General features: G+C 41.4%; 3 gene segments (V, D, J or C); 2 read left to right on the top strand and 1 right to left on the bottom strand.

Moving 5' to 3' along the window:
* The first annotated feature begins 24,275 nt into the window (after positions 1–24,275).
* Positions 24,276–26,052, top strand: LOC140710015 (immunoglobulin heavy variable 4-34-like). The segment is given in 3 exon segments: positions 24,276–24,483; positions 24,567–25,000; positions 25,957–26,052. Coding segments are annotated over 3 exon segments (576 nt in total).
* Positions 26,053–35,252: 9,200 nt separating this feature from the next.
* Positions 35,253–40,611, bottom strand: LOC140710014 (putative V-set and immunoglobulin domain-containing-like protein IGHV4OR15-8). The segment is given in 4 exon segments: positions 35,253–35,396; positions 38,669–38,758; positions 39,708–40,141; positions 40,225–40,611. Coding segments are annotated over 4 exon segments (714 nt in total).
* A 22,635-nt stretch (positions 40,612–63,246) lies between these two features.
* Positions 63,247–64,417, top strand: LOC119623482 (immunoglobulin heavy variable 4-38-2-like). The segment is given in 3 exon segments: positions 63,247–63,330; positions 63,414–63,737; positions 64,278–64,417. Coding segments are annotated over 3 exon segments (510 nt in total).
* The last annotated feature ends 7,672 nt before the right edge of the window (positions 64,418–72,089 follow it).

Here is a 72,089-nt window from a genome sequence, read left to right as displayed (position 1 = left end):
ACCTAACTCTCTTTGGCAAATGGATGTCACACATATTCCCTTGTTTGGGAGATTAGCTTAGGTACAGGTATGTGTGGACACCTTTTCTCACTTTGTCTGGGATACATGCCAACCAAAAGAGTCTTCTGCGTGTGTTAAACGTCACCCTTTGCAGTGTTTTGCGGTGATGGGCATTCCAGCTTCTATTAAACAGATAATGCCCCAGGCTACACTAGCCAAGATCTAGCTACATTTTTCTCTATGTGGAATATTAAAAACATTACTGGTATCCCATATAATTCTCAAAGACAAGTGATAGTGGAAAGAATAAATCTCTCCCTACAACAACAGTTGCAAAAGCAGAAAGGGGCAGACAGATAATATGGAACACCACAGATACAACTGAATCGTGCATTATTAACTTTAAATTTTTTGAGGCTGCCCAAAGGCCAGATGTTATCAGCAGCTGAACAGCATCTGCAGAAACCAGCTGCAAAGGCAGAAGCAGAAAAATTGGTTGGGTGGAGAGATCTGATAACAAAAAGTTGAGAAATAGGTAAAATAATAACTTGCGGTAGAGGTTATGCTTGTGTTTCTCCAGGCCAAAATCAACAGCCAGCTTGGATGGCATCAAGACACCTGAAACCTTATAATGAGCCAGATGCCAAGGAAGAGACTCTGGGAGGATCCTGAGGACCCCCGGTTGCAGCCATGTTGAGGCTGACCCTGAAGAGGACCCCAACTGTCATGAGCAACACTCGTCAAACACACCCACCCACCTGGGGACAGATCAAGAAGCTGTCACAGATGGCAGAAGAAAACCTGAGGAAAGCGGGACAACCAGTTGCAACAAGTAATTTAATGGGAGCACTGATAGCAGCTATCACCACTGCTGTGAGTATTCCTTCAACAAGGGCTGACACAAAGAACAATTATACTTATTGGGCATATTTATCAATCCTGGCTGTTAATAATGCCTGGACATAATCACTCTATGACACAGTTACACATGTTTTCTGATCTCAGTGTTTACCATAATAAATCTGCTCCTATAATTGAGGCATACCACCTTCAAAAACCATTTGTAAACAAAATAGAACCTGACCAGAAATAATGAAAGTACTTGTTTAGGAAGATTGCATTGCAGAACAGGCACAGGTGCTGCACAATGATTCCTATGGAATCAGTATTAATTGGTCACCTAAGGGGATGTTTAGCTTAAATTGCACCTCTCAGTCTGCATGCCATGGCCACACTGTGTTCAGCTGGTCTCAACAAAACAGTCACATAGTAGAAATGATAAGAAGTAAGGCAAAAGTTCCTATTATCTGGAGCCATGGTGGTATAGTAGCACCTCAACCTCAAACGATATGGCTCGTTGTAGGAACTAAACATAAGGATTTGTGGAAACAATTAATAGCTCCTAATAAGATCAAAATTTGGGAAATAATAAAAGAGCATCTAGAAAGGCACTCTACAAACTTGTCTTTGGATATTGCAACATTAAAGAACAAATATTTACAGCATCCCAGGCACACCTGACCTTAATGCCAGGAACTGGAGTGCTTAAAGGAGTTACAGACAAATTAGCAGCTAGTAACCCATTAAAATGGATAAAAACACTTGGAAACTCTGTGATTTCAATGACAATTGTGCTTTTAATCTGTGTTGTTTGTCTTTGCATAGTCCGCAGATGTGGCTCTTAACTCCTGTGAGAACTAGCTCACTGTGACAAAGCTGCCTTTGCCTTTATCAATTTGCAAATCAAGGAAGGGGGATGTGTTGGGAAGAAGCCTCCCAAAGTAAGGCCATAAACTGGCCCTAAAACCTGCCATAAACAAAATCTCTGCAGCACTGTAACATGTTCATGATGGCCATAAAGCCCATAGTGGAAGGTTGTGGGTTTACTGGAATGAGAGCAAGGAACACCTGACCTGGCCCCCCCAGGACGGAAAACCGCTCAAAGGCATTCTTAAGCCACAAACAATAGCATGAGTGATCCGTGCCCTAAGGACATGCTCCTGCTGCAGTTAACTAGCCCAACCTATTCCTGTAATTCAGCCCATCCCTTCCTTTCCCATAAGGGATACTTTTAGTTAATTTAAAATCTATAGAAACAATGCTAATGACTAGCTTGCTGTTAATAAATTCGTGGGTAAATCTCTGTTCGGGGCTCTCAGCTCTGAAAGCTGTGAGACCCCTGATTTCCCACTTCACACCTCTATATTTCTGTGTGTGTGTCTTTAATTCCTCTAGTGCCACTGGGTCTCCCCGATGGAGCTAGTCTTGGCAATGTGGATGCCAGGGAGGGCCGATGAAACACCAGGGGGCGCTTAGGACCCACTAAGGAGGGCTCAGAACACGAGGGGTCAATCAGAGCCACCAGAGGGTGCTTAGGACACCAGGGGATGCTCAGGACACCAGGGGACGCTCGAAACCACCAGGGGGCGCTCACGACAACACAGGACGATCATAACCACCAGGGGGCGCTCAGGACACTGGGGGATGTTGAGAACCACCAGAGGGCGCCCGGGATACCAGGGGGTGCTGACAACCAGCAGAGGGTGCTCAGGACACCAGGGGACTCTCAGAACCATCAGGGGGCACTCAGGACACCAACGGCTGATCATAACCACCAGTGGTGCCCAGGACAACAGCTTGCTCAGGACACCAGTAGGCTCACAGCACCACCATGGGGTGCTCAGGACTATAAGGCAGTGCTCAGGATTCCAGGGTTAGCTCAGGATAGCAGGGAACACTCAGAACCACCAGGGGGCGCTCAGGACTATAAGGCAGTGCTCAGGATACCAGGGTTAGCTCAGGATAGCAGGGAACACTCAGAACCGCCAGGGGGCGCAGAGGACACCAGGATGCTCTCAGAACCACCAGGAGGCGCTCAGGACACCAGGAGGCTCTCAGAACCACCAGGGGGCGCTCAGGGCTATAAGGCAGTGCTCAGGACACCAGGGTTAGCTCAAGATAGCAGGGAACGCTCAGGGCCACCAGGGGGTGCTCAGGACACAAGGGGATGCTCGGGACACCAGGGGACGCTTGGAACCACCAGCGGGCGCTCAAGGCAACAGGGGACGATCATAACCACCAGGGAGCGCTCAGGACACTGGGGGGATGTTCACAACCACCAGGGGGCGCCCAGGACACCAGGGGGTGCTGAGAACCAGCAGGGGGTGCTCAGGACACCAGGGGGCGCACATGACACCAGGGGATCTCAGAACCATCAGGCTCGCTTGGGACACCATGGGAGGATCATAACCACCAGGGGTGCTCAGGACAACAGCTCGCTCAGGACAGTAGGAGACTCTCAGAACCACCAGGGGGCGCTCAGTACTATAAGGCAGTGCTCAGGACACCAGGGTTAGCTCAAGATAGCAGGGAACGCTCAGGACACTAGGGGGCGCTCAGGACTCAAGGGTTCTCTAGGGTGGTGGTTCCCTATCAAGTGCTTGGGGATGGTGTGTTTCTTTTTTTAGGCTTTGTGATTTCTCACCTGGTGAAACAAAAGTCTTCCCAGGATCTCTTGCCATTTATTTGTTGGAATGCATGTTTCTCTCCTCTACAAAATCTTAACTTAGAACCATAATTCAATTCTTTATATTTTTATAATAATACTAGCAATATCTAAGTAAATTTTAAAATGAAAAAATTGTATGTTTACTTTAAACTATTTCCACAAACAGATTTCTGTTTCCTGCACTGTGTCAGTCACATTATTTTAAATATTTTTCTAACAATAACTCAGCATATGAATGTGCTGAGTTTATTTTCCTTTCATCTACTGTTTATGGAGATGAAACATCACTTTAAGGGCTTCTGTCCTCCACTTTGGTGGTTCCTGGAGTTCTGCCCCTCAGTCTGTTTCTCTACCTTCCCTTCTTCTGTTCACACTTTTTCTATTCCTCGGTTTCTGCTCAAGGAATTGGCAAGTCCATTTACTTTGTCTCATCCATGTCTGGTGAATCAGTTCCCTTCCCTTCGTGATCACTGAAGTCAACCAAGTATGGGAAGGTAATAGTCCTTAGAATATGCTCATCTACCTGCAGAATCCCTGCTCTCCTCACTCTTTTCTAGGGTCCTGCAGACATCACCCCATCCCATCCTCCCCTTCTTTAAGTACCCCAGAGTGGGCTCTGCAGCTTCTGCTGCCCTCTGTGTGCTCAGCCCTGGGGCTCACTACAGCTTTGATGACAAAGCCCAAATCCCTATTGTGTTTGCACACTTTCTGACCACCCTCTAGCAAGCTGCCATTGTGAGTGAATCCTGGGAATCCTGGGATGACTTTAGTTCTATATTTATGGATATTCTCTACCATCCAGGAGTATTGTCAAATAAGCAACATACAGAGTTTATGTTAAATATTCATGTAAAACACTTGCAGAATAAAAAACATTATTGAAATAGCAAAACGCTATCTTTTAAATTTAATACTTAATATTTTATTTGAATTTAATATTTAAATGTTATTTAAATTGGAAAAAGCTGACATATTTTTCAAAATACAATGTTATTTCAAAACATTGTGTAATAAAATTTTAATAGAGATGTTTACCTTATGATTAATACATTCCTTTATAATGTATAATGCATTATTACATGCATTTAAAAGGTGTGCTGCTAGCAAAAATGAGAAATAAGCCATAAGAGAATATATAAGGAATACCATTGTATATTTCAATGATACATTTGCCAATAATGGTAGTTACAGTAAGTTTTACTAAAACATACATTTACATATATTTCATAATTGATAATGGAATATACAGATATTCATAGAAGAATATTATTTTGGACTGAAACCTGAAATATAAATACAAATAAATTTAAATCAATTAATTAATTAGAATAATACAGAAACAAAGATATGTTGCTTTGGTGTTCAGAAATGTGTTCACTTTTGCCTGTGCTCATATATGTTTCATTGCTGAGTGTGGGTGTTTTTTTGTGTATGTGACTGTATAGTTTTAAAACAGATTATTAACTTATATAGTCATAGAAATCTAAGTTTGGGTTTTTTTCATGTTAAAAGTTAACAGAAAACTCACAAATGAAAAAATAACGTCCTAGGCCAGGTGCAGTGGCTCACGTCTGCAATCTCACCACTTTGGGAGGCTGAAGTGAGTGCATCACCTGAGGTCAGGAGGGTGGAGACCAGCCTGGCCAACATGGAGAAACCCCATCTCTAGTAAAAATATAAAAATTAGCTGGGCGTGATGGTGGCTGCCTGTAATCCTAGCTACTGGGGAGGCTGAGGCAGGAGAATTCTTGAATCTGGGAGGCAGAGTTTACAGTGAGCCAAGATCATACCACTGCACTTTAGCCTGGGCAACAAGGGCAAAATGCTGTTTAAAAAAAAAAAATTCCAGAGAGCATTTGAAATGCCTGTGGTGTATTTAGGTGTCCTATTAATAATCATTTTACAAACTAGCTAAAATGTTTTTAAACTTTTATTTTTGGTTCAGGGGTACATGTGCAGAGTTTGTTACATAGGTAAATTGTGAGTTATGTGGGTTTGATATACAGATTGTTTTGCCACTAAGGTAATAAGTATAGTGCCTAATGGGTAGTTTTTCAGTTCTCACCCTTCTCCCATCCTCCACACTTGTGTAGGTCCCAGTGTGTGTTGTTTTCTTCTTTATGTCAATATGATTAGCTCCCACATGTAAGTGAGAACAGGTGGTATATAGTTTTCTGTTACTCTGTTAATTTGCTTAGGATAATGACCTCCAGATCCAACTATGTTGCTGCAAAGAACATGTTCTTATTCTCGTTATGACTGTGTTGTATTTCACGCTCAAACATACGGAAATCAATGTGTTGGGAAAAAGCCAAGTGTTGAGAAAGAAGCTGAGGCAGGGCTTGCATATCTGACATATATCCAGGGCTCAGGGCACAAAGCCCCTTGTGGCCTTGGAATGTGTCTAGACTTGCTGGCTCCTTGCTTCTAGCCCTCCCAGGCTCTTAGATCAATTGTATTCCCATTATCTCAAGTAGCAGATTTGTTCCATATAAATGCTAAACCATCACAGCTGTAGATCGTGTGCTTGCCCTTTTGACCCCTACATTCTCACCACCTGTTTCTTTGTTTGATCACCAATAAATAGTCTGGGCTTCCAGAGCTTGGGGCATTCACAGGCTCCACACTCGCGATGGTTCCCTGGTCACACTTTCTCTCTCAAACTGTCTTTTTCTCATTCCTTTGACTCTGCTGGACTTCATCGCCCCAATGACCTGGTGTTGTGCTTGACCACCCCAACATTTCTTGCACCCAATGTGGGGTGACAAAGATCCCGGTGAAGGAACAGCAGAGCATGTAAAAGTGGAGGCTGCATCATCAAAGGACACCTGATTGTGACTAAAACCATCTCAGAGGGAAAGCTGAGAGCTCAGCAGAACCAGGGTAACAATGGAACAAAGTGAAAGCAAACATTCTGCTTATTTAAATTTCTTAAGGCATTTATTACGAAGAAGGGAAGTGCAAGTTAGTACTCAGAATATGTTATCACTGATTAGTATAGGAAAGCAGTTTTTGCCCATGGTTCCCGGAACAAGGGACTATGGAGTTGGATGAATGGGAGAGAACTGGCAGATATTTTTTAAAAAGCATATAAAGATGGAGCAAAATTCCAGGCTCAGTTTAGTCAATGTAGGCACTAATCAAGACAGCTTATGAGCCATTTCAAACAGATGATGAGGCAGATTCAGATAAGAATGAGCAGGACAGGTGTAAAAAAAGATTCTGAATGTGAAGAATAGAAACCAGAGGAAAATAAAGGGAAACTAAAAAAGTATGTTTTACTAGCCCATCAGCTCCACCTGCTGAATTAAGTGAATGGCCACCTCCTCTCTCTCCCCTTAATGGGCAAGAAAATGTATTAGCTACAAAACTTACTGCTCCTGTAGTTACAACCTTAAACCTGGAGCAACTGGTGGTGCTGTACAAAATTCCATTCAAAAGGCTAGAGCGGACAGACACCTTGAAGCATGGCAATTCCAGTTTCTTTAATTGAACCACCTTTCCATTTAAACTGTTAAAGGTATTCACGCAGGCCATTAGTCAATATGGGCCAACTCTCCTTTTGTGCAAATTTTGTTTAAAAATGTGGCTCTTGATAAGAGGTTAATACCATATGATTGGGATACTTTGATAAAATCTGTTGTCACTCCATCTCAGTACTTGCAGTTTAAAACCTGGTGGTCTGATGAAGCTCAAACTCAGGCAAGGGAAAATACACAAGCACAGCCACCTGTGCCAGTTTCCTTTGAACAGACAATGGGAGTCGGCCCTAATTGGGGTCGATTAGAAAATCAAGCAGTAATGGAGAATGTTGCCATTGTTCAGCTGCACTCTGTTGCTATGGGCATGTGAAAGGATAAATGTTACAGGGGAAAAATATCCTTTCAGTTCTGTCCGACAAGGACCTAAAGAACCATATATTGATTTTTATTGCTCGGCTCCGAGAGGCTGTAAATAAAGCCATAACTGATAAAACAGCTGATATGTTGTAATATAGCTTTTTGCATATGATAATGATAATGCTGAGTGTCAAACTGCTATTAGACCCCTGAGAGGGAAGGCTCACTTAGCTGAATATATTAAGGCTTGCAATGGCATTGGAGGTAACTTACATAAGGCTACTCTTTTAGCTCAGGCTATGGCTGGATTAAGAGTTGGAAAAACTATGCCCCATTTCTCAGGCTCTTGCTTTACTTGTGGGCAATTTGGACACAAGAAAAGGAATGTAGAAAAGGAAGTCAAAAGGCAAGAACTACTACCACCAAACAACAGAAAAGCCCCAGTGTGTGCCCCTGTTGTGAAAAAGGCCATTACTGGGCAAGTCAGTGTCATTCTAAATTTAGCAATGATGGACAACCTCTTTTGGGAAACGGCATAGAGAAACTAGGAAGCATCTGTAAATTGAACACCGTCAACAATAAAAAAAAAACAAGTGACCGATACATAAACCATTACTGGTGAACTCCACACATGATGCTAAGTGAGAGAAGTCAGATCAAAGGGACACAGCTGTCAGCACCACAGTCATCCTCAGGTGTCAGGGGTTTGGTCTGGGCTTTCTCTGTCTCTTTCCTGACCAGGCCCAGATGTTGAGCTCTGCCACTTGCCGATGGAAAAATCCCACTATTTTCAATCATTCACTGAGGTTTGAAGTGCTTCACACAGACTGAAACAAACACGGGCTCCTTTGATCTGGGTCTGGCATTTGTTCCAACCACAAGAGATTGTCCCCCCGCTCTCTCCCTCCTCGGTTCTCTCCTGCAAGCCAGCAGCCGTGCAGTTTAGTCTGCATCTCCCATACATCCACCCATCTCGTTCCAAGGGCCTTCCACTACACCCTCCACTGTTTTTGAGAGCACTGGCAGGCTTTGAACTTTTCCACATTCTGTTGTTCCTGAAGTTAGGATGTTTAGGACCAAATTAAGGATGATATTTTATGACTGAATTCCAGGACTCCCTCTCCCCTGGGAGAGAGCGCATAACCACGATTCTTCAGGTGGAGACAAAGTTGAGGTTTTTTCTTCCTCAGCATAGGAGATGAGCTCTAAGTGGAGGGTTGGGCAGAAGCTTCCCACCTTCCCAACACTTTGGTTATGGTGGAGCGGAACCTCTGCCGAAGGACAGAGCTAGAAACCAGGGACCCAATGTTCCCAGTGGCTCTGGACCCAGGGCAGAGCCGCCATCCATGAGTGGGCTCTGTGGAAGAAGTGAGTCTCTGGCTCTCAGTAGCTCTTGTCCAGAACAGAGCCTCAGCATCACGAGCTGTGGGCAGGGTCAGAGGGCCAATGTCCTGGCCCCTGGGGAAGAGTTTCCTCTGGTGGGAGCTGGTAGAAGGTGTCCTGCCTTCTTGGCTGCGTCTTCTGTAGTGGAGGTTATAATACATCATGCTGAGCTTGGATGTGGAAGGAAGTAGGAGCATCTTAGATTAAATATAATGACTGACCTTACTGAGTTTTCTAGATTTTCCTGAATAAATGTTTCTTCACTTGCTGTATGCTGTCAGAGCCCTTCCAAATCCTGTGGTTTTTCAAAATAATTTTCACTGGTCTCATGAGGGCATGGATTCATTGAGCCCCTCATGCTGTCAATAAGAAATAGAACTTGTTTTTTTCACTTTTTAGAGAACATCCATGGGTTATAAAATAATGGGATGGCTTTTCTTCCAACACTTTACTGACACCATCAATTTTCCTCTTGCTTATAAGGTTTTAACCAGAAGAATGCTGTCATTATCTTTTCTGTTCTTTTGGAAGGAATTCCCCCTCTACTCACCTCCACTTGCCTGTGTGTATTTCTATTTCCGTTTGGTTTTCAGCAGTTTTAATAAGATTTAGCTAAATGTGTGTGTTGGGATGAAGGGGGTCTTATCCTGCTGTTCTGTGTTCTCTGAGATGCACGGATTCACGGTTTACACTCTCTCCATTTTTGTGAAAACAGTTAGGAAAAAAGTCTGTGTGTGCCCAGAAACAAGCCTCCCTGAAGGGGAAACACGACCACCTGGGGGCGCTCAGGACCCACTGAGCACAAGAGCCAGCCTCAGGGCAGGTGCAGAGGGGGGTTAAGGTCTGGTTTCCTGTCAGCACTGTGGCTTCCTCTCCATAAAACAGTTTCCTCTGGGGCACTTCTCTGGATTCCTCATCCTGTTCTTCCTGTGAAGTCTCTGAAGAAGAAACATTTGTGGTAACAAGAGAACAACTTTCTCATGTGCACCAAAGACAGAGTCACCTACAGTCAGTGACGCGTGTTTCTCAACGTCACTAACCTTTCAATGCTTCTGAAGTTAATCAGTTAAATCTGTAAAACATGCTGTGTTTAACTCAGCATTGCAGCCCAGCTCAACAGAACTCACAGGGCCAGCGAGCAGCAGGCTGGATAATGTGCACGCTGGGCACTGGGGCAGAGGGAGTTCGCATCCAGTGCAAGAGAAGAAAGGCCCCGTGTGGTCACTGTCAGGACTCCAAGCCCACAGTTCCAATTGTAGGTGACCCTGGACAAAGGAAGAGAGACCCCACCAATGTTTAGTGTGGATGTCGAGTCTGATGCTTCCACACTCACACCCCAGGTGATTATGAAAATATTTATTAACTCTATTTTTGAGGTGGCTGCTGAGAGCAGCACAGGTCTCTGAAGAAACTACAAACTGGAATTTCCTCGGTAGAGCAGGAAAGGAGGCTGGCTCAGGGCTTCACAACGATTTGGTGCTGGGGTCGGGGCGGGGGTTTCTACTCATGAGAGGGAGCTTGTGTGACTTAAACCTCACACTGGCATCAGATGAGGGGCTTCCGTGATTTCTTACTAGATTTACCACATGCAGGGGATAAGGAGGAAGAAGATAAACCTTAACTCATCAGCAACCTGGCACCAAAACTAAGACCTGACACTTTGTTCTCTCCAGCAGCTTTAGAAAATGAGTTAAAAAGAGAGATAAGCGTCCACTATGTGTGAAAAGCAAACAGGTCTAAAAAATAAAAATTTTATTACTATGAGGATATAATAAAAAGAAAGAGAAGAAGGAATGAGACAGGCAGAGGTGCTGAATCAATGTCCTGTGTGGGGCCTTTTCATTATCCACAGTCATCAGTTTATTCTGAAGGTCTCAGGTCAGCTTCCTGCTTCAAAATATCACAGGCCCTTACAGTACATGTGAAAACGCTCGGTTTGTCGTTCTTCACTAAATTAGCCTGATAATTAGATGAAATTCTGAATTTAATCTTCAGTTGTGTTAAAAACAAAACACAATCTACAATTTAGGAAAGTGAGAGTTTATTTTTTATCAGGGTTACAGGCATCCCATAGCTTTTGGTAAAGGTGAGAGAAGGGCACTCCCACGAAGAAGGGGTTGGGCAGAAGCTTTATGCTGAAGTGTTTGGCTAAACAGACACAATCGACATGTTACAGGAGGGGCTATGGATGCTCATGGAGGTGGTCCTGACATGTATACTGGACACATGCATGTAACTTACGACCCCTATTTACTTAGCAGTGAAGACTTAGTGTTTAAATTCATTACAGTCAGGCCCTATGTGCCAAAAGCAGAAGCAGAGACACAAAGGTACTCAGTGTGCAGCCTCTGTAAACGGCCAGAGCCAGGCCATGGTCAGTGGTCTCTGATCAGGAGAAAGGTCCTGATGTGAGTCTAGTGTTCAAGCAAAGCTGGGGTTACGGCTTGTGGAACAGGGGTCAGTTCATCAGGGGATGGGCTGCAATTGTCCTCACAGTGCTTGTCTCAGTGCCCGTGCCTACTGAGCCACTAGAGAAAAAGAATCACCTATTGGCAGTTAGAACATAGTTTACCTTTTAAGTGTACGAGTGAGTGGCAAAACCCTTGCCTGGCAAGGGCTTAGGTCTTGTTTATAATTTGACATCTTATTGCCACAGAAAGTCTGGTCTGTCAGTCGTATGACCTACATTTTTACATTAGTGTTAGTCATTGTTGTGTCTAAACCACAAAGGGGAGTGAGTATAAGAGGGGTATCTGATCTCTTGTTTTGTCGTGGCTGGGAACTCAGTTTTTAGATTTTTTGAGTGGTCCCCTAGGCCAGCAGATGGAACATTTAGTCAGTTGCAGGGCTTACGGTTTTATTTTTAGTTTAAAGTTTATAAATATGAACTCAAGTATTGACATTCTTCTATTTCACTGCTGTGTTGTGGTTAAAAGTACCCGGTAAGACTCCTTCCAAAGTGGATCAAGAGCAATATTCTACCTGGATGTTTCTTTCAGTAGATACGATTTCCTGGTTTAATGTCATTGGGGGCTTTTGAAAAGATGCAGAAAATTGGTAGTTTTAATCTACTGATGAATTGAGTGGGTAAAATACAGTCATCACTTTCAATACTTTGTCAGGCATGCGTGAAGTAGGACAGAGGTGAGCACTGGAGGTAAATATCTAAATGTATGGGCCTTCTAGCTACCAAACCATACGCGACTAACTGATGTCAAATTGTAGGCTAATAACTGATGTCTCCCTGAGGGAGTTGACTATAATGCTTTACTGCTAGGGAGAGAAACTTTGGCCAGTGAAATTCAAGATTTTCTTAAGGTTTTGACAGCTTTAGTTTAAGGGTGACAATTTTCTTCCACATTTTTAGAAGGTTGTGGATGGGACAGATGCTGTGTTATATAAGTAATGCCAAAGCCTTCCATGTTCAGATAACATTAAACAAGTGTAAGACTGCTTGGGGTCATGATCCACTATAATATGTTTACTTTTAGTTATTAGGCCATTTCATTTTGCTTTAGATTTTCCTTTCTAAGTTATATTAGTCAGGTCTCTAAAATGTAGGAGTGCATCTAAAATTTGTTATTTTGTTGTGCATTTTTACATGTTCCAGAAGATGTGAGAAATTTCTTTGTGTGAAGAGCATCCTGAAGACAGGCACTCCTCTAGAACTTGAATTTAATCCTTGTGTTTGGTTTATTGACAAGCTCTGTTGACTGCAATAACTTCCGCCATCCACGCTGACTTTATATCACATAGAGGAACAAATTCTGAATGAAAGTTTGTACTACCCAATTGAGTGCATAACCTCCAGTTTCTTTACTGACGTATGATTCATCAGAGATGATATTAGATCAAGGATTTCAATGGGAATCTGATCTAAAAGATGTAAACATGTTTTCCTAATTTACATAGAATTACTGTGAGCACGCTGCTAGTATTCAGCCAAGTGTCCTGGCTATCACACTGAATCCACACTAACTTTGACCTAAAAGTTACCACTTGTTCTAATGTTCAAATATGTTATTTTTATTTTAATGTCTCTAGATTATAATGTGTGACTATTTTAGACAAGAGTGAAGGAAAGCAATGATAACTGACTATAAATGAGAAAAAGCACAACCTAATGATACAAAAGTCAGGACATGAGTGTCTCCAGGCTTGTCTATTTCAAGAGTTCATGTACCCAGGGGATTTGTTTTCTCAATTTTACACAGAGCAACACCCAAAATGTCCATCTCCCCTCCCATTGACTCTTATCATCTGTTGCTATGTCAGTTTGCTTAGACTTTTGGTCTCCAGCTCCACCCAATTTGCTGCAAAAACAGGATTTCATTCTTTTCTACAGCTGCATAGTATTGCACTGTGTATAAGTACCATGTTTTTATCCAGTCTATAACCGATGGGCATATAGGTTGATCCCATGTCTGTGGTACTGTGAACTGTGCAGTGAAACACACATGAGTGGATGTGTCTTTTTGTTACAATAATTTGTTTTTCTTGGGCATATACCCAGTAATGAGATTGCTGAGGGGAATGGTAGCTCTGCTTTAATTTATTCATGAAATCTCCAGACTGATTGCCACAGTGCTTGGAGCAAGTTACATTTTCACCAAAAGTATGTAAGTGTTCCCTTTTCTCTATAGCTTTGCCTGCGTCTGTTAATTTCTGATCATTTAGTGATAGTAATTCTGACAGGTGTCAGATAGCATCTCCTTTGGTTTTGATTTGCACCTATCTGACGATTGATGATGCCGTGCATTTTTATATGTTACTTATTCACTTGTATGTCGGTGTTTGAGAAGTTTCTGTGCATGTCCTTTCCCCATTTTTAATGGGGTTATCTAGTTTATACTGATGATTTAAGTTCCCTACAGATTACCATGTTACACACACTAAGATAACCAGTATTCAAAAATGAAGACACAAACATAATCACTTGTAGGCAAAGACATACTCAATTTGGAATGATCATGGTTGCCGGTTGGTATTGAAATGGGACAGCAACTTTGGAAAATAGTCTTCACGGAAAACCTTATACAAAAATGTACCTAGTGTCACCACTCACAGTAGTCAAATGGAGAATGCAGCTCAAGTGCCCATCGACTGCCACAGGGATGAAGACGCTGCGGTGTGTCTGTGTGTCTGTAACCCACAGGGATGAAGATGCTGTTTTGAATTTGTTTATGTGGTGGATCACAGTTATTGGTACATGAATGTTGAGCCATCCTTGCATCCCTGAAACAAAACTTAGTAGATCGTGGCATTTTATCTTTTTGATAGGTGATTGGATTCAATTTTCTTGTGTCTTGTTGAGGATTTTTACATCTATAGTCATCAGTGATATTGATCTGTAGTATTCCTTTTTGGGTCCTGGCATGGATGTGGTATCAGGCTGTTAGTGGTTTTGTGGAATGAGTTAGCGAGAAACACCCTCTACTCAATTTTTTGAAAAAGTTTCAGTAGAATTGCTAGCAGATCTTTTAGTGTATTGGGCAGAATTCACCATTTAAAATCATCTGTTTTAGGGCTTCTTTGCTGAGACTTCGTAAAATTACTGCTTGAATATCACTAATTTTTGTTGGTCTCTTCAGGATTTTTATTTCTTCCTGTTTCAATCTTGGGAGATTGCATGTTTTCAGACATTTATCTGTTCACCCTAAATTTCCTAGTTTGTTAGCCTGGAGATGTTCATAGTGGTCTATGTTGATCATTTATATTTCTGTGGCATCAGTTGTAATCTTTTCTTTTTTGTTTCTCATTCTGCTTTTTTAAATTGTCTATCTACTTTACTTGCCTAATCTAGCTAGTGGTCTATAAGTTTTGTTTATCATCTCAAAAGCCCAATGTTTTATTTTGTTGGTTCTTTGTGTTTCTTGGTTCTTAACTTTATCTAGTTCTGCTCCGGTCTTTGTTATTTGTTTTCTTCTACTGTGTGTTTAGTTTATTGTGGTTTTTCTAATTCTTTGATATGTAATGTTAGGTTGTTAATTTGTAATCTTTGGATCTTTTTGATGAGGTCATTTAACACTATAATCTTCCCCCTTAGCACAGGTTTTTGCTGCAAAGGTTTTGGTATGCTGCTTCTCTACTTTTATACATTTCAAAGCATGTTACAATATCCTTTTTAATTTTATAGTTGACCCAAATTTCATTCAGTAGCAGGATGTTTAATTTTCGTGTGTGTGTGTGTAGTTTTGAGTATTCTTCTAGGGTTTGATTTCTAGCTTTATATTACTGTGGTCTGACAAGATAATTCATTTTTTAAGAAGTTGAGACTTTTATTTCTGGCATAGTATATAATTCATCTTGGAAAATATTCCTTGCTAATGGGAATAATGTATATTCTGCAGTCATCAGAATTGAATGTTCTGTTAATATCTTTTGGGTTTATTTGGTCTAGAGTCCAATTTAAGTCTATTGTTTCCTTGTTGATTTTCTTTCTCAATGATTTGTCTAGATTGTCAGATGGGCATCGAAGTCCATCACAATTGTATTGTTATCTATGTTCTTCCTTAGGTCTAATAATATTTGTTTTATGAACATGGGTTTTCTGGTGTAGAGCACATATATATTTAGAATTGGTATTTTGAATAAATCATTTTATCATTATGTAATGACTTTCTTTGTCTTTAACTACTGGTGTTTACTGAAAGTTTGTTTTATATGATATAAGCATAGCTACTCTTGCTTGCTTTTGGTTTCCATTTGCATGAAATATCTTTTTTCACCCTCTTGATCTTGAATCTATGTGTTTTTACCAATTAAGGGAGTTTCATGTCAGCAGCATAAATTTCAAAACTCTTTTTTATTCTTTCTACCAATGTATATATTTTAGGTGAAGAATTTAACTTATTTATATCCAAACTTAATAGTGATATGTGAGGTTTGGATCCTGTTGTCATGTTAATTATTAACTAGTGGCTTTGTAGTCTTAATTGTGTAATAGTTTTATGAGTGAATTTTATAATTTTGTATTGTTTATGATGGTGAGTATTGCCCTATGGCTTCCATATTTAGGACTCCCTTGAGCATTTCTTGTAGTTCTGGTCTAGTGTAAATAAATATCCTTAGCATTTTCTTACCTTAGAAATACTTTATTTCTCCTTCATTTATGAAGCTTGGTTTAGCAGGAAACAAAATGAATTATTGACATCGAATTTTTTTCCTTTATTTTTTCTTTAAGTAGTCTGAAACTGAGAGTTCAATTTTTCTATCTTATAAGTTTATGTTGAGAAGTGCATTGTTAGTTTAATAGAATTTCAGATAAATTATTAGACACATTTTTGTGAATTTTAGAATGTTTTTCGTCCTATTTCCTTTAGATAGACTGAGGACTGTAGATCTTGGTTATGTCTGTTTTCCAGTGTCTTGTCATGGAGTTTTCTGAACTTCTTTTATCTGCATGTGAAAATCTCTAGCAAGACTAGGGATATTTTCCTCAATTATTTCATCAATTTGGTCTTCTAAAAATTTTTACTAATTTTCTCCCTCAGGAATATCCATGATCCACTGTTTCAATTGTTTTACATAATCCTGTACTTCCCAAAGATTTTGTTCACTTTTAACTGACTGAGTTAATTTGAAATATCTGTCTGTTAGGTTTGATGTTCTTTCTTTAGTTTAGTATAGTCCATTGTTCAAGTTTTAAACTGTATTTTCTAATTATAATTCAATGAAGTTTTTATTCCCTGAAGATTATTTTTTAAAAATCAAAGTCTTAAGTAAATCTTAAATTGTTCTTTTTTGTTTGTTTGTTTTTTGACACAGAGTCTTGCAGTGTCGCCTGGACAGGAGTGCAATGGTGTGATCTTGGCTCACTGCAACCTCCCAGGTTCATGCAATTCTGCCTCAGCCTCCTGAGTAGCAGGGATTACAGGCAAACACCACCACACCAAGCCAGTGGTTTGTATTTTAAGTAGAGATGGCTTTTCACTATGTCGGCCAGACTGGTCTAGAACTTCTGACCTCATGATCCCCCCTCCTCGGCCTCCCAAAGTGCTAGGATTACAGGCATGAGCCACAATGTCTGGCCTGAGTGGTTCTGATTTATTTGTGTTGGTTCTCAATCTCTTTTGGATTTAATCGAGCTTCTTTAAAATAAATATTTTTGAATTACTTATCTGAGATTTTAAATATATCATGTTGTTTAGATTCTATTGCTGGAGAGCTAAGGTGATATCCAGGGTCTTATAATTCTGCTTTTTCATACTTCCAGAATTGCTTATCTGTTTGCTTTTCATTGGCTAAACTATCTCTTACTATTTTTGAACTTATTTTGATTTTAATGAAAATTTCATTCCCTTTAGAATGCGAATATCATGCATATTGGGTGGGTCTTTTTATTTGGTTCTTGGTTTACTCCGTGGTAAAGACTCTGTAATTGTTTCTTGTCTATAGATGGTCATTCTTTAGTGGCTTTCTGAAATGATGGTTGTAAAACAATGTACTGGGCCTGTGAGCAGGCTCACTGCCTCCTGCAGGTCCTAGATAGTGGAGGCCTCAGGAACTGTTTCTCATTTGGGATGCATTTGTTTCAGCAGATTTTATATTGGGTTGTTAAGTTTACCCTTCACATTAGTAGGTGGCCTTACAGGTTTGAGCTGGCTGTGGCAGAAGCAGATGAGTACATGCTTGATATCTGTGCACAGGGAGAAGCTCTCCGTTGCCTCAGGCAATGGGTTGGTCTAAGAAATGCACAGTGACCTGAGTTCTCTGCTGAGCTCCTGAGAGGGGGACAAACATGAGCCACTTAGCCTGGCAAGCAAAACACCAGCCTTGATGGAAATGGCCAGGTGAGGGGCATCTACTCAGTGCGATTTATTTTGTTATTAATAGTTTTAGTGTTGTGCCTTTTCCAAATTCCAGCTTTAGTAGTAACACACTGAGCATGTGAGCAGACCCGTGGTTTTTTGCGGAGCTGGAATCACAGAAGTATTGAGAAGCTCATCTCATTTTCACCTGCTGTACACTGGTGGTAGCGGCTTTGATTTAGGTCATGCAGTTTGAACACCAGGCCAGTAGGTGGCGCGTGCAGGTAAGAGCCGGCTATGGGGGCAGCAGAAGGATTTACGCTTTACCAGTGGTTAAAGTGGGAAATTTGTCAAATTCCAGATCTTAGAGAAAATACTTTTAGTTATTTCTCATTCATTATAATACTACCTGAAAGTCTCTGGAGCACATCTTTTTATTATGTCGAGATGTGTTCTTTCTATACCCATTTTTAATTTTTTTTTTTTTTTCCTGAGAGGATGTGGAGTTTCATCAAATGCTTTTCCAGCATCAATTGAAAAAATAATAATATGTGAGTTAAAGATCTAAATGTAAAACCTAAGACTATAGAAACTCTGGATAATACCCTAAGCAATACAATTTAGTACATAAGAACTGGCAAAGACTTTATTCTGAAAATAATAGAAGCAATTTTAACAAAATCAAAAATTGACAAACGGGACCAAGTAAACTAAAGAGCTTCTGCACAGCAAGATATACTATCAACAGAGTAAACAGGCGACCTCTAGAATGGGAAGTAAAGTATTTGCCACCTATACATCTGACAAAGGTCTAACATTTATAATATACACAGAATTAAACAAACATACAAGAAAGAAAAAGTGGTCAAAGGACATGAAAAGACACTTACAAAAAGGCCTACATGTGGCCAAATAGCATAGGAAAACATGCTGAATATCACTATCATTGGAGAAATACATATTAAAACTACAGTGAGGTACCATCTCACATCAGTCAGAATGGCTAATCTTAAAAAAAGTAGTAACAGATGCTGCTAAGGTTGCAAGAAAAAGGGAACATTTATACACTTTTGGTGGGAATATAAATTAGTTCAACCATGGTGGAAAGCAGTGTGGTGATCCCTCCAATAACCTAAAACCTAAGTTTCATTCGACCCAACAACAATCCCACAGCCGGACAGACACCTAAAGGAATATAAACATGTTGGTTCACTGCAGCACTATTCACAATAGCCTACACATGGAATTTACCTAAATGCTCACAGTGGCAGTAGACTGAGAACCCTCCATTAGCTGCCTGTCTGTAGCACTGAGTTGACTGACAATCTTCAGAGTCATCCATGAAGAAGAGTTCTGAGGTTCATCAGATACTTGTAGACACTCAGGTGAACCAAAGGAATTAACTGAATTGAGGGCTGCCAGCCATTTCCATGTCACTAGGAATAATTGCCATCTAAGTGTAAAGGTCTACATCACTCAGAATACCCTGTATGACAGGCTGGTTCAAAAAAATCCAACCCCACAGAGGCTCCACAGCAACCCTTACAGTTCTTTCAAGGAAGAAATAGTCTCCAAGTTAAGTGAGTCATTATAGGTGTTCTGAGCTGCGGTAAACATTGGATTAGGACCAGATTTGTCTGAGTTCAATGTAATTATTATACTCAGCTGCTGGTCCCATATGGCCTGAATATGGGTAATTTAAATGAGCCTGGCTGTGTGATTTGTTATATGAAAATCTGAACTAAATAAACATAAAGAGCATGTCTGGACTAGCATGAGGCTGAGAGATCCTGGGAACCCCACCCCCCATACTCTTATCGCCCTTTCCTCCAGGAACCTCCAGGTTCTCAGGGTGAGAATCCACCTAGATGCCTGCATGGCTGTTTTACCAGGAGACCAAATCTCTGATAAAACACTGAGACCTTCTTCAGGCAGACAACCCGTTTTTACATCCTTATGTATGTGGGGAAAGGTAATCCATCCCCATTACAAGCCCGTACCTACAGGCTTCCTTTATCACGAAAATGGCTACAATTAGCCAAAAGGGGCACATTTACAAAAATTTTCCTGTGATGTTCCATCGAGAAAAGAGCAAAAATCAACTTCACACCTGGAGACTTCCTGTATCGGGCACAATCCAGAGAAAGAAGATCACCAGAGTATTAAGATGCATCTGTAAGAACATGTAATGCTTCCGTGTTCCACACATTACGTCTCACCAGTTTAGTCAATATGGATTAAATATGAGAGTGTGGCAATGCACAAACTCTATCTGAGGAGGAAAATAGGATAAAAAATGTTCAGGAAAATAGAGCAATTTGAAGGCTCTGACAACAGCAACTTCAGCACCAAGGGAATGATTTCACCCTCATTAGCCTCACATTTACTTTTCATGGCACGTCTGCAGGGTTCCAAAGTGAGACCAGCTGAATTCAATGGGCATGCACTTCCCAAGGGTCTACTTGTATTATGTTTTCTTTACTTCTGTTTGCAGAAAGTAGACACATACTCATCCTTAGTGCCAGTGTAGGGAGTGCTTTCATTGACATGGATACCAGAAAAGAAAGGAAAAAAAGTGGGCCGATTAATGTTAAAATTAGCCACAGTGTGTGTGTGTGTGTGTGTGTGTGTGTGTGTGTGTGTTATTTGAATACTAGAGTTAAGTTGGGCTTCTGTCCACGTGCACCTGCACCTGCAGGTATTCTCAGGTGCAATAAACAACTGCAGGACCCTAAAGAAAATAAGAGTCCCCCACCAAATCCCTGAAGAGTTTTTGGGTTCACCATATGTCAAACGATTCAGTGCCTCTGGAGCTCCAGGAAAGGGCTCCCCAGTGATGCATGAGATCTTTTCTTCGGGTCTCCCTGTACAGTTCTCTGGGTTTCCTAAGGCCAATTCAGTATTTCAAAAGATGGTGTGAGAAGCATGTTGTGTCACTAAAGGAGAATTCTGAGCCAGGCCGCAGCCACTTTATACCGGGCTTGGAATACACTCTAAGTTCAGACAGAAACGCTCCTGCTGGGTAGGGGCTGGGCTGCAGGGGGCACTCAGGATAAACCCAGCACAGGCTCCCGCCCCAGAGCAGGTGCACAGCAGGCTGGAGAGGGGTTCTTCTCAGGGCCCTGGACTTCCTTTAAAAATATCTAATATAAGTATTTCACAAGGACTTCTGATGTTTGTATAAATATTCCATTCGATTGTGAGCATTTATCGAACTGGATGTTGTAATGAGAACCACTTTCACAATGGGGATTTCAAACTCTGCTAGTTATCTTAATAGTAAGCAGCTGGAGGTCAGGAAGAGCTCCTTTCTTTTAAATCAGTGCAATTTTTGGACAAACACACTCATTCCTAAATTAATGCTTTCACATATTAAGGTCTAGAAATGGTTCAAGTTGCCCCTGATTCATTCAAATGTGGATTCAAAGTGAGGTGCGTGTCATGGGGGAGCTTGTTCTCCAGTGGGGGAAGCTCTGTGAACACAGAGTTCAGGGACGTTTAGGGGACACGTGGCCTCTAACAGGATTACGGTTTGAATCCTCAGCTTCTACAACTGTGTCGTCCATGTGTCATGTATTTCCTCTTTCTCATACTGGGTCAGGAACTGGGCTATTAAATAGCATCCTTCAAGAATATGCAAATCACTGAGGTTAATACAGATAACTCTGTGCCCTGAGAGCATCACCCAACAACCACACACCTCCTGGGGACCACACCCCACCAACAGCACAGCTCCTCACCATGGACAGGACCCACAGGATCCTCTTCTTGGTGGCAGCAGCAAAAGTTAAGGGGCTCCCCAGTCCCAGGGCTGACAGAGAAACCAGGCCAGTCAAGTGAGACTTCCCGCAATCCTGTGTCCTCTCCACCGGTGTCTACTCCCAGGTGCAGCTGGTGCAGTTTGGGCCTGAGGCGAAGCAGCCTATGGCCTCAGTGAAAGTCTTCTGCAAGGCTTCTGGTTATGGCTTTACCACCTATGGTATGAATTGGGTGAGACAGGTCCCTGGAGAAGGGCTTGAGTGGATGGGGTGGATGACACCAACACTGGGAACCCAATGTATGCCCAGGGCTAAACAGGACGGTTTATCTTCCCCATGGACACCTCTGTCAGCACAGTGCATCTGCAGATCAGCAGCCTAAAGGCTGAGGACATGGCCGTGCATTACTGTGCAGGAGACACAGTGTGGAAACCCCCATGCTGAGAAAGTCAGAAGCCCTGAGGGAAGAGGTAGTCGTGCTGAGCTGAGGCAGTGGTGGAGCAGTTTATCTTCCATATGATCTCATTTTGCATCAACTTCCATTGTTATATTAGCCATGAATGTGGGATAGATGGGTGTTCCTAAATGATCCCTACCCTGCCCATTTTGATGGGTTTTCCAGAAGATATGAGAAGCCACTTTGTTTGCAAAGCATCCCAAAGCCATGCCCTGCTCCACACACATGAGTGTCCATTTCCTGGTCTTTGGTTAACTGTAAAACGCTCATCAGTGCACCTGGGCTAATTTCACATCAGGTAGAGGAATGTGTTCTAAAGGAAAGCTAAAGTTGTAACAGCAATTCCTGCTCAATAACCTTCACCTTCATTGTTTTTGTGTGACCCATCAATTAATTACATTACATCAAGGTTCTCAATGGGAGTTTCTAATAAATATAAGGGATAAATAGAAGTTCCCTAATTAACATAATACAATTGTGACCACAACCTCAATATTCAACTATGTCTCCACCCTTCACACCCTTCACCACAAAGGAATTTTCATCTCTCCTGGAAGTTGGGTTCATTTAGAAATTAGTGATTTTTTTCATTTTAATATCTCAATATTATTATATGTGAGTATTTTATCAGAAAGTGAGTTATGGGAACTTGAACTAAACAACTGAAAACAAATTCACAACTAATTAAGCAAGATGACAGAATGTGATTGGCTCCAGGCTTTGATAATTCAGCAGTTTATTACCCAGACTTTAAATTTACCTATCTTCCTGTTACCTTCCTGGCACGGTCAACTCCCATTACGAAAGAAACGGTGACTGCATTCCCAAGGGTCATACACAGTTACAAAAATAGACTGGGTAAGGTGAGGAGTTGATTGTTTAAATTCCCATTTGAAGAAGTAGAATCAACTACTTTTCTGAGTGGCTCACAATGACTCCAGCTCACTCACAGAGCTCAGACAGAAACTTCACTTGAGGGTAGGAGCTGGGCTGCAGGGGGCACTCAGTAGCCATAAAGGTGAAAATGAGCTGTCAGATGGAACTTCCCTGTCACCTCAACATGGAATTTATTGTTTCATTTCATTAGTACTCTTTACATAATGGTTCATTTGTTTTGGTTTGTTCATTACTGATATTTTTCAAAGGAATCTCACTTGAGTCTTTGCTCTTTTGCATTTTGTCTCCAGGACAAGGTTGGGAAGTGTTACCTCCAGCATCATAACATGATCTAGTGACCTGACACATTTGTGGCAAAGAATGCTTACCAGTTCAGAAGCTCTTTGGTTTTCTTTCCATGAAATAGAATTATTTCTTCTGTTGTGCGTATGAGTGTATCCTAGCAATCCTGTACACACCGACATAGATGTCTACAAGCCTATGAATTATTCTCTGTAAATAAAAATTTATCTCAATTTCCCTCAATGTTCATGATTCTCCTGAAGGTGAGGAAGGTATTTCTGGATCTGTTTAAACAAAATGTCCAGAGACCACCTGGTAGGTAAGGAGCTCACCTGGCTCTGAATGTTGGGTCTGTCTCTTTCCCTCTGTGTCCCACAGGTCAGCTCACTTGTTCAGTCCTAACAAGAGAGCCCAGGTTTGCCCTGATGTTGAAACACACCCAACTTCTCATGACTCTCCTGTTACCCACATCCATGGAGATAGATTATTTATTATATAATTCACCAAACTAATGTCAAATGCCCAAGTTGCAATACCGCAAACTCTAAGGTATGTTCATGCAATTCAATGAAGGAGAAAGTCTTTCAGACACAGGTGCACCTGACATGATAAATATGTGGGTGAGGACTCTGGGCTTGAGTGTCATTGTCCAGCCAAGTTTCAGAAGTGTGACCTGTCAGGGAAGAACCAGAGTTCCTTGTGCTCTCAGAAGGGAGGGATCACAGATGTCTTCTCTTGTTCCCAGGAAAGGCAATTGCACTAATCTTGATGATGAGACTATGCTCCTGTGCTGACCTAGTATAGTTTTTGACTGAAATTGTCACTGTGATCCCCAAACTGCATCTATTCACACAGAAGTGTATAAGGTCAGGCCACATTCTCAGCATCACACATTGAGACGGTTGGAGATACGTCCCACTACCTTCTCCTGAGATTGCAGACAAAATCCCAAACTTCAAACGTTCACAAAAGGGAAGGTCTCAGATATATATATATATATATTTTTTTTTATGACGCACTCTCTGGGACAGATATATTCCCTCTAACCATGATGGATATTCTGAATTACAATAAACATTGCATGGATGTAGGTTTATATAAATTCACTGTGATGAATGTATTTATCTGCTGCCCTAATATTTTGAATAGAGATTTGACAATTTAGATAACCTGGATATTTGGTTGGTTTCATATAAATCTTCACGGGTAGAACAGCTTTGATCCTCTTCCAAAAATCTGTCCTTGATCCATGATCACACTCATCTCCCAGACCAGCTCCTTGAACACATCTCCCTACCTGGAAAAAGAGGAATCTGGGCTTGGTGAGGGGAGGCCACAGGAAGAGAACTGAGTTCTTAAAGGCAGAGCCAGCATCCTCCTCTCAGGGTGAGCCCCAAAGCCTGGACCTCCCTCATCCCTTTTCACCTCTCCATACAAAGGCACCACCCACATGCAAATCCTCACTTAGGCACCCACAGGAAACCACCACACATTTCCTTAAATTCAGGGTCCAGCTCACATGGGAAATGCTTTCTGAGAGTCACGGACCTCCTGGGCAAGAACATGAAGCACCTGTGGTTCTTCCTCCTCCTGGTGGCAGCTCCCAGATGTGAGTGTCTCGGGGATGCAGATATGACGATATGGGAGGCTGTTTCCGATCCCAGGGCTCACTGTGGGTCTCTCTGTTCACAGGGGTCCTGTGCCAGGTACAGCTGCAGCAGTGGGGCGGAGGACTGGTGAAGCCTTCGGAGACCCTGTCCCTCACCTGCGCTGTCTATGGTGGCTCCATCAGCGGTTACTACTACTGGAGCTGGATCCGCCAGCCCCCAGGGAAGGGACTGGAGTGGATTGGGAATATCGATGGTAATAGTGCGAGCACCAACTACAACCCCTCCCTCAAGAGTCGAGTCACCATTTCAAAAGACACGTCCAAGAACCAGTTCTCCCTGAAGCTGAGCTCTGTGACCGCCGCGGACACGGCCGTGTATTACTGTGCGAGAGACACAGTGAGGGGAGGTGAGTGTGAGCCCAGACACAAACCTCCCTGCAGGGAGGCGGAGGGGGCGGGCGCAGGTGCCGCTCAGGACCAGCAGGGGGCGCGCGGGGACCACAGAGCAGGAGGCCGGGTCAGGAGCAGGTGCAGGGAGGGCGGGGCTTCCTCATGTGCTCAGTGCTCTCCCTCCTCACCAGCACCTCGGCTGTCCCCAGGGCTCCTCTTTCTTTGATATCTGTGGTTCTGCTTCCTCACATTCTTCTGCCAGAAAAGAAAGGAGGAAGGCACATTTTCCTCTTACAATTGAGGTTTCACCAATTACTAGGAACTTTCCTACAAGTTCCTGCATGGCCCATTATTCCTTAGTGATTAAAAATATATATATTCCAATGCTTCTCACCACCTCTTGGTTTGTGTCATCAATTGAATTGTGCCCTCTTTAAAATTCATATGCTGAAACCTTAAATTCAATGGATCTATATTGCAATTTTAATGATACAATTAAGGTTAAATGTGGTCAGAAGTGTGAGAACCTAATGCAATAGATGTGCTGTCTTTATAAGAAGAGAAAGAGACACCAGAGACCTCTCACTTTTCAAATGCATGCAGAGAAGAGGCCATGTGGAGACGCAGTGTATTAGAAGGTGCCCTAGTGCATGCCAGGAAGAAGCCGCACCAAGAACCAACCCTGCCAGCACCTTGATCTTCAACATTCAGACTTCAGAACTGTAGGAAAATCAATATTTGTTGTTTAAGCCACCCACTCCGTGTTGTCTTCTTAGGAAGACCCAGACAGACTAATACCACATAACTCATAACTCTGTTAGCGCTGTCCCCTGGATGGAGAATCAGCCCCCTGAGGCGGGGCACGTCTCTCAGATTTCTACATAAAGTAGGCAAAAAATAGTAGCTCTGATTCAAAAACTTGTCATGTCCCTGTTGTCCAATTTCTGGGCAAAGTGTTTTAATGAAGCCCCTGGGGCTTTGTCACAAAAGTTGTCTTTCATCTTTTCTGATGACCTAACTAATGGACAATGGGTACCAGCTGGATGGAGACTGACCACTGACCATCTTCTGCTCTCTCCTTAGTATGCCACAGAAAACTACACCAACATTACTCAATGTCTTCAACTTTCCAAATTTGCACTGAATCTATTGCTAAATGAGGAGTTACATGAGATCTGAGTTTTGTTTCCTTCTTCCCAGTCTCTCTCAATTACCAAGGACAGAAGACACTGTCAATGAAAATTGGCTGTCAATGCCCCCAACACCACATCACTTTTTAAGGTACAGTGACTTTATTTGGGGGATAGTGAAATACACTTTTAAATGGAAAACCCTAAAGCACATACAACAGTTGAAGGAATGGCCACTGTGCACCTGAAGGTGGATGAGGCAATGGTAGGGTCCCTTCCTCCAAGATGATCCTGGGTGTGTGATGGTTGGATGCCTCATGCATATGGAATTAAGGAATGGACTGAAGTAGAAACAAGGGCCACATACCATAGGAAAACAAGAAAAGGACAGATGGGCATCTGTGAAGACAGGTAATTAAATTTGTTGAGTTTAAGATGAAATTTTCTTCTGAAGTTTATAATGTTCTTAGCTAAATATGAATCTTTTCAACAAACTGAGAATTAAAAGGAGAATTCAGTTGGAAGATGAGAGAGAAAAAATGTCCTGAGAGAGCAGAAAGAAAATTCACACAAAACTGTCACATGGCAGAGGCCAGAATGGAGCTGATGCAGCAATGTCATTATTCTGCAGACCTAGTTGAGACCCTTTGGTGTTTAAGCCAGGCCCAGTGTTGAAGAGCTCATTTAGCTTTTGCTTCTCTGGGAAAGGTCTTACCTATCCTTTATTTTACAAAAAGAGTAACATGGTAATGTATCTTGGTTGGCAGAGTTTTGTTTGTTTTTCAGTTTTTTTCCCGGAGCAATTTGAATACAGTCATGGGCCACCTAAGAATGATTCAGTCAGCAATAGACCACATATGTGTTTGTGGCCACATAACATTGTAATACCATATTTTCACTAAGGATGTTCCATATTTAGATGTGTTTAGATGGAGAGATACTTACCACGGTGTTTCAGTTCCCTGCAGTGTTCGGTGCAGTAACACTCTGTACAGGTTACTTGTCTGGAAACATTGTGCTATTCCACATAGTCTGTGTGTAGCAGGATATTCCTTGTAGGTTTGTGTAAGTTCTCCCGATGATGCTTGCACAATGATGACATTGACTAGAAATACATTTCTCAGAAATAATCTCTATCAATAAACTGTACATTATCTAATATAATTCCTCTCCATTCTGACCTGCAAATCTTCTGCTGAGAAATCTGCTAAATCTGCTCTTTTACTCTCCGTTTTCAAAAACCTTTCCTTTAGCAAAGTTGTTTCAAACTATCTCTGATTTTTCTCATTTGGTTTACCTTATTTGAAATGTATAGAGCTTCATAGATGTGGACGAATATTTGCTTCTTCAGATTTAGAAAGTTGCTATGCTATTACTTCTTTAAAAACCTTTCTGCCCCTCTTACTCTGTCTCTCTTGCTCTGTCTCTCTTTCTGTCTCTCTCTCTGTCTCTCACCCTCTTCCTTCACTATCACTTTTGTCGTGTCTTTGCATAACTCCTCAATGCATAAAATTGCATTTTCACTGTGCTTCCTGACTCGTAAGTCTTTAACTCTTTTTTATTTCTTTCATTTAAGTTTTTCTTCTCTGTCTCTACTATTTCAAATGATCTTTCTTTGAGTTTACTGTTTCTTTTATTATTTGGTCTAATCTGGTCTACAATCCTCTTAAAAATTTTGTCTGACTTATTGTATTCTTCAGCATCAATATTTTTGTTTAGTCATCTTTTAAATGTTTTATCTCTATTAAAATTCGCACATTGTTCTTGCATGATGCCACTAGCTCATTGAACATGTTTCTAACATTTACTTTAAATTTTCTTCCAGGTAATCCATATGGTTCCTTTTCATTGATATCAGTTTCTAGATCTTTATGTTGTTCTTCTGTTCGGACCATGTTCCCCTCCTCCTTCATTTTCCCTGATTGTCTTTGTTGCTACCTGTTCATTATAACAAAAGCCACCATACACTCTTCAAAGACGAGGCTCATAGAGATCATCCTCACCAATCAGTCCAGGCAGTAATTTGGGTCTCTCAAAACTTCATAGTATTCAAACTTCTATCTCTGTTCTTTTTTTTTTTTTTTTTTTTAACATGTGCTTATAGAAAAAACTTTATACAATAAAAATAACCAATTGTTAGATTTACATCTTTGTCTCTCACTATATACAAAAGGAATCAAGAATTTTCATGCAGCTTCCAGGTATTTTTTTTTTTAATTTATTTATTATTATTAAACTTTAAGTTGTAGGGTACATGTGCACAACGTGCAGGTTTGCTACATATGTATACTTGTGCCATGTTGGTGTGCTGCACCCATCAACTCGTCATTTCCATCAGGTGTAACTCCCAATGCAATCCCTCCCCCCTCCCCCCTCCCCATGATAGGCCCCAGTGTGTGATGTTCCCCTTCCCGAGTCCAAGTGATCTCATTGTTCAGTTCCCGCCTATGAGTGAGAACATGCGGTGTTTGGTTTTCTGTTCTTGAGATAGTTTGCTGAGAATGATGGTTTCCAGCTGCATCCATGTCCCTACAAAGGACACAAACTCATCCTTTTTTATGGCTGCATAGTATTCCATGGTGTATATGTGCCACATTTTCTTAATCCAATCTGTCACTGATGGACATTTGGGTTGATTCCAAGTCTTTGCTATTGTGAATAGTGCTGCAATGAACATACGTGTGCATGTGTCTTTATAGCAGCATAATTTATAATCCTTTGGGTATATACCCAGTAATGGGATGGCTGGGTCATATGGTACATCTAGTTCTAGATCCTTGAGGAATCGCCATACTGTTTTCCATAATGGTTGAACTAGTTTACAATCCCACCAACAGTGTAAAAGTGTTCCTATTTCTCCACATCCTCTCCAGCACCTGTTGTTTCCTGACTTTTTAATGATCGCCATTCTAACTGGTGTGAGATGGTATCTCATTGTGGTTTTGATTTGCATTTCTCTGATGACCAGTGATGATGAGCATTTTTTCATGTGTCTGTTGGCTGTATGAATGTCTTCTTTTGAGAAATGTCTGTTCATATCCTTTGCCCACTTTTTGATGGGGTTGTTTGTTTTTTTCTTGTAAATTTGTTTGAGTTCTTTGTAGGTTCTCGATATTAGCCCTTTGTCAGATGAGTAGATTGCAAAAATTTTCTCCCATTCTGTAGGTTGCCTGTTCACTCTGATGGTAGTTTCTTTTGCTGTGCAGAAGCTCTTTAGTTTAATGAGATCCCATTTGTCAACTTTGGCTTTTGCTGCCATTGCTTTTGGTGTTTTAGACATGAAGTCTTTGCCCATGCCTATGTCCTGAATGGTACTACCTAGGTTTTCCTCTAGGATTTTTATGGTATTAGGTCTAACATTTAAGTCTCTAATCCATCTTGAATTAATTTTCGTATAAGGAGTAAGGAAAGGATCCAGTTTCAGCTTTCTACTTATGGCTAGCCAATTTTCCCAGCACCATTTATTAAATAGGGAATCCTTTCCCCATTTCTTGTTTCTCTCAGGTTTGTCAAAGATCAGATGGCTGTAGATGTGTGGTATTATTTCTGAGGACTCTGTTCTGTTCCATTGGTCTATATCTCTGTCTTGGTACCAGTACCATGCTGTTTTGGTTACTGTAGCCTTGTAGTATAGTTTGAAGTCAGGTAGCGTGATGCCTCCAGCTTTGTTTTTTTGACTTAGGATTGTCTTGGAGATGAGGGCTCTTTTTTGGTTCCATATGAACTTTAAAGCAGTTTTTTCCAATTCTGTGAAGAAGCTCATTGGTAGCTTGATGGGGATGGCATTGAATCTATAAATTACCTTTGGCAGTATGGCCATTTTCACGATATTGATTCTTCCTATCCATGAGCATGGTATGTTCTTCCATTTGTTTGTGTCCTCTTTGATTTCACTGAGCAGTGGTTTGTAGTTCTCCTCGAAGAGGTCCTTTACATCCCTTGTAAGTTGGATTCCTAGGTATTTTATTCTCTTGGAAGCAATTGTGAATGGAAGTTCATTCCTGATTTGGCTCTCTGTTTGCCTGTTACTGGTGTATAAGAATGCTTGTGATTTTTGCACATTAATTTTGTATCCTGAGACTTTGCTGAAGTTGCTTATCAGCTTAAGGAGATTTTGGGCTGAGACAATGAGGTTTTCTAAATATACAATCATGTCATCTGCAAACAGGGACAATTTGACTTCTTCTTTTCCTAACTGAATACCCTTGATTTCTTTCTCTTGCCTGATTGCCCTAGCCAGAACTTCCAACACTATGTTGAATAGGAGTGGTGAGAGAGGGCATCCCTGTCTTGTGCCAGTTTTCAAAGGGAACGCTTCCAGTTTTTGCCCATTCAGTATGATATTGGCTGTGGGTTTGTCATAAATAGTTCTTATTATTTTGAGATACGTTCCATCAATACCGAATTTATTGAGAGTTTTTAGCATGAAGGGCTGTTGAATTTTGTCAAAGGCCTTTTCTGCATCTATCGAGATAATCATGTGGTTTTTGTCTTTGGTTCTGTGTATATGCTGGATTACGTTTATTGATTTGTGTATGTTGAACCAGCCTTGCATCCCAGGGATGAAGCCCACTTGATCATGGTGGATAAGCTTTTTGATGTGTTGCTGAATCCGGTTTGCCAGTATTTTATTGAGGATTTTTGCATTGATGTTCATCAGGGATATTGGTCTAAAATTCTCTTTTTTTGTTGTGTCTCTGCCAGGCTTTGGTATCAGGATGATGTTGGCCTCATAAAATGAGTTAGGGAGGATTCCCTCTTTTTCTATTGATTGGAATAGTTTCAGAAGGAATGGTACCAGCTCCTCCTTGTACCTCTGGTAGAATTCAGCTGTGAATCCATCTGGTCCTGGACTTTTTTTGGTTGGTAGGCTATTAATTATTGCCTCAATTTCAGAGCCTGCTATTGGTCTATTCAGGGATTCAACTTCTTCCTGGTTTAGTCTTGGGAGAGTGTAAGTGTCCAGGAAATTATGCATTTCTTCTAGGTTTTCTAGTTTATTTGCGTAGAGGTATTTATAGTATTCTCTGATGGTAGTTTGTATTTCTGTGGGGTCAGTGGTGATATCCCCTTTATCATTTTTTATTGTGTCTATTTGATTCTTCTCTCTTTTCTTCTTTATTAGTCTTGCTAGCAGTCTATCAATTTTGTTGATCTTTTCAAAAAACCAGCCCGTGGATTCATTGATTTTTTGGAGTGTTTTTTGTGTCTCTATCTCCTTCAGTTCTGCTCTGATCTTAGTTATTTCTTGCCTTCTGCTAGCTTTCGAATATGTTTGCTCTTGCTTCTCTAGTTCTTTTAATTGCAATGTTAGAGTGTCAATTTTAGATCTTTCCTGCTTTCTCTTGTGGGCATTTAGTGCTATAAATTTCCCTCTACACACTGCTTTAAATGTGTCCCAGAGATTCTGGTATGTTGTATCTTTGTTCTCATTGGTTTCAAAGAACATCTTTATTTCTGCCTTCATTTCGTTATGTACCCAGTAGTCATTCAGGAGCAGGTTGTTCAGTTTCCATGTAGTTGAGCGGTTTTGATTGAGTTTCTTAGTCCTGAGTTCTAGTTTGATTGCACTGTGGTCTGAGAGACAGTTTGTTATAATTTCTGTTCTTGTACATTTGCTGAGGAGTGCTTTACTTCCAATTACGTGGTCAATTTTGGAGTAAGTACGATGTGGTGCTGAGAAGAATGTACATTCTGTTGATTTGGGGTGGAGAGTTCTATAGATGTCTATTAGGTCTGCTTGCTGCAGAGATGAGTTCAATTCCTGGATATCCTTGTTAACTTTCTGTCTCGTTGATCTGTCTAATGTTGACAGTGGAGTGTTGAAGTCTCCCATGATTATTGTATGGGAGTCTAAGTCTCTTTGTAAGTCTCTAAGGACTTGCTTTATGAATCTGGGTGCTCCTGTATTGGGTGCATATATATTTAGGATAGTTAGCTCTTCCTGTTGAATTGATCCCTTTACCATTATGTAATGGCCTTCTTTGTCTCTTTTGATCTTTGATGGTTTAAAGTCTGTTTTATCAGAGACTAGTATTGCAACCCCCGCTTTTTTTTGTTCTCCATTTGCTTGGTAAATCTTCCTCCATCCCTTTATTTTGAGCCTATGTATGTCTCTGCGTGTGAGATGGGTCTCCTGAATACAGCAGACTGATGGGTCTTGACTCTTTATCCAGTTTGCCAGTCTGTGTCTTTTAATTGGAGCATTTAGTCCATTTACATTTAAGGTTAAGATTGTTATGTGTGAACTTGATCCTGCCATTATGATATTAACTGGTTATTTTGCTCGTTAGTTGATGCAGTTTCTTCCTAGCCTTGATGGTCTTTACATTTTGGCATGTTTTTGCAATGGCTGGTACCGGTTGTTCCTTTCCATGTTTAGTGCTTCCTTCAGGGTCTCTTGTAAGGCAGGCCTAGTGGTGACAAAATCTCTAAGCATTTGCTTATCTGTAAAGGATTTTATTTCTCCTTCACTTATGAAACTTAGTTTGGCTGGATATAAAATTCTGGGTTTAAAATTCTTTTCTTTAAGAATGTTGAATATTGGCCCCCACTCTCTTCTGGCTTGAAGAGTTTCTGCCGAGAGATCTGCTGTTAGTCTGATGGGCTTCCCTTTGTGGGTAACCCGACCTTTCTCTCTGGCTGCCCTTAAGATTTTTTCCTTCATTTCAACTTTGGTGAATCTGGCAATTATGTGTCTTGGAGTTGCTCTTCTCAAGGAGTATCTTTGTGGCGTTCTCTGTATTTCCTGGATTTGAATGTTGGCCTGCCCTACTAGGTTGGGGAAGTTCTCCTGGATGATATCCTGAAGAGTGTTTTCCAACTTGGTTCCATTTTCCCCCTCACTTTCAGGCACCCCAATCAGACGTAGATTTGGTCTTTTTACATAATCCCATACTTCTTGCAGGCTTTGTTCATTTCTTTTTCTTCTTTTTTCTTTCGGTTTCTCTTCTTGCTTCATTTCATTCATTTGATCCTCAATCGCTGACATTCTTTCTTCCAGTTGGTCGAGTCGGTTACTGAAGCTTGTGCATTTGTCACGTATTTCTCGTGTCATGGTTTTCGTCTCTTTCATTTCGTTTATGAGCTTCTCTGCATTAATTACTCTAGCCATCAATTCTTCCACTTTTTTTTCAAGATTTTTAGTTTCTTTGCGCTGGGTACGTAGTTCCTCCTTTAGCTCTGAGAAATTTGATGGACTGAAGCCTTCTTCTCTCATCTCGTCGAAGTCATTCTCCGTCCAGCTTTGATCCGTTGCTGGCGATGAGCTGCGCTCCTTTGCCGGGGGAGATGCGCTCTTATTTTTTGAATTTCCAGCTTTTCTGCCCTGCTTTTTCCCCATCTTTGTGGTTTTATCTGCCTCTGGTCTTTGATGATGGTGATGTACTGATGGGGTTTTGGTGTAGGTGTCCTTCCTATTTGATAGTTTTCCTTCTAACAGTCAGGACCCTCAGCTGTTGGATATTGCTTGAGGTCCACTCCAGACCCTGTTTGCCTGGGTATCAGCAGCAGAGGCTGCAGAAGATAGAATATTTCTGAACAGCGAGTGTACCTGTCTGATTCTTGCTTTGGAAGCTTCCTCTCAGGGGTGTACTCCACCCTGTGAGGTGTGGGGTGTCAGACTGCCCCTAGTGGGTGATGTCTCCCAGTTAGGCTACTCAGGGGTCAGGGACCCACTTGAGCAGGGAGTCTGTCCCTTCTCAGTTCTCAACCTCCGTGTTGGGAGATCCACTGCTCTCTTCAAAGCTGTCAGACAGAGTCGTTTGCGTCTGCAGAGCTGCTGCGTTTGTTATTGTTTACTGTGCCCTGTCCCCAGAGGTGGAGTCTACAGAGACAGGCAGGTTTCCTTGAGCTGCTGTGAGCTCCACCCAGTTGGAGCTTCCCAGCGGCTTTGTTTACCTACTTCAACCTCAGCAATGGTGGGGGCCACTCCTCCAGCCTCGCTGCTGCCTTGCCGGTAGATCACAGACTGCTGTGCTAGCAATGAGGGAGGCTCCATGGGGGTGGGACCCTCCCGGCCAGGTGTGGGATATGATCTCCTGTTGTGCCCGTTTGCTTAAAGCGCAGTATTGGGGTGGGAGTTACCCGATTTTCTAGGTGTTGTGTGTCTCAGTTCCCCTGGCTAGGAAAAGGGATTCCCTTCCCCCTTGCGCTTCCCAGGTGAGGCGATGCCTCGCCCTGCTTCAGCTCTCGCTGGTCGGGCTGCAGCCGCTGACCAGCACCAATTGTCCGGCACTCCCTAGTGAGATGAACCCAGTACCTCAGTTGAAAATGCAGAAATCACCAGTCTTCTGTGTTGCTCACGCTGGGAGTTGGAGACTGGAGCTGTTCCTATTCGGCCATCTTGCTCAGCGAGATCTGCTCTCATCTTGTTATTTCTTGCCTTCTGCTGGATTTTGAATGTGTTTGCTCATTTGTATAATAATGGAAGGATGGAAGAAAAATCTGGAAGTGGAGATTTGTCTTCATTCACATAACATAAGGTTCTGGAATAGTCCTTCCCTGTAGAAGCTCATGAAGCAGGCTCCTGGTATGTTTCTCAGTAATTAATCATCTGCAATTCTGATCCATAGGAAATGCATTTGGATTTTATTTTTTAGAATCCTGAGGTTTCTGGAGAGAAAGTAGAGGAACTTTAGAAGTGAAAGACCCTCTGGAACTGTTGCATTTACCGAGTCCACATCTGTCTTTCAGATGTCTATAGTGCTTGTCATGTAGTGCCCTCAATATCTTGTGGCTTCTGCAACCTCTGTTCCAGTTAAGCAAGTGTCAACTGCCATTTTAGGCATGTCCGTCTATCCAGTTTTTGGAGTGGGTAAGATTTCTTGCTACTTCTGTTATTTAACAGATTCCAAAAAGTGTTGACAATCAGATTATGCAGATTTCTTTTGACATAAAAATGAGGTTGATGAATTTTATAATCTACATTTTGGAGCCTAAACCAAAAGTACAATCAAGTGTCACCTCAGATGTGTTACTAGAGGCAGAATTCTGATCCCATTACATATAAGTGGTACCTGGTCTGACGTACATGAACAGGCAAGGAAACAGAAAAAGGACATGGCACAGTGTTTATGAAAAAGTCTCAGCAATTTTAATTTTCTTCTGAGGAAGCTGAAATTATGCAAGTAAAACAGTGTGACTGGACATGTCTCAGGTGAAGTTATGTTCTGGAAAGTATCTCCAGTCCTGGGCTGGATCCAGTAGGTGCACTCAGGCCCCAAATCCTAAAGCAGCGACTTGTATTTCTTAAACAGATGATATTCCAATGAGAAAGCTGTTCTCAGGTGAGCTGCAGAGCAGGGAGAAGGGGATGGAGATGTCCTTGGCTTCCCAGCATTGCTGAAAGTTGAAGACCAAGGCCACCTCCTCATAGGTGAAGCAGAGATCCACCTATGAGGACATCACATCGGCTCTGTCTTCAGGAATCTTGGGCTGTGGGGCAGGTGAAGGAATGTGATTTATTCCTTTCTGCTAACGCAGTGTGCTTCAGAGAAAATGAATTGAAAATTTAATAAATTTGCTTTTTGCCATAATAAGCGAGAGAATATGAATAATTCATAACGATGCAAGTGGTCACTTCAGAGCTGGCAGAAGGAGCAAGTACACAACTGGGAGAAGGAAGCGCCCTGCGCCAGGAAGCAGGTGCGGTAAGACCATCCCCCGAGAACTGCCCTCCAGATGCCACGTGTCAGTGGAACCTGGGCCCGTGCCTGGGATCTTGTGTGTAGTGTGGAGAGCAGAGCACAGCTCCATTCCTCTTCACTGTGTGACCTAGGATGTGACCTCTTCCTCTGAGCTTCATTCTAATTAGGTGTTAAAATCAAATAACAGCAGTAAGTTTACCTGTAAACTTTCCGGTAAGAGCCAGTGATGATCAGAATTGTTACCACTGCTGTTGTCCAAACCCTTAAATATCATAAAAATACCTGTGTGACCCCTCGTCTCAGACCTCAGATGACCACCTCGCAGAGAGCACACCTGCTTTGTTTCTGTCACAAACGTGGTATTAGAACTGGAAACTATGTGTACCTTTTTATAGAATTTATATCTTAGTTATGTTACATTGGATGAAGTTAGAATTAGTAAGTGACAGTTAGAATTTTAGGTGGTGGGATTTCTAAGCAAACTGTCGATGGTGTGTCTTCATTTCTCACTGCTTATTATAGATAATGTGAGAGGAGAGAGAAAAATTAAAGAGAAAACTATTGACCAATAGTCAGGTGTTTGAAAAACAAAGGAGATTTTCACATCTTCTGGAAACTCCACTAAATTAAATAAATTAAAGAACTTTAAGACACTTTTCCACATTCTAGATGCATGTCTAATACAGATTTAGATTTAAATACACAGAGAGAACATAGAAAATGGAAATTCAGCAACAGATCAGTTTGTCAAATAGGCAGATTTAAACTAGTTTGTAATTTTACCTAAATACTCAAAGAATAAACCCCAGATTCAAATAACAAATGATAAAATTTCAGTGTTTAGTGACTGGTTGAGAGAAGCTTGAACTAACATTATTTTGATGAATCATACATCAATAACAAAACTTTGTCCAGTGGTCCAAATTTTCAAGGGGCTGCTTGATTAAATAGTTTCTACCTCCCCTACCTATGATTTCTGGCAGAATCTATCATCCTCTAAAACCCAGGGACCTTTAAGAACAGAGACAGAAAGTTGAATACTACGAAGTTTTGAGAGACCCCAATTACTGCCTGGACTGATTGGTGACGATGATCTCTACAAACCTCGTCTTTGAAGAGGGTATGGTGGCTTTCGTTATAATGAACAGGTAGCAACAAAGACAGTCAAGGAAAATGAAGGAGGAGGGGAACATGGTCCAAACAGAAGAACAACATAAAGATCTAGAAGCTGAAATCAATGAAAAGGAACAATATGGATTACCTGGAAGAAAATTTAAAGTAAATGTTAGAAACATGTTCAATGAGCTAGTGGCATCAGGCAAGAACAATGTGAGAATTTTAATAGAGATAAAACATTTAAAAGATGAATAAACAAAAATATTGATGCTGAAGAAAATAATAAGTCAGATAAAATTTTTAAGAGGATTTTAGACCAGATTAAATCAAGTGATAAAAGAAACAGTAAACTCAAAGAAAGATCATTTGAAATAGTAGAGACAGAGAAGAAAAACTTAAATGAAGGAAATAAAAAAGAGTTAAAGCTTTATGAGTAAGGAAGCACAGTGAAAATGAAATTTTATGCATTGAGGAGTTATGCAAAGACATGACAAAAGTGGTAGTGAAGGAAGCAGGTGAGAGACAGAGAGAGAGACAGAGCAAGAGAGGCATAAAGGTTTTTAAAGAAGTAATAGCATAGCAACTTTCTAAATCTGGAGAAGCAAATATTCTTCCACATCCATGAAGCTGTATGCATTTCAAATAATGTAAACCAAATGAGATAAATCAGAGATAGTTTGGAAACCACATTGCTAAGGGAAAGGTTTTTGAAAACAGAGAGTAAAAGAGCAGATTTAGCAGATCTCTCAGCAGAAGATTTTCAGTTCCGAATGGAGAGGAATTATATTTGATAATGTACGGTTTATTGATAGAGATTATTTCTGAGAAATGTATTTCTAGTCAATGTCAGCATTGTGCAAGCATCATAGGGAGAACTTACACAAACCTACAAGGAATATCCTACTACACACAGACTATGTGGAATAGCACAATGTTTCCAGACAACTAAACTGTACAGCGTGTTACTGCACCAAACACTGCAGGGAACTGAAACGCTGTGGTAAGTATCTCTCTATCTAAACACATCTAAATATGGAACATCCTTAGTGAAAATACGGTATTACAATGTTATGTGGCCACAAACACATATGTGGTCTATTGTTGACTCAAACATTGTTAGGTGGCCCATGACTGTATTCAAATTGCTGGGGGGAAAAAACTGAAAAACAAACAAAACTCTGCCAACCAAGAAACTTTACCATGTAAATCTTTTTGTAAAATAAAGGATAGGTAAGACCTTTCCCAGAGAAGCAAAAGCTAAATGAGTTCTTCAACACTGGGCCTGCCTTAAATACCAAAGGGTCTCAACTAGGTCTGCAGAATAATGACATTGCTGCATCAGCTCCAGTCTGGCCTCTGCCATGTGAAAGTTTTATGTGAATTTTCTTTCTGCTCTCTCAGGACATTTTTTCTCTCTCATCTTCTAACTCCATTCTCCTTTTAATTCTCAGTTTGTTGAAAACATTCATATTTAGCTAAGAACATTAAAAACTTCAGAAAAAAATTTCATCTTATACTCAACAAATTTAATTACCTGTCTTCACGGATGCCCATCTGTTATTTTCTTGTTTTCCTATGGGATATGGCCCTTGTGTCCACTTCAGCCCAGTCCTTATTTCCATATGCATGAGGCATCCAACCATCACACACCCAGGAACATCTTGGAGGAAGGGACCCTACCATCTGCCTCATCAGCCTCCAGGTGCACAGTGGCCATTCCTTCAGCTGTTGTATGTGCTTTAGGGCTTTCCATTTAAAAGTGTATTCCACTATCCCCCAAATAAAGTTCCTGGACCTTAAGAAGTGATGTGGTGTTGGGGGCATTGACAGCCAATTTTCATTGTAAGTCTCTTCTGCCCTTGGTAATTGAGGATGACAAGGAAGAAGGGAACAAACTCAGACCTCATGTAGCTCCTCATTTAGCAATACATTCAGTGCAAATTTGGAAAGTTGAAGACATAGAGTGATGTTAGTGTGGTTTTCTCTGGCATACTAAGGAGACAGCAGAACATGGTCAGTGGTCAGTCTCCATCCAGCTGGTACCCATTGTCCATTAGTTAGGTCATCAGAAAAGATGAAAGACAACTTTTGTGACAAAGCCCCAGGGACTTCATTAAACATTTTGCCCAGAAATTGGTCAACAGGGAATGACAAGTTTTTATATCACAGCTACTATTTTTTGCCTACTTTATGTAGGATTCTGAGAGATGTGCCTAGCTTCAGGGGGCTGATTCTCCATCCAGGGGACAGCGCTAACAGAGTTATAAGTTATGTGTTATTAGTCTGTCTGGGTATTCCTAAGAAGACAACACGGAGTGGGTGGCTTAAACAACAAATATTGATTTTCTTACAATTCTGAAGTCTGAATGTTGAAGATCAAGGTGCTGGCAGGGTTGGTTCTTGGTGCGGCTTCTTCCTGGCATGCACTGGGGCACCTTCTAATACATGCGTCTCCACATGGCCTCTTCTCTGTGTGCACGTGAAAAGTGAGAGGTCTCTGGTGTCTCTTCTTCTTCTTATAGACAGCACGTCTATTGCATTAGGTTCTCACATTATGACCACATATAACCTTAATTGTATCATTAAAATTGCAATATAGATCCATTGAATTTAAGGTTTCAGCATATGAATTTTAAAGAGGGCACAATTCAATTGATGACACAAACCAAGAGGTGGTGAGAAGCATTGGAATATATTTTTTTTAATCACTAAGGAATAATGGGCCATGCAGGAACTTATAGGAAAGTTCCTAATAATCGGTGAAAGTTCAATTGTAAGAGGAAAATGTGCCTTCCTCCTTTCTTTTCTGGCAGAAGAATGTGAGGAAGCAGAATCACAGATAATAAAGAAAGAGGAGCCCTGGGGACAGCTGAGGTGCTGCTGAGGAGGGACAGCACTGAGCAGATGAAGAAGCCCCGCCCTCCCTGCACCTGCTCCTGACCCGGCCTCCTGCTCTGTGGTCCCCGCGCGCCCCCTGCTGGTCCTGAGCGGCACCTGCGCCCGCCCCCTCCGCCTCCCTGCAGGGAGGTTTGTGTCTGGGCTCACACTCACCTCCCCTCACTGTGTCTCTCGCACAGTAATACACGGCCGTGTCCGCGGCGGTCACAGAGCTCAGCTTCAGGGAGAACTGGTTCTTGGACGTGTCTTTTGAAATGGTGACTCGACTCTTGAGGGAGGGGTTGTAGTTGGTGCTCGCACTATTACCATAGATATTCCCAATCCACTCCAGTCCCTTCCCTGGGGGCTGGCGGATCCAGCTCCACCGGTAACTATCGCTGATGGAGCCACCAGAGACAGCACAGGTGAGGGACAGGGTCTCCGAAGGCTTCAACAGTCCTGGGCCCGACTCCTGCAGCTGCACCTGGGACAGGACCCCTGTGAACAGAGAGACCCACAGTGAGCCCTGGGATCAGAGACAGCCTCCCATATCATCATATCTGCATCCCTGAGACACTCACATCTGGGAGCTGCCACCAGGAGGAGGAAGAACCACAGGTGCTTCATGTTCTTGCACAGGATGTCCGTGACTCTCAGAGATCATTTCCCATGTGAGCTGGACCCTGAATTTAAGGAAATGTGTGGTGGTTTCCTGTGGGTGCCTAAGTGAGGATTTGCATGTGGGTGGTGCCTTTGTATGGAGAGGTGAAAAGGGATGAGGGAGGCCCCAGTCTTTGGGGCTCACCCTGAGAGGAGGATGCTGGCTGTGCCCTCTGAGAACTCAGTTCTCTTCCTGGGGCCTCCACTCACCAAGCCCAGAGTCCTCTTCTTCCAGGTAGGGAGATGTGCTCAAGGAGCTGGTCTGGGAGATGAGTGTGATCATGAATCAAGGACAGATTTTGGAATAGGTTCAATGTTGTTCTACCCGTGAAGATTTATATGCAACCAAACAAACATCCAGGTTATCTAAATTGTCAAATCTCCATTCAAAACTTTAGGACAGCAGCTAAATATATTCGTCACAGTGAATTTATATAAACCTACATCCATGCAATGTTTATTGTAATTCAGAATATCCATCATGGTTAGAGGGAATATATCTGTCCCAGAGAGTGCGTCATAAAAAAAAAAAATCTGAGACCTTCCCTCATTTGAACCTTTGAAGTTTGGAATTCTGTCTGCAGTCTCAGGAGAAGGTAGTGGGACGTATCTCCAACTATGTCAATGTGTGATGCTGAGAATGTGGCCTGACCTTTATACACTTCTGTGTGAATAGATGTAGATTGGGGATCACAGTGACAATTTCAGTCAAAAACTATAATAGGTCAGCACAGGAGCATATTCTCATCATCAAGATTAGCGCAATTGCCTTTCCTGGGAACAAGAGAGGACATCTGTGAGCCCTCCCCTCTGAGAGCACAAGGAACTCTGGTTCTTCCCTGACAGGTCACACTTCTGAAACATGGCTGGACAATGACACTCAAGTCCAGAGTCCTCACCCACATATTTATCATTTCAGGTACACCTGTGTCTGAAAGACTTTCTCCTTCATTGAATTGCATGAACATACCTTAGAATTTGCAGTATTGCAACTTGGGCATTTGACATTAGTTTGGTGAATTATATAATAAATAATCTATCACCATGGATGTGGGTAACAGGAGAGTCATGAGAAGTTAGGTGTGTTTTAACATCAGGACAAACCTGGGCTATCTTGTTAGGGCTGAACAAGTGAGCTGACCTATGGGACACAGAGGAAAAGACACAGAGCCAACATCCAGAGCCAGGTGAGCTCCTTACCTACCAGGTGGTCTCTGGACATTTTGTTTAAACAGATCCAGAAAGACCTTCCTCACCATCATTAGAATTATGAACACTGAGGGAAATCGAGATAAATTTTTATTCACAGAGAATAATTCATAGGCTTGTAGACATCTATGTGGGTGTGTACAGGATATGCTCATACACAGAACAGAAGAAATAATTCTATTTCATGGAAAGAAAACCAAAGAGCTTCTGAATTGGTAGGGATTCTTTGCCACAAATGTTTCAGGTCACTAGATCATGTTATGATGCTGGAGGTAACACTTCCCAACCTTGTTCTGGAGACAAAATGCAAAAGAGCAAAGACTCAAGTGAGATTCCTTTGAAAAATATCAGTAATGAACAGACCAAAACAAGTGAACCATAACGTAAAGAGTGCTAATGAAATGAAACAATAAATTCCATGTTGAGGTGACAGGGAAGTTCCATCTGACAGCTCATATTCACCTTTATGGCTACCGAGTGCCCTCACCATTTCTTTCATGATGAGAGTTGACTGTGCCATGAAGGTAACAGGAAGATGTGTAAATTTAAAGTCTGGGTACATAAACCGTTGGATTATCAAAGTCTGAAGCCAATCACATTCTGTCATCTTGCTTAATTAGCTGAGAATTTGTTTTCAGTTGTTTAGTTCAAGTTCCCATAACTCACTTTCTGATAAAATAGTCACATACGATAATGTTGAGATATTAAAATGAAAAACAATCAAAATTTCAAAAGGAACCCAACTTCCAGAAGAGATGAAAATTCCTTTGTGGTGAAGGGTGTGAAGGGTGTGAAGGGTGTGAAGGGTGGAGACATGGTTGAATACTGAGGTTGTGTTCACAATTGTATTATTTTAATTAGGGAACTTCTGTACATCCCTTATACTTCTTAGAAACTCCCATTGAGAACCTTGATGTAATGTAATTAGTTGATGGGTCATACAAAAACCATGAAGCTGAAGGTTACTGAGCAGGATTTGCTATTACAACTTTAGCTTTCCTTTAGAACACATTCCTCTACCTGATGTGAAATTAGCCCAGGTGCACTGACGAGCATGATGCCTTCACTGTGTCCCTCACAGTAATGCAGGGGCATTTCCTGAGCTATCAGATTAATCATCTGAAAAGAGATTTTCTGATAAGAGTGTCTCTGAGGAATGTTAATCTTCTTTGTACTCAAGGAGAATCTCATTGGGAACTTCCACTTAAATTACTTATGTTATTACCCACACCAATTGCTCTCATGAATACTGCAGGACCAAGCTCATGCTGTTTTCATTGAAAGTGAATCCAGAGGCTTTGCAGAAAGCTCTGAGAATTCTTGGTCTATAGTGTTTCTCTGTGTGACTCCACCAGTTAACTTCACAGGGGACTTCTGCACACACAGAGGCAACAGCTGAGCCTGATCCATGGGGAATATGAATATTGAGAGTGATGACAAGAGAAGCTCAGATCAGCACAGACCCCATTGTGTGGACACTGAGGAAGAGCACAGATGTGGGGTGGTTTGTCACCAGGGCCTGCAGGAACAGGGGAAGTGTTGCTTTTCATTTGCAGGGGAGGGACCTCATTTCCATGTCTTTCTCCCTGGGGACATGAGTGCACTAGTCATCAGGGCTCATCCCATCTCTGTCTCTGGATTCCAGAGAGGGCAGGGTCAAAGGATTCCTGGGACTGGATTTTCCGGGTTGATCTGCCCATTACTCTTTTTCTCATATGTGGACCCCGTTAGGGTATCTTTATAGTATCAATGTTTATCAACAGTACAGTAAAAATACATAAATAAACCTTACCCAGAGGAAATGGAATCCTGCCTGTAGGCTGTGTAATTAGAGCTGTAAACCCCTGTCGTCTACAATAAAGAAAAATCTTCAGTTAGAGTTTTAAAAATGACAATTTCTACAAATTGTCAGAGCTGGAATCCATAATTACCTCTATCCTGAGCTCATTTTACCACACAACTTTTCAGTGTCCGATATATGTGCTTGTCTGAGGAAAACTCAATGTGGGGACATGTTTGCTTATCTGAGGGAAGAGTTCACATGAGGAAAGGTGTGCTTGTCTGAGGGAAGAGTTAACATGAGGATGCGTGTGTTTGTTCAAGGGAAAGGTCCACGTGGGGACAGGTGTGTGTATTGACTGATAGTAAATGCCCATTCAGAGACAGTGTGTGCCTGAACTGAGCTAAAGTTTAAGGGAAATCTTTCTTGGCCAAGGGAAGATGCGAATCATCTGGATTATTTGCTTGTCAGGAGGGAAACTTGACTGCACATGAACCTGATTAAAGTCTCATGTGAATGGAAACATACGCAAATGGAGAAAGTTACTTCATTCTTTGTTGCCTGCATCTCATGCAACTCCCTCCCCACACCGTGTAAAGTTATTAGATATTTTGCTTTTACACTCTCTGCATTTTACCCTCGGGTTCATGATGTGCTCAATCATTCTGTAAGTTGTATATATTTCGATTCACACTTTACATCATAAAATTGCGAGACTTAACAAATTGTGTCACGTGTTCACTACTGCAGATCATAAAAACGTTTCACTGCTTGTAAAAAGTGCCTGTTTCTCATAATACATACCCTTCTCTCTAAATTTCTAGAAAACCCTCATATATTTATATGATCTACAGTTTTGTCTTTTACAAAATGTCAAATAAAAAGTGCACAGCATATTTGAAGTAACCTCACTGAAGAAAGTGGCACATAAAACTTCTCACCTAGATAACTTTGGAAATTAAGGTGCTTTGTAAATCAAAGTATAAAGAAACTGCACTTAAACACTGTATTCTAGTTGATAAACTTCCTTCAAACAGGGGGACAAGTTAACAATACTAATACCACTGTGCAGATATCCTGAACTTGTACAACTCATTAAATGAATGGCGTATGGTGGGAGGGGGTTTCTCACTTTGCAGTTGGTGGTTATGCACAGGAAAGGAAGGAAGGCTAGAAACATCCATGTGGCATCACAGTAGATTGTAGATTCCAGTGTTTTCTAAAGTTTGGTATAATAAAGGTACAGAAGATAAGGCACAGAAATAGTTCAGATGTGCATGTACACATGGATTAATATACACTGCATATTTTCCAGGGCTGTTAGCTTAGAGATGCTAGAAACACTGACACCACATTAACAACACACACACCCAATATCACAATTTTGTATTTTAATGTAATTCTTTAATATGAGGAAGCAGAAATCCTTGGAGAAATAACTGATTCTATGTATAGAGAAGATAGTAAAGAAAATGAGCTTGGAATTTCTTGTGAGACCAGGAAAAAGGAACATGTTCAAAAACAAAAGGATGGGGTGTGCTATGAGGAAACAGAATCCAAACTAAATGAGCTCACAGGACGTAAAAAAGCTGTGGTGATTTGAGCAATAAAATGAATAATGTAACATCAAATTTTCTCCATAGTGAAAAATAAATGTTAATGAACCAACACTGTTATTAACAGATAATGAAACTTTTAAAAAGTTGAAAAAAAGACATTTTTCATGCAGAAGAATTTCAAGCACCTTAAGTTAATAATCCTCCCATAAAGTAGGTGAAATTTAAAGAATTATGCTGTGATTGTGGCCAGAGATTAGAGACACAAGTTTTTCTGTTAGAGTTGATTTTGTAATTAGTTTTAGAATAATACCAGAAGTATAATCTATGGAAAATTAAAATTATTTTATCCAAGTTTATGCACACATGCACACACACACCTAAGTGTGTATATACATATATGTATGTGTATATGAACATTTTTCTGCCACAGACACTGATAAAGCAGTGAAAAGACAACTACAGACTTGGAGAATACACTTCTAAATCACATATTTGTTAAATGGCTTTATGTTAACTTGGTAGATGAATTTTATATTGGGTGTGTAAGAAAACATACAACTGATCAAAAGAAAACAGTTAAATAAAAAATGAGCAGAATATCAAAATAGACACTTCATCATAATTATATAAAAATAATTAAATATAAAATTTTAATTAGAGACGTGCATTTAAACAATGGGATACCACTAATAATCTAGTAGAATGGTTAAAATACATAATATTCATAGTGCCAAATGGCAATAAGAATGAGGAAGAACCGAGATCTATCATGCATTGCTGGCATGAGCCCCAAATCATAACTGCATACTATGAAAAACATTAAAACATTTTGATATTTCATATAATGGAGGTAAATGGAGAGATAAAATGTGATCTCGCAGATGTGTTCCAAAATATTTACAACACGGATTCAAAAACTCATGCTCACACTAATATCTTCAGAGCAAGTCCTCTATCAGTTTTATTAATTTGATTGTTTTATACTCCTTGAATTTCACTTACAGAGTAAATATTGTATGGAAAATTTCTCAAATAATTAGAGTGCATACACATTTCTCTTGTTCCTTTTCTTCAATGACTTAACCTCACTTTCTAAGAAAGTCTGCAATCAAATAATCTCTGTCATCTCCTCATGCCCAACACCACTGCCCCCTCCCTCAGGCCCTCAGACTCTCTCAGGCTGTGGGTTTCCACACTGTGTGTCGTGCAGAGTAATACACGGCCGTGTCCTCAGATCTCAGGCTGCTCAACTCCGTGTAGGCTGTGCTCTTAGACGTGTCCCTGGTCATAGTGAGTCTGCCCTTAAACTTCTGCGTGTAGACTCTGTTACCATTGCTAGGGTTGTTCCATCCCATCCACTTAAGCCCTTGTCCAGGGGCCTGTCGCACGCAGTGTGTACCGTAGCTTGTGATGATGAACCCAGAAAAATTACAGGAGACCTTCACTGAGGCCCAGGCTTCTTCACCTCAGCCCCAGACTGCACCAGCTGCACCTGGGAGTGGGAACCTGTGGAGAGGACACAGAAGAGTGGATAAAATGCTTTTCGACTGAAAAGTGTTCCCCTCTCATCCCAGGGAATAGGTGTTCCTTTACCTGTAGTTGCTGCCACCAAAAAAACGATCCTCCCGGCCCAGTCCATGGTGAGAAGCTGAGCTCTCAGGGGATTCTCTAGAGGAGGGATTGGTTGTTGGATGATGCTCTCAGGGCACAGACATCCAGTGGATATCAGGTTATTTACTTCAGTGGATCTCAGCTTATTTACATATTCATGAGGCAGAACATTTCGTAGCTCAGAGCCTGATCCATGATAAGAAAGAGAAGGCAAATGACACATTGGCCTTATGAAAGTGAGATGCAGATGGTCTGAGCCCTCATCCTGTTTGATGAAATGCATGTCCTGCTCCATTTATGAATGTTTGTGGACAGAGGTCCTTTCACTGAAGAATAAGCCCCCTCAGAGCACGCTCCTCATTGTGAACTTTCATTTTGTAAGCGTAGAGACTGCCTGGAGGATTTCTGGAACCATCCCTCTCCGTGACACTGAGAAGAGGCCTTGGCCCTATTCTGGACCTGTCAGGCACCGGCTCAGCTCACTGGTGATCTGAGACAGTGACTGTTGATCTCCTATACGAGTGTCCAGCAGATCTCTCTGAGATCCGCTGGGTACTCCTGATCCAGTGTCTCTAGCACCTGCCCCGCCTCTGATTCCCCAGGATCTTCAATGGAAGCATTCTTGGTTTAGAGATTTGCCCTGTGATGTGTAATTAGAGCTGATTTTCTCATCTCAGGAACAATAGGAATCAGAAGTTGAAACAGCAGTTTGGAGTTCTTTATGAACTCACTGCTCCCAATGTAATTGTCAAGGAATTTGTGTTTTTAATAATTTTGGGTTAATTTTGAACTCCAGTTGTTAGTATTTTATGAAGTATTTACATACTTTCAGTTCATATCCATAGATCCTCATTTTTACATATTGATTTCTGACTCACTTGGTAAGTGCCCCTGCCACACTCCAAGATCCACCACTGTCCTGTCACTCACACAATGTAGGCAACATTACTTAACAGTGAAATCTGAATTTCTTATTCATAGAAATATAGTGGCTCCCACAATTCTGTATCCATTGAATTAGGAAAACCATCCCTATTCTTCATATTCTCACTATTAAGATATTAATAATCCCAGAAGCCCACTTTAAAAATAGTCCTCAATGCTTTAAATTGTATGAATGGTTCAGATATCAGCAACTTGTTGGACTCGTATTTTAGCTTTATTTTCTGACAAAGGAAGATTCAGTCCTTCAGAGGAAACCTTCTCAGCAGCCTCCTGTGCACCTGCTCCAGGGCTGGAACCTGTGTTGTGTGGCTCCTGAGTGACTCTCCAGCCCAGCCCTTGCCTTGCAAGGAGGTTCCTGTTGGGGCTTACAAAGCATTTACCCTCAGCTTCTCTAGCCCAACTTTGTTCTGGTTTAGAATACTCTTTCAGTGACACCATATGCTGCTGACACCATTTCTTGAAACAATTGATTAGCCTTACTAAACCTGTTGAACTCTGCAGGGTGAATCAAACCAAGGATTATATGATGAAGGAGGAAGCTCCTTCTCTGAAGCTCTGGATTCACTTCATTAGTGGATCCAAAATGAATACAGAAATTTACAGGAGTTTGGAGAGTGATGTGTTTCTTCAATGGGCTCCTGCAGTTGAATGTTGCACCTGAGAATACCAGCAGGTCCAGATACATTCAGATGACACCCCACTCCATATCCACTATTCCAATAACACACATTTTCCCTTCTTCCTCTTTTGTAGCTTATAGGAATTGCCACCTACACTGATACTAGGCCCACGTATCTGACTTTTTCCCCTAGAGATCTAAAGCAAACAGGATACAAGGGGAGACTTGGGAAGTGCATACAGGTTGTTCTTTTCATTTTCTCAGCTAGGAATCCAGAAAAGGCTTCATGATAACAGAAGCTGAGGTCATTCAGGGAGTTTTCAAGACCTTGGTCTTAAAAATGGTGATATCAGAGGCTTCGGATTCCTCTATTGTCTTGTGTCACTCTCTGCCATTTTCCATTAGTTTCCCTACATTCTCCTCAGGTAGAGTCTGTGCATTGCCACACTTGCATCTTTAATCCAGAGCCATCATCCTAGTGAGAATGGATTGGGCAGTGCGGGTAAGCACTGCGTGTTCTGACCATGGAAACCTAGAGACGCGATCAGCATCTTCTTCTGGGCTGTGACCTTGACCAATCGTCACCGGGGGAAATGCTCATTTTTGGCAATTAATCCCTTTTGTGGTTTCAGCGTCCCTGGACTATTTACTTACTTCTTACCCATATTGGCTAACTTTGCTCATTTGTATAATAATGGAAGGATGGAAGAAAAATCTGGAAGGGAAGATTTGTCTTCATCACATAAGATAAGGTTCTGGAAAAGTCCTTCCCTGTAGAAGCTCCTGAAGCAGGCTCCTTGTATGTTTCTCAGTAATTAATCATCTGCTATTCTGATCCATAGGAAATGCATTTGGATTTCATTTTTTAGAATCCTGAGGTTTCCGGAGAGAAAGTAGAGAAACTTTAGCAGTGAAAGACCCTCTGGAACTGTTGCATTGACCAAGTCCACATCTGTCTTTCAGATGTGTATCGTGCTTGTCATGTAGTGCCCTCAATATCTTGTGGCTTCTGCAACCTCTGTTCCAGTTAAGCAAGTGTCAACTGCCATTTTAGGCATGTCCGTCTATCCAGTATTTGGTGTTGGTAAGGTTTCTTGCTACTTCAGTTATTTAATAGATTCTAAAATATGTTGACGTTCAGATTATGCAGATTTCTTTTGACATAAAAATGAGGTTGTTGAATTTTATAATCTACATTTTGGAGCCTAAACCAAAAGTACAATCAAGTGTCACCTCAGATGTGTTACTGGAGGCAGAATTCTGATCTCATTACATATAAGTGGTACCTGGTCTGACGTACATGAACAGGCAAGGAAACAGAAAAAGTACATGGCACAATGTTTATGAAAAAGTCTCAGCAATTTTAATTTTCTTCTGAGGAAGCTGAAATTGTGCAAGTAAAACAGTGTGACTGGACATGTCTCAGGTGAAGTTGTATTCTGGAAAGTATTTCCAGTCCTAGGCTGGATCCAGTAGGTGCACTCAGACCCCAAATCCTAAAGCAGCGACTTGTATTCCTTAAACAGACGATATTCCAATGAGAAAGCTGTTCTCAGGTGAACTGCAGAGCAGGGAGGAGGAGACGGAGGTGTCCTTGGCTTCCCAGAATTGCTGAAACTTGAAGACCAAGGCCACCTCCTCATAGATGGAGCAGAGATCCACCTATGAGTACATCATATCGGCTCTGTCCTCAGGAATCTTGGGCTGTGGGGGAGGTGAAGCAATGCGATTTATTACTTTCTGCTAATGCAGTGTGCTTCAGAGAGAATGAATTGAAAATGTAATAAATATGCTTTTTGCCATAGTAAGGGAAAGAATATGAATAATTCTAGGCAATGCACTTCAGAGCTGGCAGAAGGAGCAAGTGCACAACTGAGAGAAGGAAGCGCCCTGCCCCAGGAAGCAGGAGCACTAAGACCATCCCCTGAGAACTGCCCTCCAGATGCCACATGTCACTGGAACCTGGGCTCCTGCCTGGGATCTTGTGCGTACTGTGGAGAGCAGAGCACAGCTCCATTCCTTCTCACTGTGTGACCTAGGATGTGACCTCTTCCTCTGAGCTTCATTCTAACTAGGTGTTAAAATCAAATAACAGCAGTAACTCTACCTGTAAACTTTCCGGTAAGAGACAGTGATGATCAGAATTGTTATCACTGTTGTTGCCCGATCCCTTAAATATCATAAAAATACCTGTGTGACCCCTCGTCTCAGACCTCAGAGGACCACCTCACAGAGAGCACACCTGCTTTGTTTCTGTCACAAACGTGGTATTAGAACTGGAAACTATGTGTACCTTATTTTATAATTTATATCTTAGTTATGTTACATTGGATGAAGTTAGAATTAGTAAGTGACAGTTAGAATTTTAGGTGGTGGGATATCTAAGCTAACTGTCGATGGTGTGTCTTCATTTCTCACTGCTTATTATAGATAATGTGAGAGGAGAGAGAAAAATTAAAGAGAAAACTATGGACCAATAGTCAGGTGTTTGATAAACAAAGGAGATTTTCACATCTTCTGGAAACCCCATTAAATTAAATAAATTAAGGAACTTTAAGACACTTTTCCACATTCTAGATGCATGTTTAATACAGATTTAGATTTAAATGCACAGATATAATGCAGAAAATGGAAATTCAGCAACAGATCAGTTTGCCAAATAGGCAGATTTAAACTAGTTTGTAAGTTTACCTAAATACTCAAAGATTAAAACTCAGATTCAAATCAGAAATGATAAAATTTCAATGTTTAATGACTGGTTGAGAGAAATTGAACTAACATTATTTTGATGAATCATACATCAATAACAAAACTTTGTCCAGACGTCCATATTTTCAAGGGGCTACTTGAGTAAATAGTTTCTACCTCCGCTACCTGTGATTTTTGGCAGAATCCATCATCCTCTAAATCCCAGGGACCATTAAGAACAGAGATAGAGAGCGGGGCGGAGCAAGATGGCCGAATAGGAACAGCTCCAGTCTCCAACTCCCAGCGCGAGCGACACAGAAGACCGGTGATTTCTGCATTTTCAACTGAGGTACTGGGTTCCTCTCACTGGGGAGTGCCAGACGATTGGTGCTGGTCAGCTGCTGCAGCCCGAGCAGCGAGAGCTGAAGCAGGGCGAGGCATTGCCTCACCTGGAAAGCGCAAGGGGGAAGGGAATCCCTTTTCCTAGCCAGGGGAACTGAGACACATAACACCTGGAAAATCGGGTAACTCCCACCCCAATACTGCGCTTTAAGCAAACGGGCACACCAGGAGATCATATCCCACACCTGGCCGGGAGGGTCCCACACCCACAGAGCCTCCCTCATTGCTAGCATAGCAGTCTGTGATCTACCGGCAAGGCAGCAGCGAGGCTGGGGGAGGGGCGCCCGCCATTGCTGAGGCTTAAGTAGGTAAACAAAGCTGCTGGGAAGCTCGAACTGGGTGGAGCTCACAGCAGCTCAAGGAAACCTGCCTGTCTCTGTAGACTCCACCTCTGGGGACAGGGCACAGTAAACAATAACAAACGCAGCAGCTCTGCAGACGCAAACGACTCTGTCTGACAGCTTTGAAGAGAGCAGTGGATCTCCCAACACGGAGGTTGAGAACTGAGAAGGGACAGACTCCCTGCTCAAGTGGGTCCCTGACCCCTGAGTAGCCTAACTGGGAGACATCCCGCACTAGGGGCAGTCTGACACCCCACACCTCACAGGGTGGAGTACACCCCTGAGAGGAAGCTTCCAAAGCAAGAATCAGACAGGTACACTCGCTGTTCAGAAATATTCTATCTTCTGCAGCCTCTGCTGCTGATACCCAGGCAAACAGGGTCTGGAGTGGACCTCAAGCAATATCCAACAGCTGAGGGTCCTGACTGTTAGAAGGAAAACTATCAAATAGGAAGGACACCTACACCAAAACCCCATCAGTACATCACCATCATCAAAGACCAGAGGCAGATAAAACCACAAAGATGGGGAAAAAGCAGGGCAGAAAAGCTGGAAATTCAAAAAATAAGAGCGCATCTCCCCCGGCAAAGGAGCGCAGCTCATCGCCAGCAACGGATCAAAGCTGGACGGAGAATGACTTCGACGAGATGAGAGAAGAAGGCTTCAGTCCATCAAATTTCTCAGAGCTAAAGGAGGAACTACGTACCCAGCGCAAAGAAACTAAAAATCTTGGAAAAAAAGTGGAAGAATTGATGGCTAGAGTAATTAATGCAGAGAAGCTCATAAACGAAATGAAAGAGACGAAAACCATGACACGAGAAATACGTGACAAATGCACAAGCTTCAGTAACCGACTCGACCAACTGGAAGAAAGAATGTCAGCGATTGAGGATCAAATGAATGAAATGAAGCAAGAAGAGAAACCGAAAGAAAAAAGAAGAAAAAGAAATGAACAAAGCCTGCAAGAAGTATGGGATTATGTAAAAAGACCAAATCTACGTCTGATTGGGGTGCCTGAAAGTGAGGGGGAAAATGGAACCAAGTTGGAAAACACTCTTCAGGATATCATCCAGGAGAACTTCCCCAACCTAGTAGGGCAGGCCAACATTCAAATCCAGGAAATACAGAGAACGCCACAAAGATACTCCTTGAGAAGAGCAACTCCAAGACACATAATTGCCAGATTCACCAAAGTTGAAATGAAGGAAAAAATCTTAAGGGCAGCCAGAGAGAAAGGTCGGGTTACCCACAAAGGGAAGCCCATCAGACTAACAGCAGATCTCTCGGCAGAAACTCTTCAAGCCAGAAGAGAGTGGGGGCCAATATTCAACATTCTTAAAGAAAAGAATTTTAAACCCAGAATTTTATATCCAGCCAAACTAAGTTTCATAAGTGAAGGAGAAATAAAATCCTTTACAGATAAGCAAATGCTTAGAGATTTTGTCACCACTAGGCCTGCCTTACAAGAGACCCTGAAGGAAGCACTAAACATGGAAAGGAACAACCGGTACCAGCCATTGCAAAAACATGCCAAAATGTAAAGACCATCAAGGCTAGGAAGAAACTGCATCAACTAACGAGCAAAATAACCAGTTAATATCATAATGGCAGGATCAAGTTCACACATAACAATCTTAACCTTAAATGTAAATGGACTAAATGCTCCAATTAAAAGACACAGACTGGCAAACTGGATAAAGAGTCAAGACCCATCAGTCTGCTGTATTCAGGAGACCCATCTCACACGCAGAGACATACATAGGCTCAAAATAAAGGGATGGAGGAAGATTTACCAAGCAAATGGAGAACAAAAAAAAGCGGGGGTTGCAATACTAGTCTCTGATAAAACAGACTTTAAACCATCAAAGATCAAAAGAGACAAAGAAGGCCATTACATAATGGTAAAGGGATCAATTCAACAGGAAGAGCTAACTATCCTAAATATATATGCACCCAATACAGGAGCACCCAGATTCATAAAGCAAGTCCTTAGAGACTTACAAAGAGACTTAGACTCCCATACAATAATCATGGGAGACTTCAACACTCCACTGTCAACATTAGACAGATCAACGAGACAGAAAGTTAACAAGGATATCCAGGAATTGAACTCATCTCTGCAGCAAGCAGACCTAATAGACATCTATAGAACTCTCCACCCCAAATCAACAGAATGTACATTCTTCTCAGCACCACATCGTACTTACTCCAAAATTGACCACGTAATTGGAAGTAAAGCACTCCTCAGCAAATGTACAAGAACAGAAATTATAACAAACTGTCTCTCAGACCACAGTGCAATCAAACTAGAACTCAGGACTAAGAAACTCAATCAAAACCGCTCAACTACATGGAAACTGAACAACCTGCTCCTGAATGACTACTGGGTACATAACGAAATGAAGGCAGAAATAAAGATGTTCTTTGAAACCAATGAGAACAAAGATACAACATACCAGAATCTCTGGGACACATTTAAAGCAGTGTGTAGAGGGAAATTTATAGCACTAAATGCCCACAAGAGAAAGCAGGAAAGATCTAAAATTGACACTCTAACATTGCAATTAAAAGAACTAGAGAAGCAAGAGCAAACATATTCGAAAGCTAGCAGAAGGCAAGAAATAACTAAGATCAGAGCAGAACTGAAGGAGATAGAGACACAAAAAACACTCCAAAAAATCAATGAATCCACGGGCTGGTTTTTTGAAAAGATCAACAAAATTGATAGACTGCTAGCAAGACTAATAAAGAAGAAAAGAGAGAAGAATCAAATAGACACAATAAAAAATGATAAAGGGGATATCACCACTGACCCCACAGAAATACAAACTACCATCAGAGAATACTATAAATACCTCTACGCAAATAAACTAGAAAACCTAGAAGAAATGCATAATTTCCTGGACACTTACACTCTCCCAAGACTAAACCAGGAAGAAGTTGAATCCCTGAATAGACCAATAGCAGGCTCTGAAATTGAGGCAATAATTAATAGCCTACCAACCAAAAAAAGTCCAGGACCAGATGGATTCACAGCTGAATTCTACCAGAGGTACAAGGAGGAGCTGGTACCATTCCTTCTGAAACTATTCCAATCAATAGAAAAAGAGGGAATCCTCCCTAACTCATTTTATGAGGCCAACATCATCCTGATACCAAAGCCTGGCAGAGACACAACAAAAAAAGAGAATTTTAGACCAATATCCCTGATGAACATCAATGCAAAAATCCTCAATAAAATACTGGCAAACCGGATTCAGCAACACATCAAAAAGCTTATCCACCATGATCAAGTGGGCTTCATCCCTGGGATGCAAGGCTGGTTCAACATACACAAATCAATAAACGTAATCCAGCATATACACAGAACCAAAGACAAAAACCACATGATTATCTCGATAGATGCAGAAAAGGCCTTTGACAAAATTCAACAGCCCTTCATGCTAAAAACTCTCAATAAATTCGGTATTGATGGAACGTATCTCAAAATAATAAGAACTATTTATGACAAACCCACAGCCAATATCATACTGAATGGGCAAAAACTGGAAGCGTTCCCTTTGAAAACTGGCACAAGACAGGGATGCCGTCTCTCACCACTCCTATTCAACATAGTGTTGGAAGTTCTGGCTAGGGCAGTCACGCAAGAGAAGGAAATAAAGGGTATTAAGTTAGGAAAAGAGGAAGTCAAATTGCCCCTGTTTGCAGAAGACATGACTGTATATTTAGAAAACCCCATCGTCTCAGCCCAAAATCTCCTTAAGCTGATAAGCGACTTCAGCAAAGTCTCAGGATACAAATTCTATGTGCAAAAATCACAAGCATTCTTATACACCAGTAACAGACAAACAGAGAGCCAAATCATGAATGAACTCCCATACATAATTGCTTCCAAGAGAATAAAATACCTAGGAATTCAACTTACAAGGGATATGAAGGACCTCTTCAAGGAGAACTACCAACCACTGCTCAGTGAAATAAAAAAGGACACAAACAAATGAAAGAACATACCATGCTCATGGATAGGAAGAATAAATATCCTGAAAATGGCCATACTGCCCAAGGTAATTTATAGATTCAATGCCATTCCCATCAAGCTACCAATGACTTTCTGCACAGAATTGGAAAAAACTGCTTTAAAGTTCATATGGAACCCCAAAAGAGCCTGCATTGCCAAGACAATCCTAAGTCAAAAGAACAAAGCTGGAGGCATCATGCTACCTGACTTCAAACTATACTACAAGGCTACAGTAACCAAAACAGCAGGGTACTGGTACTAAAACAGAGATATAGACCAATGGAACACAATAGAACCCTCAGAAATAATACCACACATCTACAACCATCTGATCTTTGACAAACCTGAGAAGAACAAGAAATGGGGAAAGGATACCCTATTTAATAAATAGTGCTGGGAAAATTGGCTAGCCATAAGTAGAAAGCTGAAACTGGATCCTTTCCTTACTCCTTATACGAAAATTAATTCAAGATGGATTAGAGACTTAAATGTAAGACCTAAAACCATAAAAACCCTAGAAGAAAACCTAGGCAACACCATACAGGACATAGGCATGGGCAAGGACTTATATCTAAAACACCAAAAACATTGGCAACAAAAGCCAAAATTGACAAATGGGATCTCATTAAACTAAAGAGCTTCTGCACAGCAAAAGAAACTACCACCAGAGTGAACAGGCAACCTACAGAAGGGGAGAAAATTTTTGCAATCTACTCATCTGATAAAGGACTGATATCCAGAACCTACAAAGAACTCAAATTTACAAGAAAAAAACAAACAACCCCATCAAAAAGTGGGCAAAGGATATGAACAGACACTTCTCAAAAGAATATATTTATGCAGCCAAAAGACACCTGAAAAAATGCTCATCATCACTACCATCAGATAAATGCAAATCAAAACCACAACGAGATACCATCTCACACCAGTTAGAATGGCAATCATTAAAAAGTCTGGAAATAACAGGTGCTGGAGAGGAAGTGGAGAAATAGGAATGCTTTTACACTGTTGGTGGGACTGTAAACTAGTTAAACCATTGTGGAAGACAGTGTGGCAATTCCTCAAGGATCTAGAACTAGAAATACCATTTGACCCAGCTATCCCATTACTGGGTATATACCCAAAGGATTATAAATCATGCTCCTATAAAGACACATGCACACGTAGGTTTATTGCGGCACTATTCACAATAGCAAAGACTTGGAATCAACCCAAATGTCCATCAATGACAGACTGGATTAAGAAAATGTGGTACATATACACCATGGAATACTATGCAGCCATAAAACAGGATGAGTTCATGTCCTTTGTAGGGACATGGATGCAGCTGGAAACCATCATTCTCAGCAAACTATTGCAAGAACAGAAAATCACGCCTGCATGTTCTCACTCATAGGTAGGAATTGAACAAAGAGATCACTTGGACACAGGAAGGGGAATATCACACACCAGGGCCTATTGTGGGGTGGGGGGAGGGGGGAGGGATATCATTAGGAAATATACCTAATGTAAATGACGAGTTAATGGGTGCAGCACACCAACATGGCATATGTATACGTATGTAACAAACCTGCACATTCTGCACATGTACCCTACAACATAATGTATTTAAAAAAAAAAAAAATAGATGATTAACCTAGAGCTCAGGAAAAGTCTCTGTATTACTGTGAGGGACACAGAGAGGAAACATCTGTATGCAAGCAGACCCAAACCTCCCTGCAGGGAAACAGGGGGGGACAGCATGGAAGATGCTGCTCAGCATCACCAGGGGTTGCTCAGGAAACCAGGGAGCTCTCAGGACACCATGGGGTGCTCAGAACCCCCAGGGGGCGCTCAGAACACCAGGGGACACTCAAAACAACCAGGGGACGCTCAGGACACCAGGGGGCGGTTAGAATCACCAGGGGGTGCTCAGGACATCAGGGTGTTCAGAACCGCTAGAGAGCACTCAGGACACCAGGGGGAGCTCAGGACACTAGGGGGTCCTCAGAACAGCCAGGGGTCAGTCAGGACATCAGGGGGTGCTCGGGACAGTAGGGGGCACTCAAAACTACCAGGGGGCACCCGGGACACCAGGGGGCGCTCCAAATCACCAGGGGGCACGCAAGACATCAGAAGACACTCAGAACCACCAGGGGGCACTCAGCACACCAGGAAGTGCTAAGGATATTAGGGGGCACTCAGGACACCTGGGGGCTCTCCAAACCACCAGGGAGGGCTCAGGTCACCAGGGGATTCTCAGAACCTCCAGGAGGTGCTCAGGGTACCAGGGAGTGCTTGTGCACAAGAGCTACAGGGGGCGATCCAGAAAACCAGGGGGATCTAAGAAAACCAGGAAGCGCTCAGGACACCAGGGGACTCAAAACACCAGGGTGTGTTCAGGACAGCAGGGGGCTCTCAGGACACCAGGGGGAGCTTAGGACACCACAGGGGGCTCAGGACACCAGGGAACACTGAGGACACGGTGGTGGGGAGGAGGGGTGGCCGGAGGCACTGAGGACAACACTGCTCCCTTAGGAGGCAGCTCCACATCAGGTCCCTGGGTTGGGGCAGGGAGGAGGATGAGGGTTCCTTTTGGATCTGGACACTAACCTGTTGGGAGTTTTCCTGCTTCCTTTGTGGATTCAATCATTGGCAGATTGTTCTCAGGTATAAAACTCTGCTTTCTTGTATTATGTAATGTTTTTGGCTTTGGAGACTGCCAGAATTACATAGTATTGTGAGAGGATTTATTCTTGGTGTATGTACAAGTGAGTGAAAGCTGCGATGTTAGGGGTGGCTTTGAAAGCTATGTTAGGAGTGGCTGAGGACAGTTTACAGGAAATGGTCATTACTATAGAAGGCTACTCATTTCCTTGCACATTTGCATAAACAATTGCAGTGAATGCACTAAAAACTGCATCCTTTCTTGTCCCTTTTTCTTAAATGGCTCCACTCTAAGGCCAATAATCTAATCAAGCTGTGTTTCAAAGACTACCAATCAAGTGAAGTCTGTTTAATGAAACACTTTGTAAAGAAAATATGCATCTTTTATTAGTCACCTTTAAAGTTTACATTGCTTTACAAATATTAATTTGGTAAATAAAATCTCATAATTATCTTCAGTAATTTAAAATCTCAAAGCCATGTCATATTAAGTAATCCAAGGTTTCTCACTGTGAATTAAGGTTTCTAAACATTAGAATAGTAAGAGAGTATAATGAAATTTTTGTGAAGTTTATAAAGAAAGATGAGGATATGTTTTTTGCTTTAGAATATTTTGTTTTCGGCCGGGCGCAGTGGCTCAAGCCTGTAATCCCAGCACTTTGGGAGGCCGAGATGGGCGGATCACGAGGTCAGAAGATCGAGACCATCCTGGCGAACACGGTGAAACCCCATCTCTACTAAAAAAACACACAAAAAACTAGCCAGGCAAGGTGGCAGGCGCCTGTAGGCCCAGCTACTCAGGAGGCTGAGGCAGGAGAATGGCGTGAACCCGGGAGGCGGAGCTTGCAGTGAGCCGAGATGGCGCCACTACACTCCAGGCTGGGCAACAGAGCGAGACTCCGTCTCAAAAAAAAAAAAAAAAAAAAGAATATTTTGTTTTCCAGTTTACAAGGCATTTCTACTGGTTTTAAATTAACAACCACTGTTTATGACTTACCCCTTTTTAAAAACAACTGCTGAGTTTTTATTAATATTCCATAGCTGGAGTTTTGAAGTAAAAGCTCTAGTATCTTTGTATTAGTGTGAATGTGTGCTGGTATGTATGTGTTAATATGTATGTATATATATGTTGTTATGCGTTGTGGCTACAAGGTACAAAATTGCCTTTAAAATAAGTAACTATTTTTAAATAAAGGAGCCGTAAATACATTTTAAGTACCTGTGACATAAATTAATATTTAATAAATGAGCTGGCTTTAAAATCATTGTTAAAGCAAAATTAGAGATATTTTCAGAATTATCAGCTTACCTTATTGTTTATATTATTGATCAAGTGATTTTCTATTTAAAATCACAGCTAGATATTATATGGTGTGCAAATTTTTTATAAAGATTATAAAATTATAAACCTAGTTAAAGCCAGAATGATTTTTGTTATTTGGCAAATAATATGTTTAATATTGATGTTTTAATAAAAAACAGGTAAATGGTTATTAGAAAAACAATCATTTAATTAAACATAAGATTTTTACTTAGGTAAATACATGAAATTCCTGGGTTTAACATGGTTAACAAGGAAAAGACTTTAAAGTGTGAGTATTATAGCTTTCATAAATAATCTAGGTAAACTCCTTAAAAATAAATTAGGTAAATGTAATAAAGTAAACCTTTTGCATAAACTTGTTCTACAATTTAAAAATGTAAAGTTTAATTAAGTAATAAATATTGACTAAATGTTTAAGTCATTACTAATTGTTTTAAAAAATATATACTATAAAAACTTATTGTTTAAAAAAGTTTGTTTTTACAAAAAGAACTTATTTAATTCAAAGATTTCTTATAAAACATCATAAACATAACCAGTAAATAAGAGAGATTTAAAGAAAGTTACAGAAATAGAGAAATATTTTCGATAAGGAAAGTTTAAAAAATTATATGAGAAAGAATCTTGTATGATAACATTTATCCTGAAATAAAAATGACTTTATTTAAGGAAGAGTGATGTTTAGAATAAAACAATATGTTCAAGTATGCCACACACCATTTGAATTGTTCAAGTATGCCACAATGTTCCATTGTACAATGTGTGTACAATGGAACAACGCCACAACGATACTCCTCGAGAAGAACAACTCCAAGACACATAATTGTCAGATTCACCAAAGTTGAAATGAAGGAAAAAATGTTAAGGGCAGCCAGAGAGAAAGGTCGGGTTACACATAAAGGGAAGCCCATCAGACTAACAGCAGATCTCTCGGCAGAAACTCTCCAAGCCAGAACACAGTGGGGGCCAATATTCAACATTCTTAAAGAAAAGGATTTTCAACCGAGAATTTCATATCCAACCAAACTAAGTTTCATAAGTGAAGGAGAAATAAAATTCTTTACAGACAAGCAAATGCTTAGAGATTTTGTCACCATCAGGCCTGCCCTACAAGAGATCCTAAAGGAAGCACTAAACATGGAAAGGAACAACAGGTACTAGCCATTGCAAAAACATGTCAAAATGTAAAGTCAATTTCCACTTTTATATTAGCCATAAATGTGGGATAGATGGATGCTCCTAAGAGATCCATAACTTGCCCATTTTGATGGGTTTTCCAGAAGATGTGAGAAGCCACTTTGTTTGCAAAGCATCCCAGAGCCATGCCCTGCTCCACACGCATGAGTGCCCATTTCCTGGTCTTTGGTTAACTGTAAAACGCTCATCAGTGCACCTGGGCTAATTTCACATCAGGTAGAGGAATGTGTTCTAAAGGAAAGCTAAAGTTGCGATAGCAAGTCCTGCTCAGTAACCTTCAGCTGCATTGATTTTGTGTGACCCATCAACTAATTACATTACATCAAGGTTCTCAATGGGAGTTTCTAATAAGTATAAGGGATGTACAGAAGTTCCCTAATTAAAATAATACAATTGTGAACACAACCTCAGTATTCAACCATGTTTCCACCCTTCACACCCTTCACCACAAAGGAATTTTCATCTCTTCTGGAAGTTGGGTTCGTTTTTAAATTAGTGATTGTTTTTCATTTTAATATCTCAAGATTATCATATGTGACTATTTTATCAGAAAGTGAGTATGGGAACTTGAACTAAACAACTGAAAACAAATTCACAACTAATTAAGCAAGATGACAGAATGTGATTGGCTCCGGGCTTTGATAATTCAGCAGTTTATGTACCCAGACGTTAAACTTACTCTTCTTCCTGTTACCTTCATGATACAGTCAACTCCCATTACGAAAGAAATGGTGACTGCATTCCCAAGGGTTATGCACAGTTACAAAAATGGACTGGGTAAGCTGAGGAGTTCATTGTTTAAATTCCCGTTTGAAGAAGTGGAATCAACTATTTCTTGAATGGCTCACAATGACTCCAGCTCACTCACAGAGCTCAGACAGAAACCTAACTTGAGGGTGGGAGCTGGGCTGCAGGGAGCACTCGGTACTCACAAAGGTGAAAATGAGCTGTCAGATGGAACTTCCCTGTCACCTCAACATGGAATTTATTGTTTCATTTCATTAGCACTCTTTACATAACGATTCATTTGTTTTGGTCTGTTCGTTACTTGTATTTTTCAAAGGAATCTCACTTGAATCTTTACTCTTTTGTATTTTGTCTCCAGGACAAGGTTGGGAAGTGTTACCTCCAGCATCATAACATGATCTAGTGACCTGACACATTTGTGGCAAAGAATGCCTACCAGTTCAGAAGCTCTTTGGTTTTCTTTCCATGAAATAGAATTATTTCTTCTGTTCTGTGTATGAGCGTATCCTAGCAATCCTGTACACACCCCCATAGATGTCTACAAGCCTATGAATTATTCTCTGTAAAGAAAAATTTATATCAATTTCCCTCAATGTTCATAATTCTCATGAAGGTGAGGAAGGTCTTTCTGGATCTGTTTAAACAAAATGTCCAGAGACCACCTGGTAGGTAAGGGGTTCACCTGGCTCTGGATGTTGGCTCTGTGTCTTTCCCTCTGTTGTCCCACAGGTCAGCTCACTTGTTCAGTCCTAACAAGAGAGCCCAGGTTTGTCCTGATGTTGAAACACACCCAACTTCTGATGACTCTCCTGTTACCCATATCCATGGTGATAGATTATTTATTATATAATTCACCAAATGACCAAGATGAAATACCGCAAACTCTAAGCTATGTTCATGCAATTCAATGAAGGAGAAAGTCTTTCAGACACAGGTGTACCTGAAATGATAAATATGTGGGGGAGGACTCTGGGCTTGAGTGTCATTGTCCAGGCATGTTTCAGAAGTGTGACCTGCCAGGGAAGAACCAGAGTTCCTTGTGCTCTCAGAGGGCAGGGTTCACAGATGTCCTCTCTTGTTCCCAGGAAAGGCGATTGCACTAATCTTGATGATGAGACTACGCTCCTGTGCTGACCTATTATAGTTTTTGACTGAAATTGTCACTGTGATCCCCAATCTACATCTATTCACACAGAAGTGTATAAAGGTCAGGCCACATTCTCAGCATCACACATTGAGACAGTTGGAGATACGTCCCACTACCTTCTCCTGAGACTGCAGACAGAATCCTAAACTTCAAATGTTCACAAAATGTAAGGTCTCCGATTTTTTTTTCTTTTTTATGACGCACTCTCTGGGACAGATATATTCCCTCTAACCATGATGGATATTCTGAATTACAATAAACATTGCATGGATGTAGGTTTATATAAATTCACTGTGATGAATATATTTTTCTGCTGCCCTAATGTTTTGAATGGAGATTTGACAATTTAGATAACCTGGATGTTTGGTTGGTTTCATATAAATCTTCACGGGTAGAACAGCATTTAAACTATTCCAAAATCTGTCCGTGATCCATGATCACACTCATCTCCCAGACCAGCTCCTTGAGCACATCTCCCTACCTGGAAGAAGAGGACTCTGGGCTTGGTGAGGGGAGGCCCCAGGAAGAGAACTGAGTTCTTAGAGGCAGAGCCAGCATCCTCCTCTCAGGGTGAGCCCCAAAGCCTGGGACCTCCCTCATCCCTTTTCACCTCTCCATACAAAGGCACCACCCACATGCAAATCCTCACTTAGGCACCCACAGGAAACCACCACACATTTCCTTAAATTCAGGGTCCAGCTCACATGGGAAATGCTCTCTGAGAGTCATCGACATCCTGTGCAAGAACATGAAGCACCTGTGGTTCTTCCTCCTCCTGGTGGCAGCTCCCAGATGTGAGTGTCTCGGGGATGCAGATATGACGATATGGGAGGCTGTCTCTGATCCCAGGGCTCACTGTGGGTCTCTCTGTTCACAGGGGTCCTGTCCCAGGTGCAGCTGCAGGAGTCGGGCCCAGGACTGTTGAAGCCTTCGGAGACCCTGTCCCTCACCTGCGCTGTCTCTGGTGGCTCCATCAGCGGTGGTTATGGCTGGGGCTGGATCCGCCAGCCCCCAGGGAAGGGGCTGGAGTGGATTGGGAGTATCTATACTAGTAGTGGGAACACCTACTACAACCCCTCCCTCAAGAGTCGAGTCACCATTTCAACAGACACGTCCAACAACCAGTTCTCCCTGAAGCTGAACTCTGTGACCGCCGCGGACACGGCCGTGTATTACTGTGCGAGAGACACAGTGAGGGGAGGTGAGTGTGAGCCCAGACACAAACCTCCCTGCAGGGAGGCGAAGGGGGCGGGCGCAGGTGCCGCTCAGGACCAGCAGGGGGCGCGCGGGGACCACAGAGCAGGAGGCCGGGTCAGGAGCAGGTGCAGGGAGGGTGGGGCTTCCTCATCTGCTCAGTGCTCTCCCTCCTCACCAGCACCTCGGGTGTCCCCAGGGCTCCTCTTTCTTTGATATCTGTGGTTCTGCTTCCTCACATTCTTCTGCCAGAAAAGAAAGGAGGAAGGCACATTTTCCTCTTACAAATGAGGTTTCACCGATTGCTAGGAACTTTCCTACAAGTTCCTGCATGGCCCATTATTCCTTAGTGATTAAAAATATATATATTCTAATGCTTCTCACCGTCTCTTGGTTTGTGTCATCAATTGAATTGTGCCCTCTTTGGAATTCATATACTGAAACCTTAAATTCAATGGATCTATACTGGAATTTTAATGATACAATTAAAGTTAAACGTGGTCAGAAGTGTGAAAACCTAATGCAATAGATGTGCTGTCTTTATAAGAAGAGGAAGAGACACCAGAGACCTCTCACGTTTCACGTGCACACAGAGAAGAGGCCATGTGGAGACGTAGTGTATTAGAAGGTGCCCCCGTGCATGCCAGGAAGAAGCCGCACCAAGAACCAACCCTGCCAGCACCTTGATCTTCAATATTCAGACTTCAAAGTTGTAAGAAAATCAATATTTGTTTTTTAAGCCACCCACTCCGTGTTGTCTTCTTAGGAAGACCCAGACAGACTAATAACACATAACTCATAACACTGTTAGCACTGTCCCCTGGATGGAGAATCAGCCCCCTGAAGCTGGTCACATCTCTCAGAATCCTACATAAAGTAGGCAAAAAATAGTAGCTGTAGTAAGAAAACTTGTCATGTCCCTGTTGACCAATTTCTGGGCAAAGTGTTTTAATGAAGCCCCTGGGGCTTTGTCACAAAAGTTGTCTTTTATCTTTTCTGATGACCTAACTAATGGACAATGGGTACCAGCTGGATGGAGACTGACCACTGACCATCTTCTGCTGTCTCCTTAGTATGCCACAGAAAACCACACCAACATCACTCTATGTCTTCAGCTTTCTAAATTTGCACTGAATCTATTGCTAAATGAGGAGTTACATGAGGTCTGAGTTTTGTTCCCTTCTTCCCAGTCTTCCTCAATTACCAACGGAAGAAGAGACTTTCAATGAAAATTGGCTGTCAATGCCCCCAATGCACGTCACTTTTTTAGGTCCAGGAACTTTATTTGGGGGATAGTGGAATACATTTTTAAATAGAAAGCCCTAAAGTACATACAACAGCTGAAGGAATGGCCACTGTGCACCTGAAGGCTGATGATGCAGATGGTAGGGTACCTTTCTCCAAGATGTTCCTGGGTGTGTGATGGCTGGATGCCTCATGCATATGGAATTAAGGACTGGACTGAAGTAGAAACAAGGGCCATATCCCATAGGAAAACAGGAAAAGAACAGGTGGGCATCCGTGAAGACAGGCAATTAAATTTGTTGAGTTTAAGATGAAATTTTTTTCTGAAGTTTATAATGTTCTTAGCTAAATATGAATGTTTTCAACAAACTGAGAATTAAAAGGAGAATGGAGTTAGAAGATGAGAGAGAAAAAAAGTCCTGAGAGAGCAGAAAGAAAATTCACACAAAACTGTCACATGGCAGAGGCCAGACTGGAGCTGATGCAGCTATGTCATTATTCTGCAGAGCTAGTTGAGACCCTTTGGTGTTTAAGGCAGGCCCAATGTTGAAGAACTCCTTTAATTTTTGCTTCTCTGGGAAAGGTCTTACCTATCCTTTATTTTACGATAAGATTTACATGGTAAAGTTTCTTGGTTGGCAGCGTTTTGTTTGTTTTTCATTCTTTTTCCCCCAGCAATTTGAATACAGTCATGGGCCACCTAAGAATGATTCAGTCAGCAATAGACCACATATATGTTTGTGGCCACATAACATTGTAATACCGTATTTTCACTAAGGATGTTCCATATTTAGATGTGTTTAGATAGAGAGATACTTACCACGGTGTTTCAGTTCCCTGCAGTGTTTGGTGCAGTAACACGCTGTACAGTTTAGTTGTCTGGAAACATTGTGCTATTCCACATAGTCTGTGTGTGGTAGGATATTCCTTGTAGGTTTGTGTAAGTTCTCCCTATGATGCTTGCACAATGATGACATTGACTAGAAATACATTTCTCAGAAATAATCTCTATCAATAAACCGTACATTATCTAATATAATTCCTCTCCATTCGGAACTTAGAATCTTCTGAGAAATCTGCTAAATCTGCTCTTTTACTTTCCGTTTTCAAAAACCTTTCCTTTAATAATGTGATTTCAAACTATCTTTGATTTTTCTCATTTGGTTTACCTTATTTAAAATATATAGAGCTTCATGGATGTGGACGAATATTTGCTTCTCCAGATTTAGAAAGTTTCTATGCTATTACTTCTTTAAAAACCTTTATGCCTTTCTTGCTCTGTCTCTCTTTCTGTCTCTCTCTCTGTCTCTCACCCTCTTTCTTCACTACCACTTTTGTCTTATCTTTGCATAACTCCTCAATGCATAAAATTTCATTTTCACTGTGCTTCCTGAGTCATAAATCTTTAACTCTTTTTTATTTCCTTCATTTAAGTTTTTCTTCTCTGTCTCTACTATTTCAAATGATCTTTCTTTGAGTTTACTGTTTCTTTTATCATTTGATCTAGTCTGGTCTAAAATCCTCTTAAAAATTTTGTCTGACTTATTATATTTTGAGCATCAATATTTTTGTTTAGTCATCTTTTAAATGTTTTATCTCTGTTAAAATTCTCACATTGTTCTTGCCTGATGCCACTAGCTCATTGAACATGTTTCTAACATTTACTTTAAATTTTCTTCCAGGTAATCCATATGATTCCTTTTCGTTGATGTCAGTTTCCAGATCTTTATGTTGTTCGTCTGTTTGGACCATGTGCCCCTCCTCCTTCATTTTCCTTGACTGTCTTTGTTGCTACCTGTTCATTATAACGAAAGCCACCATACACTCTTCAAAGACGAGGCTTATAGAGATCATCCTCACCAATCAGTCCAGGCAGTTATTTAGATCTCTGAAAACTTCATAGTATTCAAACTTCTGTCTCTGTTCTTAATGGTCCTTGGGTTTTAGAGGATGATAGATTCTGCCAGAAATCACAGGTAGGGGAGGTAGAAACTATTTAATCAAGCAGCCCCTTGAAAATTTGGACCACTGGACAAAGTTTTGTTCTTGATGTATGATTCATCAAGATAATGTTAGTTCAAGCTTCTCTCAACCAGTCACCTAACATTGAAATTTTATCCTTTGTTATTTGAATCTGGGGTTTATTCTTTGAGTATTTAGGTAAAATTACAAACTAGTTTAAATCTGCCTATTTGGCAAACTGATCTGTTGCTGAATTTCCATTTTCTGCATTATATCTGTGCATTTAAATCTAAATCTGTATTAAACATGCATCTAGAATGTGGAAAAGTGTCTTAAAGTTCTTTAATTTATTTAATTTAATGGGGTTTCCAGAAGATTTGAAAATCTCCATTGTTTATAAAACACTTGACTATCGGTCCATACTTTTCTCTTTAATTTTTCTCTCTCCTCTTCCATTATGTATAATAAGCAAGGAGAAATGAAGACACACCATCGACAGTTTGCTTAGATATCCCACCACCTAAAATTCTGTCACCTAATAATTCTAACTTCATCCAATGTAACATAACTAAGAGATAAATTCTATAACAAGGTACACATAGTTTCCAGTTCTAATACCACGTTTGTGACAGAAACAAAGCAGGTGTGCTCTCTGTGAGGTGGTCCTCTGAGGTCTGAGATGAGGGGTCACACAGGTATTTTTATCATATTTAAGGAATCGGGCAACAACAGTGATAACAATTCTGATCATCACTGACTCTTACTGGAAAGTTTACAGGTAAAGTTACTGCTGTTATTTGATTTTAACACCTAGTTAGAATGAAGCTCAGAGGAAGAGGTCACATCCTAGGTCACACAGTGAGGAGGAATGGAGCTGTGCTGTGATCTCCACACTACGCAGAAGATCCCAGGCATGAGCCCAGGTTCCACTGACATGTGGCATCTGGAGGGCAGTTCTCGGGGGATGATCTTAGCGCACCTGCTTCCTGGGGCAGGGCGCTTCCTTCTCTCGGTTGTGCACTTGCTCCTTCTACCAGCTCTGAAGTGCATTGCCTTGAATTATTCATATTCTCTCCCTTACTATGGCAAAAAGCATATTTATTAAATTTTCAATTCATTCTCTCTGAAGCACACTGCGTTAGCAGAAAAGAATAAATCATATTCCTTCATCTCCATCACAGCCCAAGATTCCTGAGGACAGAGCCAATGTGATGTACTCATAGGTGGATCTCTGCTCCACCTATGAGGAGGTGGCCTTGGTCTTCAAGTTTCAACAATTCTGGGAAGCCAAGGACAACTCCGACCCCTCCTCCCTGCTCTGCAGCTCACCTGAGAACAGCTTTCTCATTGGAATATCATCTGTTTAAGGAATACAAGTCGCTGCTTTAGGATTTGGGGTCTGAGTGCACCTACTGGATCCAGCCTAGGACTGGAAATACTTTCCAGAACACAACTTCACCTGAGACATGTCCAGTCACACTGTTTTACTTGCACAATTTCAGCTTCCTCAGAAGAAAATTAAAATTGCTGAGACTTTTTCATAAACGTTGTGCCTTGTCCTTTTTCTATTTCCTTGCCTGTTCATGTATGTCAGACCAGGTACCACTTAATATGTAATGAGATCAGAATTCTGCCTCCAATAACACATCTGAGGTGACACTTGATTGTACTTTTGGTTTAGGCTCCAAAATGTAGATTATAAAATTCATCAACCTCATTTTTATGTCAAAAGAAATCTGCATAATCTGAATGTCAACACTTTTTGGAATCTATTAAACAACTGAAGTAGCAAGAAATCATTTGAAATGCCTGTGGTGTATTTAGATGTCCTATTAATAATCATTTAAAAAACTAGCTAAAATGTCTTTAGACTTTTACTTTTGGTTCAGGGGTACATGTGCAGGGTTTGTTATATAGGTAAATTGTGAGTTATGTGGGTTTGATATACAGATTGTTTTGCCACTAAGGTAATAAGTATAGTGCTTAATGGGTAGTTTTTCAGTTCTCACCCTTCTCCTATCCTCCACACTTGTGTAGGTCCCAATGTGTGTTGTTTTCTTCTTTATGTCAATATGATTAGCTCCCACATGTAAGTGAGAACAGGTGGTATATAGTTTTCTGTTACTCTGTTAATTTGCTTAGGATAATGACCTCCAGATCCAACTACGTTGCTGCAAAGGACGTGTTCTTATTCTTGTTATGACTGTGTTGTATTTCACACTCAAACATACAGAAATCAATGTGTTGGGAAAAAGCCAAGTGTTGGGAAAGAAGCTGAGGCAGGGCTTGCATATCGACATAATATCCAGGGCTCAGGGCACAAAACCCCTCGTGACCTTTGGAATGTGTCTAGACTTGCTGGCTCCTTGCTTCTAGCCCTCCCAGGCTCCTAGATCAATTGTATTCCCATTATCTCAAGTAGCAGAACATGTTCCATATAAATGTTAAACCATCACAGCTGTAGATCGTGTGCTTGCCCTTTCGACCCCTACATTCTCACCACCTGTTTCTTTGTTTGATCGCCAATAAATAGTCTGGGCTTCCAGAGCTCGGGGCTTTCACAGCCTCCACACTCGCGATGGTTCCCTGGTCACACTTTCTCTCTCAAACTGTCTTTTTCTCATTCCTTTGACTCTGCTGGACTTCGTCGCCCCAATGACCTGGTGTTGTGCTTGATCACCCCAACATTTCTGGCACCCAATGTGGGGTGACAAAGACCCCGGTGAAGGAACGGCAGAGCATGTAAAAGTGGAGGATGCATCATCAAAGGACACCTGATCATGATTAAAACCATCTCGGAGGGAAAGCTGAGAGCTCAGCAGAAACAGGGTAACAATGGAACAAAGTGAAAGCAAACATTCTGCTTATTTAAATTTCTTAAGGCATTTATTACGAAGAAGGGAAGTGAAAGTTAGTACTCAGAATATGTTATCACTGATTAGTAGAGGAAAGCAGTTTTTGCCCATGGTTCCCGGAACAAGGGACTATGGAGTTGGATGAATGGGAGAGAACTGGCAGATAATTTTTAAAAAGCATGTAAAGATGGAGCAAAATTCCAGTCTCAGTTTGGTCAATGTGGGCACTAATAAAGGCAGCTTATGAGCCATTTCAAACAGATGATGAGGCAGATTCAGATGAGAAAGAGGAGGACAATTGTAAAAAAACTACAGATTCTGAATGTGAAGAATAGAAACCAGAGGAAAATAAAGGAAAACTAAAAAAGTATGTTTTACTAGCCCATCATCTCCAACTGCTGAATTAAGTGAATGGCCACCTCCTCTCTCTCCCCTTAATGGGCGAGAAAAAGTATTAGCTACAAAACTTACTGGTCCTGTAGTTAGAACATTAAAACCTGGAGGAATTGGTGGTGCTGTACAAAATTCCATTCAAAAGGCTAGAGCTGACACCTTGAAGCATGGCAATTCCAGTTTCTCTAATTGAACCACCTTTCCATTTAAACTGTTAAAGGTATTCACGCAGGCCATTAGTCAATATGGGCCTACTCTCCTTTTGTGCAAAGTTTGTTAAAAAAATGTGACTCTTGATAATAGGTTAATACCATATGATTGGGATACTTTGATAAAATCTGTTGTCACTCCATCTCAGTACTTGCAGTTTAAAACCTGGTGGTCTGATGAAGCTCAAACTCGGGCAAGGGAAAATACACAAGCACAGCCACCTGTGCCTGTTTCCTTTGAACAGTTAATGGGAATCAGCCCTGTAGGGGTCAGTTAGGGGTCAAGCAGTAATGGAGAATGTTATTGTTCAGCTGCACTCTGTGTGCTTAAGGGCATGGGAAAGGATAAACGTTACAGGGGAATAATATCCTTTCAGTTCTGTCCAACACGGACCTAAAGAACCATATATTGATTTTTATTGCTCGGCTCCAAGAGGCCGCAAATAAAGCCATAACTGATAAAACAGCTGATATGTTGTAATACAGCTTCTTGCATATGATAATGCTAATGCGGAGTGTGAAACTGCTGTTAGACCCCTGAGAGGGAAGACTCACTTAGCTGAATATATTAAGGCTTGCAATGGCATTGGAAGTAACTTACATAAGGCTACTCTTTTAGCTCAGGCTATGGCTGTATTAAGAGTTGGAAAAACTATGTCCCATTTCTCAGGCTCTTGCTTTAATTGTGGGCAATTTGGACACAAAAAAAAGGAATGTAGAAAAGGAAGTCAAAAGGCAAGAACTACTACCACCAAACAACAGAAAAGCCCCAGTGTGTGCCCCTGTTGTGAAAAAGGCCATCACTGGGCAAGTCAGTGTCATTCTAAATTTAACAAAGATGGACCAACCTCTTTTGGGAAACGGCATAGAGAAACTAGGAAGCATCTGTAATTTGAACACCATCAGCAATAAAAAAAAAACAAGTGACCGATACATAAACCATTACTGGTGAACTCCAGACATGATGCTAAGTGATAGAAGTCAGTCTCAAAGATCAAAGGGACACAGCTGTAAGCACCACGGTCATCCTCAGGTGTCAGTGGTTTGGGCTGGGCTTTCTCTGCCTCTTTCTTGACCAGGCCCGGATGTTGAGCTCTGCCACTTGCCGATGGAAAAATCCCACTATTTTCCTTTTTTTTTTTTTTTTTTTTTTTTTTTTTTTTTTGAGAGGGAGTCTCGCGCTGTCGCCCAGGCTAGAGTGCAGTGGCCGGATCTCAGCTCACTGCAAGCTCCGCCTCCTGGGTTCTCGCCATTCTCCTGCCTCAGCCTCCCGAGTAGCTGGGACTACAGGCGCCCGCCACCTCGCCCGGCTAGTTTTTTGTATTTTTTTAGTAGAGACGGGGTTTCACTGTGTTAGCCAGGATGGTCTCGATCTCCTGACCTCGTGATCCGCCCACCTCAGCCTCCCAAAGTGCTGGGATTACAGGCTTGAGCCACCGCGCCCGGCCAAATCCCACTATTTTCAATCATGCACTGAAGTTTCAAGTGCTTCACACAGACTGGAACAAACACGGGCTCCTTTGAACAGTGTCTGGCATTTGTTCCAACCACAAGAGAACGTCCCCTCCCCCTCAGTTCTCTCCTACAAGCCAGCAGCCCTGCACTTTAGTCTGCATCTCCCATACATCCACCCATCTCGTTCCAAGGGCCTTCCACTACAGCCTCCACTGTTTTTGAGAGCACTGGCAGGCTTTG

Source organism: Chlorocebus sabaeus, chromosome 24, assembly GCF_047675955.1.
Source record: "Chlorocebus sabaeus isolate Y175 chromosome 24, mChlSab1.0.hap1, whole genome shotgun sequence".
Taxonomy (NCBI): Eukaryota; Metazoa; Chordata; class Mammalia; order Primates; family Cercopithecidae; genus Chlorocebus; species Chlorocebus sabaeus.
The sequence above is the reverse complement of the archived record's forward strand: the minus strand, read 5'-3'. Positions and strand labels throughout refer to the sequence as shown.